This window comes from Mixophyes fleayi, chromosome 3, assembly GCF_038048845.1.
Source record: "Mixophyes fleayi isolate aMixFle1 chromosome 3, aMixFle1.hap1, whole genome shotgun sequence".
NCBI classification, from domain to species: Eukaryota; Metazoa; Chordata; class Amphibia; order Anura; family Limnodynastidae; genus Mixophyes; species Mixophyes fleayi.
The window spans coordinates 111,594,478-111,666,566 of record NC_134404.1 but is presented as its reverse complement, the minus strand read 5'-3'; the positions used below and the strand labels follow the sequence as shown (position 1 = coordinate 111,666,566).

The 72,089-nt window shown below is 41.4% G+C and overlaps 1 long non-coding RNA gene across 2 annotated transcripts; it reads right to left on the bottom strand.

Annotated features, from left to right (window-relative positions):
- Positions 1-16,249: 16,249 nt before the first annotated feature.
- On the bottom strand, positions 16,250-67,098 carry LOC142142744 (uncharacterized). 2 transcript variants are annotated; one of them, XR_012689308.1, is made up of 3 exons: positions 66,993-67,098; positions 29,713-29,778; positions 16,250-16,415 (listed from the first exon to the last, which is right to left on the bottom strand). It is a non-coding gene; the product is annotated as an uncharacterized LOC142142744 (long non-coding RNA). The 2 variants fall into 2 exon arrangements; XR_012689309.1 differs by lacking the exon at positions 66,993-67,098 and adding an exon at positions 43,354-43,484.
- Between the last annotated feature and the right edge of the window lie 4,991 nt (positions 67,099-72,089).

Genomic DNA, 72,089 nt, shown 5'->3' with positions numbered 1-72,089 from the left:
TTTTAGGTTACAGGACGGTTTCTACATTGATCGCTGTCTCCCCATGGGGTACTCAGTGTCATGCGCTCTTTTTGAAAAGTTTAGTTCATTCCTGCATTGGTGTGTACAAGCAGGAACGGGTCATCAAGGAATCACCCATTATTTGGATGATTTCTTGTTCATAGGTCCCCCTTCATCTTCAGTGTGTGCAGATACGCTTTTTTCAGCTACGGCATTGTTCACAATCATGGGGGTCCCAGTGGTGCATGACAAGACTGAGGGGCCTAACACATGTTTGTCATACTTGGGCATAGAGATAGACACCATTGCAGGTTGTTGTCGTTTGCCTGAGGAAAAGATAAGCAAGTTGGGGTCAGCGGTTTCTGAGGCGATTAGTTCACAGGGTAGCTCCTTGCGTCAAGTTCAGTCTCTCCTTGGATCACTCAATTTTGCATGCAGGGTGATACCGATGGGACGTATTTTTTTCTAGAAAATTGCAAATGGCCACAGCCGGCTTAAAAAGCCCTCATGCCAGGGTATGCCTATCGGCGGAAATAAAGGGAGATTTGAGAGTATGGGCCACATTCTTGCAGTCGTTTAATGGAGTGTGGATATGGCCTAAGAGGCAAGTCTCAAATGTTTTGTTGGAATTACACACAGATGCCTCTGGGGCGAATGGTTTCGGGGTCATTTTTCAGGGTGAGTGGTGTGCAGCCCATTGGCCTGAAGGGTGGCGCCAGAGCGGGTTGGTGTCAAATTTGCTGGTTCTAGAGTTATTCCGAATAGTTTTAGCCATTGATCTATGGTGTCATAGGTTAACAGGCCAGAATGTCATTTTCTGGTGTGATAACCTTGGAGTTGTGCAGGCGATCAATCGCCAGAGTGCTACATCATTGCCAGCAGTGAACCTGTTACGTAGACTTGTTCTGAAATGCTTGGAAAATGATATCATTTTCCGGGCCAGACATGTACCCGGAGAGGTGAATAAGGTGGCAGATGCGTTCTTGCGTTTCCAATGGCGCCGCTTTAGGGAGCTAGCTCCTTTGGCTCAATTTACCGGCATCCCTTGTCCTTTTTATGCATGGCAGTGGGTCGAGTCGGAATGATCGAGTTGGCAGAGTCATCTCTGGCGCAATCCACAAGACGAGCATATCAGGCAGCTTGGAGTCAGTGGGAAGCTTTCTTGCAATCCAGGGCCCCAAGTACATCAGGTCAGGCGGAGGAAATTTTAGAGTTTATGTGGGAAAAATATAATATGGGTGTTAAAAAGGCGGCCATGGCCTCAGCATTAGCAGGCATTTCATTCATGGCTTAATTACATTCAAAAGTTGATCCCACAAGAGGTTTTATCATTTCCAAGGCTATGAAATTGTGGGCCAGGACCCGGCCTTCAGTTCCTGACTCTATTATTATTATTATTATTATTATTAGTAGTAGTAGTATTTATTTATAGGGCGCCACTAGGTATCCGTAGCACCGTACACGGACAGACAGAAACGCGGTACAGGGTGAGACAGCACGGAACAGTTAACAAAAAGCACAGTAACTCGGAAGCTCAAAGTACAGCTAGATGAAAGGTGAGATGCCCCGGGGGTAGAGAGAGGGGTAGAAGGGCCTCACAGAAGAGACAAGGAGCCGCAGAGCAGAGTTAAGGTGGTGGAGAACAGGAGGAGAGGAGGTCCTGCTCGAAGGAGCGTACAATCTAAGGGGAGGGAAGGACGGACAGAGACGCAAGGGTAGGAGGAGGAAAGGAGGAGAGCGGAGGCAAGGACGAAGAGGGGGGAGAGGAGAGAGGTAGGTGGGAGACAGGAGGGAGGGAGGGCAGTTAAGTGGGGGACTGGAAGGCTATAAGGAAGACGTGGGTTTTTAAGGCCCGTTTGAAGCTGGACAAGTTAGGTGAAGTTCTGATGGAGCGGGGAAGCTGGTTCCAGTGGAGGGGGGCAGCACGGGAGAAGTCTTGGATGCGAGCATGGGAGGAGGTGACCAGGGGGGAAGAGAGGCGTCGGTCATTGGCCGAACGCAGAGGGCGGGATGGAGCATGAATGGAGATGAGGCTGGAGATGTAGGGAGCAGTGGAGTTGGAGAGGGCCTTGAAGGTTAGTGTAAGGAGCTTGAATAAGATTCTGTAGGGGAAGGGGAGCCAGTGAAGGGATTGGTAGAGGGGGGAGACAGAGGAGGAGCGGCGAGAGAGGAAAATGAGCCGAGCGGCAGCATTGAGTACGGAGCGAAGGGGAGCGAGGTGAGAGCGGGGGAGGCCAGTAAGGAGGAGGTTGCAGTAGTCTAAGCGGGAGATAATAAGAGAGTGGACAAGAGCTTTAGTGACATCTTGGGAGAGGAAGGGCCGAATGCGTGCGATATTGCGCAGCTGGAAGCGGCAAGATTTAGCAAGAGAGAGAATGTGAGGGGCAAAGGAGAGAGAGGAGTCGAGGATGACGCCGAGGCAGCGAAGTTGTGGAACAGGGGAAAGAGAGGAGTTGAGTACAGTGATAGAGAGGTCGGAAGGGCAGGGGGAATGAGCGGGAGGAAAGACAATAAGTTCGGTTTTCGCAAGATTAAGTTTGAGAAATTTAGAGGACATCCAGGAGGAGATGGCAGAGAGGCAGGCGGACACCCTGGAGAGGAGGGAGAGAGATCAGGAGAGGAAAGGTAGAGTTGGGTGTCATCCGCATAAAGGTGGTACTTTAGACCAAAGGAGCTGATGAGTGAAGAGGTGTAAAGGGAGAACAGTAGGGGTCCGAGAACAGAGCCTTGGGGAACCCCTACTGGAAGGGAGGAGGGGGGGAGATAGATCCGGAGGTGGAGACGGAGAAGGTACGGCCAGCAAGGTAAGAGGTGAACCATGACAGGGCGGAGCCGGAGAGGCCAAAGGATTAAAGGGTGTGGAGCAAGAGCGGGTGGTCAACAGTGTCGAAGGCCGCTGAGAGATCCAAGAGAATGAGAAGGGAGAAGTGGCCCCTAGCTTTGGCAGAGAGGAGATCGTTGGTGACTATGGCCAGGGCAGTTTCGGTGGAGTGGAGGGGGCGGAAGCCAGATTGGAGAGGATCGAGAAGGTAGTGATCAGAGAGGTAGGTGGAGAGGCGGCTGCAGACGAGCCTGATGAGTTTGCCCAGGGAAGAGGTGTAAAGAGAGAACAGTAGGGGTCCGAGAACAGAGCCTTGGGGGACCCCCACTGGAAGGGAGGAGGGGGGGAGAGAGATCCAGAGGTGGTGACAGAGAAGGAACGGTCAGCAAGGTAAGAGGTGAACCAGGACAGGACGGAGCCAGAGAGGCCAAAGGATTGAAGGGTGTGGAGCAGGAGCGGGACTCTAGGCATCCCATTACGGTCCCCCTGCTTAAGCAATTAATAGCGTCGCTTGCGGAGGTTACTTCTAGCTCCTATGAGTCCACATTATTCAGCGCAGCCTTTTCAATGGCATTTCACGGAGCATTTAGAATTAGCGAACTTGTAGCTAACTCGAGAGTTTCCCTAGGTACAGCCCTGTTGGGAAAATACACTTTGGTTTCAAGTACTCAGGTCTCCGTAAAAATTGCACGATCCAAAACGGATCAGTTTAGTAGAGGTCATTGGGTCACCTTGTCTCCTTGCAATGATACGATTATATGTCCTGTGGCTTGGTGTACTAAGTTCGCAGGGATAAGGCCTAGGGATAGCGAGGCTTGGTTAGTGCACATTGACGGATCACCCTTGTCTAGGTTTCAGTTTAATGCCATTTTTAAAAGTGCAGTGCTGAAGGTTGGTTTAGACCCAAAATTTTATGGAACGCATTCGTTCCGTATTGGAGCAGCTTCAGCTGCCGCCATAGGAGGGGCCTCCGTTCCCGATATTAAATTGTTGGGGCGATGGAAGTCCAATAATTATAAAAGGTACATTAGACCTTAATGAAGTGATATGCTGATGTTGTTTGCATATGTTTATTTCTCTAATGCCTACACTTTGTTCCCTTGACTTTACTTTTATCTTTCTGGTTCTCATTCCCTTCTCCTCTTTACTCTTCCTCCCTACCCCTTTTTCCTCGGTAATCCAGGGCGAGAGCTGCTTGCCGTGTTCAGCGGAGGCATGGAGGGATTTTTTCCCAATTTCTCCTACGGATCAAGGCCTGATTAGTGGTGAGCCTCCGGGGTTTTTTTTTGGTTGGTTCACCTTCATCTGGGTTACCGTTCCTTTACCTTCTTTTTCAGAATTAAACCTGTTCAGGTTGGTCTGTTATTGCTCTATCATGGGGTGTTAAACCGTACGGGTTGGTACCTCATAGCTTATGTTAAACCACAATTGGTTGGTATGTTTGCATGTTGGTGATTTAAACCATGCAGTGGTTGGTTGACAAGGCATAGAGCCGTGGAGTCTAGTATACAGTCATGTTGGTGTAACATACGGTAAACCATGACTTTATTTCCAACTTCCTGTTAAACCTCTAAAGGTTGGTATGTTTACAAGGCACGGATAAGGCGTCAAATCGCATCCCTATTGAGTATATATATTCCTTAGTATCACTCCCCCTCATCAGGATGGTACAAGTAATCCTTAGATTGGTGTCCCCGTTAAATATAGTCGGATAGGTTGGTATTTATAGTCTCACATATAGTTTCCCTCTCTTTAACTAAAACAATTTTATTTATCAGCCATATTAGGTTTCTTAGTTTTAATGTCAGCAGTTATAACATATACATAGTCATATAAACCGGTTGGTTGGTCCGTTTTCCTCCCCCTGTTCTACATTTTCATATGATGTTGGTATTTAAACCTTTTTGGTTGGTTTCAAAAGATGGACATTTGCTTAAAGTATCCCGGAATTGGGGTCATTGCTCGTTAGAGCAGGTGTGCCTTGTATTTTGTAGGTATATAGGGAAGTTAAAGGTAACGGTTACGGGGCCTGTTTTTGACCCTGGTTTATATTCAGGGAATATTTAGGAATATTCGTGCTACTCTAGATCACCAATTCTTTCTATCTTCGGTTTACAGGCCTGAAGATAAACATTTGGATAATGGGACACTCATTTGTGTATTGGGCTTCAAAACATCATTTGGCGAATGAGTGGTCTAATTTCCCATGCCCGGTAGATATAAGATGGATGGGGAAGAGGGGCCTTTGTTGGTCATCCCTGGTGCCTTGATTAGAAGAGGAATTGGCAAAATCACAACCTCCTGATATCCTTGTTTTACACCTTGGGGGGAACGATATGGGGAAGACAAAATCATTGGCCCTCATCATAAGCATTAGTGAGGATTTACGTGCTATGCGGGCATGATGGCCTACAATTAATATTTGTTGGTCCAATATTATCCCTCGCCTATCCTGGAGGTTTCCCATTCGCCCTTCTATGCTTACAAGATTATTAAGAAAAATTAATAGCGTCACAAGGAAATTGGTCAGAGAATTGGGGGGGGGGGGGGTAGAGATTTTCCACCCATCCATTAAGGCGGATAATACACACCTGTTTCGGCCGGACGGTGTTCATTTCAATAAAGAGGGGATGGGGTTTTTCATCAGGGAGATTTATGAGCAATTAGGTTTGTGGTTTTGTTCTCGTGGTGGCGGGCTGGGAACCCGTTAAAGGGTTCCAGCTATGGTAGGAGAGCAATGTAGTCAACGACTAGTCACAACGGTGGTTAGGATATTTGGCCGTACGTCACTGCCTGTCACTCACCGGAGTGTGAGTGCCTCCACTCTGGTACGTGGTTCTCCATCTTTCCCGCTCACACCTGTGTGGAACCGCGGCCGTCCGCCATCCTGTCGCACTGGGCATGCGCAGGTCCCTTTAACAACTACACCTGACCACTAATGTGATTGATGGATCAATCACCCCTCCCTACTTAAGGCACCTGCAGCCTTAGGTAGTTGCTTGATCTTGAAGTCTCACTCCCAGTGAACTTCTATAGGTGTGTGCAGTTTCCAAACTGCTTCCAGCTCTACTCCTGTGTGCAGTTTCCAAACTGCTTCCAGCTCTACTCGTGTGTACAGTTTCCAAACTGCTTCCAGCTCTACTGGTGCTTCAGCTTCCACGCTGCTCCCTGCTCAACTCAGCGGCGGTTCCCATACCGCTACAACGCTTCGCTTCTCAGCTGATTCCGGATCTACACAACTGGGTATGCTCTACTGACTATTGACTATTGCCTATTGCTCGCATACCAGTTGTATCCTTTGTTGTTTGCTGCACAGGGTACAAGTACCCATATAGACTGTGTTACTGCATTGCTTCATTTAGGACAAGCTTTCACTCAAGCTACGATATCTCCTCACGCTACTACTTAGCGTTATTGTGCATATCTGCTGTGACCAGCTTCTCCTCCCTGCAAGGCATCTACTCCATACAGACTATTCATTGTGCCTTCCATCTCTGCCTCACAAGACATTGCTCTACTCGCGCTGTCTCCATACAGCCACAGTTTGCCTTTCACCTTCACTCTCCTGCACCTCGACAAGTCCTCATTCCTTCTCACAGCAGTGGTACAACTTGCTGCACGCAGACCACTGACTTCCCTGCTACCTACCCGCACCTGGACAAGTCCTCCTATCACAGCGGTAGTACAACTTGCTATACGCAGACCACTGACTCTCCTATTACCTACCTACACCTGGACCAGACTCCTCACCATAGCGGTGGTACAACTTGCTGAACGCAGACCACCGACTACCCTGCTACCTACCTGCACCAGTACTATTCTTCCCATCACTACAGTGGTACAACTTGCTGTACGTAGACCACTGACTCCTCCTCTACCTACCATCACCTATCCACATCCACTCCTCGTGTCTACATTATCTTCAGCCTCCAGTTTACTGCTCCAAGTCACTGACTTTCCTCTAACCATAGCTGCAAGTCGCTGACTTCCTCAGGCTATCTCTACTCTCCTGCTGTTGTGTCGCTCCAATCATTCACCTGCCTGCTTTGAGGTGCGTGCCATAACCCCGCCTCTCTAGCAGAGTTCCATCTGGTGAAACTCGGGTAAGCAACTCCTAGTGCCCGTGACACTGCCCCTTTCAAGTAACATTACTCTTGATCCTTCTGAGTGGAGGATCCTTTGGCGTGCTTTGCGTGGCCGTCAATGTTGAGTCCAGAAGGGAGCAGTCATGCTGACGCCTGTTTAACACCAGCCAATGTTAAGGGAGTATTCCTTGGTTAGTTGGAATGCCATTTGGGCATTGCAGTATTTGGTTAGATGATTAGTTGTTTAATTGACTGCAGTTTGCTCTCGCCACCACCAGGTGACTTTCATTTAATTGGTTTATGATTAATAAAAACTGCGACCTTTTGCCAAAGAAGCTATACGTGTCTGTGTCTTTATTTCATTAGTTTAAGTTACACTTTTAAGGTACAAAGGTTGGTAATGTGCGTAAAGGAAAAGGACATTAGCTATATGCATTTTATGGATATAGCTTCAATCCAGGGAACACATTTCATACACAGTGCAGTCCCTCCCAACTTTAGCAACAGACACTTCCCTCATGCTTTCTTAAGTCATTTCAGAAGGAAAACTAAAAGGTTAGACGTAATTTCTGCTAAACATTTGTTACTACTAGATGTAGAAGTACACAGGTTGGAAGAGGGGAAGAGACCTCTAGTGAAATGTAAGACAGTTATAAAGTATTTACAATTGTTAACTTCTATTCACCCAAACAGAATCACCAAGTGCCTTATAAAGGGCGGTAAGAAGCTTCTCAGAAAGATAAGAAGAAAATATGAGGAGAAAAGAAAGAAGAAGAGAAAGACTAGATACACCAAAAACAAAGACCTAATAAAAACATAACTTTTAGAAAATACAGTTTATTATGAATTATAAATAATAAATAAATATATATTATTTAAGCAACATTTTATCTTAAATTGTATATTCCTTCGATTATTATTATTAGTAGTAGTATTATTATTATTAGGAATAATTTGTAAGGCACTACCAGTGCTCTATAGCATTGGGCATTGGGAAAAACACAACATACATAGAACAGGGACATACCATACTTGAAGAGAAATTGATTGGGTACACTAACTCTGCTCTGATTCAGCTAAGCCTCTTATTTCAGTTATTTTAATTTTCAACATTTTCCACCTCTCTGTACCAACTTCTTTCCTCAATGTTTCCTGTCCCCTGTCCTTATCTGGCAGCACCACACCTTAGGCTGGGTACAAACTACAGAAAATTCATCTCAATGTAATACAGTTAACGATTTTACCAGCAACTGAAGAAACAAAAAAAGTCCCGATCAGCATACCATTACTATACATCAAAAGCATACATATAAGATCATTTCATGGACACAGACTGTACGAAGGGAATAGTTTGGATACTCTACTATGGTATATATCATTTGTACACAATAAACAGATTTTGCAAGATTTATCTTCAGATCTGTGTCTTTCATCTGTCATAACATCGGCCAAAAAGATTGTGACTTTGCACACTCCATGGAGATCTATGAACACTGCTGATTCTGAATGCGTATACACTGCAGTTGTTACAACATCGTTCCATCATTGAACAAGATTTTTACTTCAGTTTAAAAATCAAATCAAACGAGACAATGTGCTTTGGAACGATAATCGTTCATCATTGGAGCGTACACTCTAATCTAATATCCGGCCAAACGGATGATTGGCCTGATAATCGACTGAAAAACCTGTTAGTGTGTACCCAGCCTTAATCACATACAATCAACAAGCCTCAGGCCCCCTCCACCAAAAAAAACGAGAGAGCTGTGCAGCAGCTCAGTTTCGGCAGCACTGTACTATACAGCAGCCGCGGCGCTGTCAAAGAAGCGTCCGCGGCGGTGCTGTATACAATACAGCACCGCCGTGGACGCTTCTTGACAGCGCCGCGGCTGCTGTATAGTACAGTGCCCCTATGTGGGGCACTTCGTTAGCGGAGGAGAGGGGTTTCTGGAGACCCAGAAACCCCCTGCGTGTGCCCCTGAGCCTTGGTCATGTGGTTTAAGATACTCTTTCGTCTGTCAACTATGATCTCAGCTGTGGCACACTATAGAAATACACTGACTTCAAAAACTCTCCTGCAAAGTAAAACATCATTGACAAAATTCTAGTATCTCTCATGACTTCCTGAATTATACTATCTACCACCCCTGCTGAAATGCTCTTGACATAGCCCAAGATATATATTTTCAATCTCCGCTCAGTCCTCTAACTCCAAGGGGTATATTTATCTATTTATTTATATAGCAACCAATCAGATTCTAGCTGTCATTTTGTAGAATGTGCCAAATAAATGAATACTAGAATCTGATTGGTTGCTATAGGCAAGATCTCCACTCTTTTAAACTTATAGTTTAGTAAATATACCCCCAAGTGTCTCATTAATATATTTAAATCTCTTCTCAACCCTTCAACACCAACCAATTTTGTCACTGCCGAAAATCTTGCTTCCTACTAGAACACAATTGCTAAGATCCAATATGAAAAGTTTTGTCTTAACTGAGCAACAACCTGTTTAGTTCCATTCCTGCATCCTCAGCAACTTCTATTTATTTGATATCACGAAAAGAAAATGAAGCACTTACTATTTTCTTTTCTTCTCATACTACTGACTGTCCACTCAACCCTATCCCCTCACAAATCAAGCAATCATTGTCTCCTGTGCTGATCCAGCCTAAACGAAGCCTCTCCACTTATATCTTTCCATCATTACTCAAGCATGCTGTTATTACTCTTATTATGAAAAAAGTCTAATTTTGAATCAAACTTTCACTCAGATTATTGTCCCATTTCTCAACTCCCATGCTTGTCTAAGCTTCTTGAAAGTCTTGCTTACATTCACCTCACATGGTTCCTTTCCTCACACAACTTATTGATCCCACTTTAGTCAGATTTTTATTCCCAGTCCTCCACAGAGACTGCACTGTGGTCAATGATTCGATTACTTGATCCCAAGGAGGGTCCAGCCACTGAGTACCACACTGCTGCCCCCTCCCCCCATTGGTCTCAGATTTTGGAAAGGGGCAATTCAGCTTAAATAAAAATTATCCAGGAGTCCATTGACCGGCCACTATACCTAAATAATTTTTATTTATTTTTTAAACCTCAAAATAGGCATTCAGCGGTGTTCTGAGACCACCGGACTACCTGGAAAACTCCCAGTATGGCTAATCTGCCCCTACACATGCTGCCTAACAATTATTTACTTGGTGTATCTTCTTTTTTTTTAATTAAAACATAATTGGTGTAGACATTTTTGATGATGATGTTGATAAAATTGTCATTTGTCACCATTGAAGACGATGATCAGTGACCACAGTTATTCAAATGCCCATGATTCATTTGTTAACATCCTTATCTATTCTCCAGTTTCAGCCACAAAAGTGTAAGTCCCTGTTTCTGAAGTGCTTGGTTTGTTAAACTATGTGTATGTCCTTTCCAACATATGGTCGGTTATTGGGCCCAAGGATAATGCCATCTTGTCTTGCACCATTTAACATTGTGCCCTCTCATTATCTTTTAAATGTCTACTAATGACGCTGTCCATAGTTGAGGTCTTGTGTCCACTCTTGTCTTAATGAAGGAATTTCTAACTCTGACATAATTGCATTTGGTTTCTCTGATTCAAATAAAAAATAATGAACCAGTCTATATGGTTCTCTACCTCCATCACATTGCATAAATCGTCAGCCATCGTATCTCCATTTATACATGTATTCTTTGCCAGTGCCAAATTCTGTGGGCTTTCAATTGCATTGTCGTGTCAAGACAGATTTCTTTGGCAAATCTGCATCAATGTCGGTTATACACACTTATGTGGGAAGGCCAACTATTGGCCTATCTGAACTGTCTGTTTTACATATTTGTTACACTTCACTAATATAACATATATAAATTACACTTGTCAACACTAATTGTATTGTCAATCATATTAGAGTGAATTTAGGATAACTTTGTGTTGCCGATTCCGAATATGACATTGGATTCACTAGATTGGCTCTAATTTCTTTAGAGAAGTGGAATCCCATTGAAAAACATAAAAATTCCAAAAATATAATGTCAGGCAGAGCCCATTTACAAACCGCATTGAAATTGTCTCAAATCATAGAAATGTAAGCATATCAAATACATAATGACATTTTATTTGGTATAATAATGGATAAACATAGTAAGGCTGAATCAATAGTTTCAGCAATAGTCTGCCATCATGTGTTTGTCCCATGTGCCTAGATACCTTTCCTCCATCACCTTTTATCTATTGATGAAACTTCTCCCCTTGTTCCTCACTAAATTCACCAAGATTATCCTGAAATCTGTATAAGTGGCTATGGAGAAAGTGTACCTTTATGCTCATGCTAGTACCCACATTTGAGAGCATGTTTTGCACCAATTCTTCATTCTCGTCTGCTTTGTGGTTACCTAAGTAGTTCTTGATAACTGAGCCGTAACGGCACCAAGCAGAAGCTTCAACACCGTTCATAAATATTGTGAAATCTGATTCCTTGATAATGATTTACGCATTTAAGGGCAATCAAAGATTCCAACTTTTAGCTTTTACATACTTTTGAAGAATTCACCATCTTTGTCCAAGGCCTTAACAAATTGTTGCATTAGTCCCAGCTTGATATGGAATGGTGGGAGAATGATCTTTTCCCTGTCAACCAGTTGACTTTATTCTTGCTTGAAACACTCTGTATATACAAATTGTTACTACAACCACTCTGTATGCAACTTGACTTATTTACACTAATAACATGTATTCAAGTATATTACATGGACAAGAAACAAGAAAATACACAATAGACAACATAAACTACTCAACTGCCAACTGACTGCTGGTTGGGTGACCGATCACTTATATACAGAGGGGGGATGATCGCAAAGTAAACACCTAGAATATTCATGTGTCTCACCTTCTAGATTGTTCTGGTAGCTTTCCATATGCATGTGTTATGGCTAAGTTAATTTATGTTGTCCACTTTCTCAAGAACTGCAGCCAATTTAAAAAAAATGACTTTAATTTTTGAATTTAGCAACAACAAAATACCCTAAATTCTTTCAAATATTCGTAGCTATTAAAAAAAGGTTTTGTTGTTGGATGATGTTATTTATATTCCATATTTATATAGATTCCATATTTATATACATGGGTCTTCGGGATCGCCTTTTCCGCACATCTGGGGCAGTCCCATTTACCCCGGAGTTGTGGAAGGTGTGGTTTCCAGTTCCACCACCACTGTATTTTCAGGTCACCTACAGACCCTGTCCCCCAGATGCACAGACACCTGTGGCTTCAAACACCACTGGCCTTTATGGCATCAGACCAAGAAGACCTGCCCATTCAGGACATCCCGTGCCAATCATAGTATGTTAGATACTACACTTGAGCTTAGCCAAAAAGATGAATGGGGAGTGACATTTTAATCTCAAACTGGACATAACTGTATGTAGATACACATGGTAACTTGTATTTATATCAGAGTTCCCTTGTTTGATTCACAAGGACAACATTATGGCACTTAAGCATATAAGTAAAACAAGGTATTTGAAAGCTCCACTCTTGACTACCGATGAATGCTCTGCCCATCGAGTAGTGCATAGTACTAGTCTTTGAAATTTTTAGGATGGGTGTATATATTTATATAGTAACAACAAATTACATAGTGCTTTACAATTGTGTATCTACTTATCAAATATCTACTGATGCTTTTGTCTATTGAATGACATCTGATTTTTTACTACCTCTTTAATCTCTATAATGCATGTTTCCTAACTTTCCAAATTTACTGTGTAAATTTTTATCTCTTCTACCGTACACTTCCATACACTACAGTTTTTTTTTGTTTAATTTATTTAATTAGATCAATGTCTTATACTTACACACCCCATACACTGCACCCCACCCTACAAGTCCTCTTGTTTGATTCACAAGGGCAGCTTTACAGCCCACATCTACCTTACTTGTAGCATAAACAACCACTTAAGTAAAACATGACATTTAAAAGCTGTTCTCTGGGCCTCCGAAGAATGCTGTGCCCATTATGAAGTCCTAGTCTTTGAATTTTTTAGCATGGGTGCAGGCCACCTTCATCCATCATCATCAACATTTATTTATATACCAACAGCAAATTACATGGCGCTTTACCATTGGGTATGTACATATATCTAAATGTCTACTGATGCCTGTGTCCCTGCATGCTGTCTAACTTTTCAAATTTAGTGTGTGCATAGCATTTCAACATTTTTATCTTAATTTTATTTTATGTTTAATTTATGTTCAACGTGCTGTCGCTGAATATTGAAAATGCCCAGAAAAAAACCCTCACACGCAATCACCCTTTCCCCCCCACTTAATATAGATGTCACTGAATGACCCTTAACAACTTGACAGGTATTGAAAAATACAAAAAAGTTTAGAATACAGTAGTTTTTTGGATGACTTCTGCTGCTGACCCTCACACACAAACACCCTGTTTTATTCCCATTTAGTACAGATGTCACTGCCCCACACAAGATTACTTTCACTAGAAAAACTCAACACTTTCTTTTTAAAAAAAACTAATTGGTTATGGGTTCTGCTGCTAATAAACATAGCAAAAAGAACAATGATTTTCTCTAAATATACTAATTTATTCAGAACGATATCTAACTTAGACTATATACTAGTACTATATATATATATATATATATATATATAGATATATATATATAGATAGATAGATATATATGTATGCATTAATAACAACCAACAGCAACTGCATCTAAATTCTCTTGCAGATTAAAATTAAAAACAATTAATTTGCAAACTATTCTAGCTGACTGATCCCTACATAACTGCTTTACAATAATTGCACTATTCTATATGTTTCTCTGTCCCTCTTTCCCCCAGAATGCTATTTTCAGAGCAGAGCACTGCAGATAACATCCTCCCTACATGCTGTCTGTTCTAAAATTGCACATTAGAAAACTACACAAATTTAACACCATACTATCGTAAATAAATAAATATTTCCTAAATTCACCTGTTAAAAAAAAACAACATTCACATTCAGAAAACAAGCCTACAGCATTAAAGATTAATTCACATTCTATACTAGTTTCATTATTAACACATTTCATGAGTGTTAGAAAACAATATTGAGATGACAGAATCCAACAAGACAAGGCAATACTTCAACCTCACCAAACAACAAACAGTAAGCCCTTATAGAGAATAACAAGTAGTTGTTATCAAGCCCACATATAAGGGATGAGGGTTGGTTTTGCTCAGATTATTTTATAGAAATATATAACCTACTCAGTAACACTTCCCCATACTTAGAATTTACACAGAATCTCACATTACACATACTGAATGAGACAATAAGGGAAAGTCCCTTTATACTAGCTACCATTAATGTCAAGTCCTTTTACACATTGATCATCAGCAAGGATGCATGATAGTGTTTTATTTATTAGGGAAACATGACAAACTCAAATAGACTTTAAAGTAAATAGAATAGATTTTATCTATCCATCACAATCCTTTCATGTGTTAGTGGGTAGAAATGTTGATTTGTAACAACACTAAGTTAGAAAAGGATCGTGTCCTATGGTGTTCTCTATAGATAATATTTTATTTAGAAATGCTCTTTGAGGATCTCTTGATAGACTTTTAGTTTATCTCCATTCCCCACTACTTACAGTACTGAAAAGGTAGCATTTGTAGACTTAGAAATTGCTGTTACAAGTAAACACTAGCTTTTATTACTTAAATAATGCTACACACAATGGATTAGTTGGATAGATATAGTTCTGGAACAAGTGGTAGCTCTGAAACAGAAATTTATAGAAGAAGTTATAATAGCACTAACATTTATAAAGCAATTAACAGAATTAAGGTGACAGACAGGATCTCAGTACTTACCTATAAAGACACTAAACACACTGCCATACAGAATGATGATATCTTTCATTACTCAGTCCTCTGATTCTTTACAAATGAATAAATCTATCCTCCACACTGACTTATACTACTTAAATATAATGCATTATTTGTTATTTTTTTGGTAGAACCAAAGATCATCAAGAACAACAAATTAGAAAACAGCAGGGGGTAAATGTATGAATCTCCGGATTCTTCATCTCCGGCGTGTTCAGCCTCTTCAGCGCTTAAATTTAAAGCGGCGCTGCATTGTAAAGGGAAACTTCCCTTTACAATGCAGCGCCGCTTTAAATTTAAGCGCTGAAGAGGCTGAACACGCCGGAGATGAAGAATCTGGAGATTCATACATTTACCCCCAGATCTAATATAAGAGATTGCCAGCAGGTATCTACCATTTAAGAACACCACAATACATGACTGGATTCACAATGCTGGATCTGATTTTTATTTTTGTAGCAAATACGAGGGCTGCAGGACAGCAACAGTAATTAAAAACAGACCAATTAAACAATTCAGTCCAAAATTCAGATTCAAAATTACCATTAAAACCTTTGATCTGCATGAAATGATTACATGTGACAACATGAGGGTCATCTACATGTTGGAATGCCCATATGGGGGTATATTTACTAAATTGCGGGTTTGAAAAAGTGGAGATGTTGCCTATAGCAACCAATCAGATTCTAGTTGTCATTTTGTAGAATGTACTAAATAAATGACAGCTGGAATCTGATTGGTTGCTACAGGGAACAGCTCCACTTTTTCAGAACCTGCAGTCCAGTAAATATACCCCGTGGTCTTCAATATGTAGATAGGACTGCCCATGAGTTTAAGACATGACTGGCAGAAAATATAAGGAACATCAGGAATGGATTACAGACCCAAAGACCTTCAAACAACCACAAAACATGTCATGGCAGAGACTCTTGAAAAGCACAAAAGTAACGGCAAACTTTTTTCTAAAATGCTGACTATCAAACCCTGATGTATTCATTTATATTCATAGCATGTAAGAACTGCAAGGAGTGTTTATTATTATTTTACCTCAATCAATAAAATGTTATCTAGAGAAAACCATGTAAAGGTAACAAAGAATTGTTTTGCAACAGTATCCAACATACTTTATACCAAGTTTCTAAACAAGTTAGAAATCACAATACTTGTTATATTTTTGCTACATCCATGCACTAATATCTTTCAGTAAGGTGTACAACAATCTAGCTGAATACTGAACAAACAAGCACAAGTACAGTAAATCTGTCAACTTTCTTTTGCCTCTGTGTAATTGGTTCTCTCCCTTTTATGTGATAATTTCCCTAATAAATGTTATTTGCTTTGAATGTAATAAAATGTGCATGCTAGTACAGTAAGCAAAAATTGAAGCTGCAATTAAAATAGATCTAATTTTCACTTACCCCACGTTTGGTCTTGAATGTGGTAAATAGTAATATAGATTCATTTTGTCCTGCTGCATTGTTGAGTGTGTACCCAGCTCTGGTATGTTACGTGTCCCCAAAAGGAAATGGAAGGGCACTGATGGAGAGGGAAATCCTTTCTTTATTCTTAACTGTTTCACTTCTGAAAGGAGCTGCAAAGTGAATATATTTAATTTATTTGTTTAAGAAAATAAGAGTGCTCTTCTGATAAAAATTGAGATACTAGGTAATAGATTTCAAGCTCTCAGAGCTAAGAATGTTATATTTGTTACTGGCTAATATAGTGTGGCAACCCATAATATTAAAATAATGTCCCACACTATGCTTTTCTTGGTTAAATATTAATATTCAAACTAGTTTACAAACACGTTAATCACCTTCATTAACTAATATCTGTCCGATTTGGAATGGAGAACATATTTCTCTGTATATTCTCAGGTATCTATAGAAATGGCTGTTTCTATACTGTTTCCTCTGCCAAGGAAAGACAAACTATCAGCCACACAATGGAATGAAACCAAGCACCTAATTGCTACATTATTGTGGAAAACAGATTCATATTTGGATATTGTTGCTACAATCCAATTTTAAACAAGGCATTTCATGGATTAGATTAGTACATAGCAAATGAAAGCTCTAAGAAAGTTAGAGCTGATGTCTCTGCAAACATGTGATCTAACCCAGAGCAGCCAATCAGATACTTGAATTCATTTTCTAAATGGCTAAAAAAAAGTCACTACAGGACATACTATTATTAGATAGTATATCCTGTAGTGATAGTATTATTGTGTATTTATAAAGCATCAACATATCCCATGGAGTTGTACATTGAGGGAATAAAGACACAAATAGAATGCAATGGTATGAAACAGAAGGTAAAGATGGCTCTGCCCAAATGAGCTTACATTCTGCAAGGTGTGGGTAACACTTGATACATAAGGTAGATGAATAACAGTTATAGTGGTGGTGAAAGTGTGTGGCTACTGCAAGTCTGTTGTATTTCTGTTTGACTACTAGTTATGTGGTACAGTTGGAATGAGGAGAGATAGCGGAAGATGGAGACATGAAAGATGAAGTAATCATTGGAGAAATTTTAAGATAGCTGATGGCAACAATGGCTATCCCTCACGGTCTATAATAACTGAACCTCCTTCCTCCTTTCTGGAGAAAGCTTTTCACTTTGGATTCTTGCAGATATGCACCTACTCGGAGTAGCTGTGTATTAGCTATATTTGGTTGGCATTATGCTGACTGTTGGATACAGCGCTCGGGCATTTGTTCCCCATATTTGTAGAAGTTGTAGGAGCAGCTGTTGCCATCAAGGAGGTTGCAGAACACACTCTTTCTGTACATTGCCTACATTAGAACACCCCTGCCCTCCCCCCGTTACATCTCTTCAGGCGTATCGAATTGTAAGTGCCAAAAAGTCGCAGGTCTGAATAGCTGAAGTTGTGTACACTCCGATTCTGAGCACAGTGACAAACCATTTTTTTTTGGTAATGCTTTTGTTTTGGCGGGGGAGGCACACTTTTAAAACAAAACACACACACACACTTATGATTAGTAATAGAAGGACAGAATACAGCATGACTTGAAAAAATAATGCTTGTGGGTTGGTGTAAAGCATTACTGAACTCTGGTTACATATGACACATAGAACACGAATGGATAATCAAGAACAGGTCTTAACTTGTTCTGGCAAACTCGTTCTTTTCTTCAAAAGAGCAAGGATGCCACTGAGGTATGCAAAATTATGGGGAGACTGAGCAAGCAGGGTCAGCCAGACCAAGTTTTCAGCTTATATGTTAATACATTTTAAACAAACGAAACAAGGTGTCTAGGGGGCAAATGGTATCAAGCTGCGATTTGGCATTTTCAGTGATTTTCTCGGGACAGTTTAAACTCGTCAATGTATGAAAGTGCGAGTTGATTGAAAATCGCCAGTAAAGTGATTTTTTCAAAATCGTTATTACCAAAATCGATACAAATCGCAGTCCTGACGTTTTGACATTCTAGGGAAAAGCAAAACCATCTCGCTCTAAGGTTAGGACTTCCTCATCATTTATATCTAATAGTTATTTATAAAATTCAAAATGAGGGGGTGCTCTCACAACCGGAGTAACTATCAGGAGAGAAATGGTGAAAGGAATCACCTTAAGAGATTGTTGATTGAGGCACTCCAGTCCCTTGGAAAATATTTATTTAAGAACAAACTTTATTGAAAATTTATTAAAAATTGATGTGCCAGATAACATCATAGTCGGCGAATATTAAAATAGAGAAGTGATGAAAAATAAAGGTAAGTGATAGAAATGATTAAAAATACCCTTCCGGGAAGCCGGTGGTCACAAAATTATGACACTTATAATTTATTGGGAAAGATACCCATAATTATGGACATTGTATCAGTGAGATTCAAAATAAACCAATTTATTGGGATTCAATTATATTCCCTATGTTCATCGATACATAGTATGTCACATATAGCCAGCAGGTGTGTCCACTCTAAATTAAGTAGTTGTAGTGTAAGAATGCACTTGTAGGGTTTATGATTTATCAAAAACACTCAGGTATAATAGTCTGACATAGACATACAAAGGAACTTAGGTAAGTGTATATAGTTCCAAAAACTCAGGATTGGTACTCTAATCTAGTATCCTCTCATACAGTGTGTAAGAGAGAGGGATTAATTAGGACATGACCACAGAGGATTCCTTTCTAACACATATCTGCTACATAGGAAATTGAGTCATTTCTACCTATAATAATATTGCTGGTAAGGATCTGACTAGCGATATGAAGGAACCTCAAATCTCCTCTTGTTTGTCAGACGAAAAAGCCCTGGTGTTAGAGCCCTACACAAAGCGCACTGCAAGGTTCAAAATTGTAACATTAAAAAGAGTGTGACACAATCGCGGCTAACTCCGCTGACCGGCTTCACACTTCCGGGTGTGTGACGTCACGCGTCACACGTGACCCGACGTACGTTTCGCCGTAATCGGCTTAGTCTCGGTTTTGACATTCTAGCAATATAAGTCGCCATGTGTATGAAGCTGAGATTTTTCTAACTCGCCCGAGATTTATGCTAATATTGCCAGATACAATACGCTGCTTTGGATAGGTTGGATTAACAAACACATTACTTTTCCATTGCTGGCCAATGTTAATATAACAGGAGACACAATATCAGTTTTGAATATGAGGGTAATCATGATTTCTTGTTTATAGGGGCAAAAATGATTAATAATTATTTCACGGAGGTCAAATTATGTTATGAAAAAATTAGTGGGTGAAATTTCATCAATGATTATATGTAAGGAAATTTTTATTTTATTAAATTAGAGTGGCATGCTATTTTATTACCAGTGGGGCAATAATTATATTTTTATGATGTGGCAACAATTAATATTTCCAGATGGAGACACCATTTAAAGTACATAGTTGTGGCACTACAAGTGGCAGCATGCACATGTGCGCAGCTTGATATGATTCTCTCTATATTGTAATATTCATGTTTTTGACTGTTTTCACTACATTGTATTGCATTTGCTACCTCAAAAAATACTTTATTAAAAAAAAAAAAAATAGAATTCAACTTTTAAATTCTACTGCGTCTCCTCATTCTAACCATACCACATCTCCAGTAGCCACACAAAAAAGCCAGCAAGCAATGGCTGTTTTAATATTTGTGGCTAATAATTCTTCTTCCTTACAGTAGCCACACACACTTTCCCCAACACCTACTACAATTGCTATTCCACTACCATTTATGACGATTGTTTCTCACACCTCTTAGATGATAAGCCTATTTGGACAGGGATATCTTTAACTTCTGTTTATGTGATTGTAATTTGTTAGATGTTGTTTGTTCAGCACTGTGTAATATGCCTGCACTTTATAAATTAATGATACTAATGTAGAATTCTACACAGGGCCTGATTAAGGGTTCACACTGCCCTAGGCTAATACGCTTGTAGCACCCTGTCGCCCTTCATGCAGGCATAGGAAGTAAAAACTAACTTGTCCTTAATTTAAAATCTGACTTCCTGCACCAATCTCCTTCCAATATTTATGTTTCTGTCTTGTCGAAACTCAGCGCCACTTGGCTTTTTAAAAGTAAATGCTAAGCTGCAAACCTGTATTCCCTCAGGCCATAATAGCTTGGTTCATGTGATTGTATTTGCACACTAAGGCAGTGACAAATACTGTGTACAAAACATAGTGGTAGGAAATGGAGGGGTCAGGTCAGGACATTTCTATCTGACCTTATTCCTCAACCACATAAAAACAAGATCTTGTGCTGTAGGATGAAAATTTATATCAGTTTTAGTGTGATTGCACGCGCATTATAACGGACAGCCAAAGATCCTCTTTCTGCTAGCAAAATCAACTCAATTTTTAAATGTGCTCAGAGTGGCAAATATCACGCATGCTCAATAGAGTTCTAGAAATAAAAATTATTTTAGTGCAATTATTGGTACATAGACTTTTTGAAAAACATAATAGGCAATTTAAAATTCTACACTATGAAAACAGAACTAGCACGCAATAAGTTTTTCCTAGAGATGCTCAAAAAATGTCAAACTGATTCAAAATTCAATCAAAATTCATTGGTTAGATGGCCAAGAACATGTTTCTGGTACAATTATCATTGGACCCTAATTCTGATTTGCGGTTTGAAATTTGCGACTTGGGTCCCAATTCGCAGTTTGTATTCACCAATTGTGTTCAAGGTTTTTTTAAAAACACTAATACTATATAATATTTAAATTACTAAAGTATTTTAAAAAAAATGAAACCAAACTTTGAGTACTACAGTGTTCAAAGTATGCTCTTTGATGTTCAACATTTGCTGTTTGTGTTTGCTATTAAGAACTGCCAAAATCTATCAACTGTAGCTAGAATGTGTTCAATCAGCATAGGGGAAGGCCGCCTTATGGGATGGTGCTGGCTCCATCCATTCCCCCACTTCTACCCTGTGTGGAGCAAGTGGTGGAGACAGACGGCATTTTCTCCTCCTGTGCCTGTTTCAGACTGGGAGTGTGTTGTTGGGCTATGACATCATAGTCCAATGACACATTCCTATCCCGTCACTGGCATGGATGAGCAGCGGCTGCAGCTACGTATACTTGGGTGGCCTCATACAAAAAAGCAGTAGATACAGCTATTGCATATTAATGCTCATTGTAACTCATTGCAAATCACACTTAAAATGGCTGATTGGGGAATCTGGGGAATGAGATTTTTATGAAAACCCACACCTTAATTATTATGACCTTGACCAACAATACAATAACATTTTGGTGAGATGCTGACAGGATAATTCAATAATTTAGTGAGTTGTATAAAACACAATAATTTATCATGAGGTTTGCTGCACATATGAATATGCTTGCAGGAAAAGACAATGAATTATGACAGTTTCAGTGAGTGATCCAGTATGCAGTATGCAGAGCTAATACAAGCTTTAATAGGCTACTGATCATGGTTCAACAATTAGTCTGACTCAGAAGCCTGACATGCTGATAGTCCAACATGTTGGTAGTGTACTAGAGTGTCCTTCTCTAAAATCATTGAACTATTTAAATGATGATCTTTTTGTATGTGTTTAGCATTAGTAAAAACTGTCACCTCATAGTTGACCCTAATAATTGATCACACCTGGGCAGTTTTTCCTTGTTTGCTGGTGTATTCCTGTATACCCCTTAAATGTTGCCGATTTAGAGCGTTCCTGGAGAACAGTTTCTGCTTCTGATTTTACAGGACACTGAGGGTACCAACTGAGATTGGTTTGTTTAGTCTATTTAGTGCTTCTTCAGCATCAATACTCCTTCCTATAGCACTCAGGCTCTGGCTTTCTAACAGTAGCCTTAAAATATAATATACTTGCCTTACACAAAGCATTTATATGATTGTTTTTACATAAGACTCAGCAAAATGTTCAGAAAGATTACATATTCACAAGTTATTCTACAATTAATGAGATTAAAAAATACTATAAGTCACAATCAGACTCTTTGTTGTAACACTCTAGAAAAGGTGCTCAATAAAGTCAAGGGTTAACTCATACTGAGAATATCTTTGTTTTGGACTCTTGTAGCTATTATGAGTAGCACAAAAGAAGTGGAACTGTATTACTTAAGAACTCTGCTTCACACAACACTAGATGTCTCTGTTTCCTTTCATATGAACTGTTACTGTACTTTGCATTGTAATATTAATTTTCTTGAGTTTTATAAAGAATGAATCGAAATGTCTTTAATTAAAAAAAAATCCCCTCAATCTCTGGGAGTGTTATCTTAACCTTAAACTGCTTTCCTGATATGATTTCTTTAAGCAATTTATTTTCAATAACAGAGCAAAACAGCTACTACAAGTCTGCACATACAACACAGTAGGGTCATTATTACTATGTTATTCTTATAGGCCGAAGCTATATTTTATTAGTTAGGAGACTTTTATTGACCATGTTAGATCAACATCACTTCTATGCAGGTTCAACTGTCACATGTGCAGGATACTGTTGCTGCCCAGTAATGTCAATGTAGTGCTCTCTGGGCCAAGCTAGAACAGGAAACAACAGTGTACAATCACCAGACTAGGAAATATTGAAAGTTTAGAAAGATGACAGAACGGCAAGGGTAGCGGACAGCTACTTATTATTTTAGCACGTTTACACTCATATGAATGCCTGAGAGTAAAAATTATCAATGTTCATTTTAAATACTGATAGAATATATGTATTTGTTTTATACATGTTATTTATGGATTGTGTCTACAGTTGTGATAAATGGATTGGTCACCAACATTTGTCTGTTTTACCCAGTTTGTTTATTTCTCCCAAGGAGGATCCTTATCTTTAGGCTTTTTAGAAAACATTTTTTTTTTTTTAAATCTCTTTTTAAATGTTCAACATTTACATATTTAGCAGCTACCCAAAATCGCTTTAGGACCTTATACTTTCCAGGTCATGAAGTACTGTATATTATGATAAACTTTACAAATAAACAAAAAGATTTTCTATCTTAGGTTGACCATCTTGTAGTGGGTGACAACAATGTAAAAGAAGAAATTTATGCCCTTACAGGCATCAAGAGAGAGATATGAAAAGTATTAGGGATTCCAAGTGTGGAAGATGATTCAAGATGACAGGTATATTATCAGTGAGAGAATTTTGAATGGCCTAACGAACTTAGAACCTAGCTAAGCTGAGAATAGTTCACGTTGAATGTTTTTTGTTTTTTTGTGGACAACCAAACTTTTTCATCTATTTTAAACTTAGGTTTCTTGTCTCTAATGAATATCCATAAACTGTTTTGATTGAAATGAAGAAATGATAAAATTCATGTGAACCTCTTTCCACATTTGTGAGATGTGCCTCTGGAACTTCTGATCAGAGAGAGATGATGATGAAAATGATTTATAAATGATATGGGTTGGAATTTAACAAAACCCTATGATGTCCCATACAGTCAGTCACACTCTCAATATAGGCAACAGCGACCCCTTCCAGATAATTTAGACTTCTTGTTCAATAAAACCTCCTGTTTGCATACCTGCGGGTAAATGTATCAAGCTGAGAGTTTTCCGGTGGGTTTGAAAAGTGGAGACGTTGCCTATAGCAACCAATCAGATTCTAGCAATCATTTTGTAAAATGTACTAAATAAATGATAGCTAGAATCTGATAAAACTCTCAGCTTGATACATTTGTTTCTTGATGTGCTTCTTGATGTGCTTCTTGAACCTGGCCAGTAGCAGTTAGTTCTGCCCAACAGATCTGTATATTTTGCACATTCATGAATTGTAAATCCATGCATGGACCAGTATATCAATATGTATTGACTGAAAATGCTGTAAGGTGACATCATAATGGTATCTGCAGTACTGATGCCCTTCAGGATAGCTTTGTAATACAGTCTTTGTTATAATAAATCATTTATGTAGAGGATATGTCCACCTGTTGTCTATTTTACTATCTTTACCAATTTGACCATAAGCAATTTGCCAATAGTTCTATTCATTGAATAGCTATTTTATAATGCTTTATTTGACTTAGAGTTTAGAAAATAAATGAAGAGATTAAATTTAGATTATATTTATAATACATATGATAGCTGAAAATCATTCTGAATTTGCCCAAGAAATGAATTTATTACATTGTCTAAGAATACCTATAGGACATAATTTTAAATTATGCAAAACATATAGAATATCTGCTCTATGTAAGCATATTGATCTGCCTGCATGTTCACATCAGTGTGATACAATAAATACCAATTTGTATGTACATTCTATGGGGAGACGTATGTGGGGTTAGACGTGTGTGATTTCTGCACTAAGTGGGATTTTCTCACAAAGTGGACGAAAATGCACAGTTAGACAACACAGCAACTAATCCTCATCTTTCTTTTCTCTTTTCATCTTCAGGTATGTTCATCCATGCTGCTACTACTACTGCTCTGATCATTATTCTGTGAATTTCATCCCTGCAATCTGTGTTTAAGTATGTTCATCCATGCTGCTACTACTACTGCTCTGATCATTATTCTGTGAATTTCATCCCTGCAATCTGTGTTTAAGTATGTTCATCCATGCTGCTACTACTACTGCTCTGATCATTATTCTGTGAATTTCATCCCTGCAATCTGTGTTTAAGTATGTTCATCCATGCTGCTACTACTACTGCTCTGATCATTATTCTGTGAATTTCATCCCTGCAATCTGTGTTTAAGTATGTTCATCCATGCTGCTACTACTACTGCTCTGATCATTATTCTGTGAATTTCATCCCTGCAATCTGTGTTTAAGTATGTTCATCCATGCTGCTACTACTACTGCTCTGATCATTATTCTGTGAATTTCATCCCTGCAATCTGTGTTTAAGTATGTTATAGGAAACTGTTATCTGTTTAAACTTAGGTTGGCACAGTCTTTTATTGCTGCCTAATTTATGATAGGTATCTGGCCTCTATCCTTTCCCACAAATGTTTTCTTTTCCTTTGATTAGCTGACCAATTAGCACATCTGTAGTGTATTCCTAAATTAGACTGACTACATCTTAGCTTCATTCTATGGGGAGACGTATGTGGGGTTAGACGTGTGTGATTTCTGCACTAAGTGGGATTTTCTCACAAAGTGGACGAAAATGCACAGTTAGACAACACAGTTGGCCAAACATTGGACTACATTTGACTTGATTTTACTCCCAGCAATAAGCTGCATCTGCCACAGCCTATTTCTGCACTACTTGTCTATTTATATGGAATACTGCTAAGAGGTAATTCTTAAAATACCCTTGCTTTTTGCTTTTACCCCTTTTATCACAATGTTTCACAAATTGCTTTTCTTAGTCTCATTTCATGGCATGATCTTTAGGACTGTGTCATCTTTCACCCCTCCACCAACACACAAATTTGTTCATATTGCACCTGCATTACTCCACTCACCTCTATTTAACACCCATGAACTGTTGTCCTATTTATTATCTCTAACAAGTACAGCCTCCACCTGTCGCCAGAAAATAAAAGGCCACACATCTTACAATCCCCTTGCCTATCTTTCGCTCACTCTGCTTCTATTAGCTGGTGATATATCACCTAATCCAGGTCCCCCACACTCCTCACACACACATACATCAGAACACTACCGTTCTATAGCAAACCTCAAACACATCACCTGTCTCCCCTCTCTTCCCAAGTCCTTTAATTGTGCCCTTTGGAATGCACGCTCTGTTTGTAACAAACTTACCTCCGTTCATGATCTCTTCCTCTCAAAAAACCTCAACCTTCTGGCAATAACAGAAACATGGCTTATGCAATCAGACACTGCCTCACCTGCAGCACTTTCACATGGTGGCCTCCATCTCACCCACACCTCCAGACCTGAAGGCAGACAAGGAGGTGGGGTTGGACTACTTCTCTCCCCACAGTGCACATACACAGTTCTACCAAATGTCCCATCACTCACGTTCACATCTTTTGAAGTACATGCTATTCGCATTTTTAATCCATTCTCCCTACGTGTTGCGGTGATCTATCGTCCCCCTGGAGCACACCAACAATTTATTGAGGATTTCTCTGCATGGCTCCCTCACTTCTTATCTTCAGACATCCCCACCATCATCATGGGTGACTTCAACATCCCCATTGATAACCCACCTTCCAAAGCTGCTTCCAAACTACTCTCTCTAACATCCTCACTTGACCTCTCCCAGTGGATTGAATCATCTACTCATAAGGATGGCCACTGCCTTGATCTTGTTTTCTCTAGACTATGCTCAGTTTCTAATTTTATTAATACACCCTTCCCCCTCTCGGATCATCACCTTATCAGCTACACTCTCACCCCCACTGCTCTAACCTCTCTACTGTCTGACTCAACCAAGCCTCCTCATACTCGTAGAAATCTTAATTCTATTAATCTTCAACAATTTTCCACCTCTCTCCAACACCTTCTCTCCCCTATCTCTACATTCTCATCCCCTGAGATGGCAGTACCTCATTTTCACCTAACCTTAGCAACGGCCCTTGATCAAGTGGCTCCAGCGACACTTCATACTACACGTCGACTTCGATGTCAACCGTGGCACACCAAAGCAACACGAAATCTTCAAAAACTGTCCCGTAAAGCAGAACGTCACTGGCGTAAATCTCGAAGCTCTAATGACTTCTTCACATATACTTCTGTCTACCACTCCTATCGAAATGCTCTGGACACTGCAAAACAAACATACTTTCAATCTCTTATCTATGCTCAGGCTTCTAACCCCAAACGCCTTTTCAATACATTTAATCATCTTCTCAATCCTCCCACCCCGAACCCTCCATCTACTATCAGTGCTCAGGATCTTGCTTCCTACTTCAAGGACAAGATTGACAAGATCAGACTAGAAATGGTATCCTCTTCCTCAACAAGCCATCAGCTCATTTCCTTCCCACTACCCTCTGACACCCTTTCTTCATTTGACCCCACAAATGAAGAGGAAATTTCTACGCTCTTCTTATCTTCCTACTCTACCTCCTGTCCTCTTGATCCTATTCCCTCGCAAATTGGTAGATCCCTGTCTTCTGTGCTCATTTCACCTCTAACTCAAATCTGTAATCTCTCACTCTCTACTGGCATCTTTCCATCACTATACAAGCATGCAGTGATTACTCCTATTCTAAAAAAACAAAACTCCGACCCAAACTCTCTCTCAAATTACCGTCCCATCTCTCAGCTCCCTTGCCCCTCCAAGCTTCTAGAGAGACTTGCCTACACTCGCCTCACACGCTTTCTTTCCGCAAACAACCTGTTGGATCCTCTTCAGTCTGGCTTTCGTTCTCAACACTCCACAGAGACTGCGCTGACCAAGGTTGTTAATGATCTGATCACTGCTAAGACTGAACGCCATTACTCTCTCCTAATTCTCCTTGATCTCTCGGCTGCATTTGACACAGTTGACCACTCTCTTCTCATACAAACGCTGCAATCCCTAGGTCTTCAAGACACAGTTCTATCCTGGTTCTCATCTTACCTCTCTAATCGCTCTTTCACTGTTAATTTCTCTGGAGCCACCTCTGCTCCGGTTCCCCTATCAGTTGGAGTACCACAAGGCTCGGTGCTAGGTCCTCTGCTGTTCTCTATCTATACCGCTTCTCTTGGAAATCTAATAAGTTCCTTTGGCTTTCAGTATCATCTCTATGCGGATGATACCCAAATCTATCTATCCTCTCCTGATATCTCGACATCTGTGTTGTCCCGTGTAACTGACTGTCTTTCTGCCATTTCATCTTGGATGGCCTCTCGTCAACTCAAACTTAATCTTTCTAAAACAGAGTTAATAATATTCCCACCCGCCAACAAGAGCATACCTGACATTTCTATCTCTGTTGATAACATGACCATAAATCCCACCCCACAAGCTCGCTGCCTAGGTGTAATCCTTGATTCACGCCTATCCTTTGTTCCCCACATTGACTCTATATCTAAATCATGTTACATACATCTAAAGAACATTTCCAGAATCCGCACATATCTCACACAAGACACTGCTAAAACCTTAATTCATGCACTAATCATCTCCCGCATTGACTATTGCAATTCCCTCCTTACTGGTCTTCCCAAAAACAGACTCAAACCCCTAAAATCTATTTTACATGCTTCGGCAAGACTGATTTTCCTTGCAAATAGCTATTCCTCTGTTGAATCACTCTGTATGTCTCTACACTGGCTGCCTGTCTTCTACCGAATCCAATATAAAATACTTTTACTAACCTACAAGGCCATCAACAAAGCTGCACCAACATACATCTCCTCTCTTGTCTCAAAATATCTCCCAACTCGGCAACTCCGTTCTGCAAAAGATCTGCGTCTCTCATCCACCCTCATTACATCCTCCCATTCCCGGTTACAGGACTTTTTTCGGGCTGCACCCACTCTATGGAACTCTCTCCCTCGCACAATAAGACTCTCCTCTGTTCTACAAACTTTCAAGTGTTCTCTGAAAACCTACCTATTCAGACAAGCGTATAATATTCCTCAACCACCATCTTAACCTCACTACCTTTAGCCTGTTACACAATTTCACACAAGACAACTACCCCCGGAATAACATTGTTGTGTGACAGGATCATTTAGCTTATGAGTCACCCTACCTTTGCAGTCTGGCTGGGCCAAGATGCAAAATGTATACTTAACCTCATGTGTCAATCTCCCATTGTCCCATAGATTGTAAGCTTGCGAGCAGGGCCTTCTCACCTCTTTGTCTGTTTTACCCAGTTTGTTTATTAGTTTATTACGTTTGTCCCCAATTGTAAAGCGCTACGGAATATGTTGGCGCTATATAAATAAATGATGATGATGATGATGATGATGTACATTGCTAAGGTGCTAAAATATGTCAAACATAATTAAAGTCTTTGAATTAATAAATATGCTGTTCAAATATAATCATTAGAAATAATTCTAGCCATTTATGAGTATAAGCATCTGCAGTAAGTCTTGCAATATCTGTATAATTTATGTTTAGCACTGATGGATGATGCAGTGTGAGAGAGGTGCGCATTGCTGGAACAGGGCAACTTGACTTAATTAACTTATCAAAGCCTTTGCCATCAATATTTATTGCCTTATCTACAGTTATGTGGCTTGTTACGGGCATTTAACTTCTGAACTTCAGAGAAACAAAATGTTGAGGGAAATTAACTAAAGCACAATGGTTATTTGTAAGGTGATGAAAACAAACTTTAACCTGTAACAATTGTCCATATTAAGATGAGGACTCCATAGCAAATAAAGCTTCATTGGATACGGCATTCTTGAATATCATGGCTGTTTTATACACTACAGTAATTAATAGAAACAATAGTATAAAACAATTATATATTCAGACTGTACTTCAAAAAGATGATAAAATCGGGGCTGATTTACATTGTGCTTTATATATCAGATTTTAGTTTTCTGCTTACCTCAATCACTCTTTCTGTGCTGCCTCATTCCTCCATACCTCCATATTCCTCAATCACCATAGCTCTCTATATTTCAAATATAAATTAATAAAAATAAATTAGTACTAATCCTACCTAATTCAAATGTTTTTATAATAGGTACATAGTAAATTGTTAAGAATACTGATGTAGAAAATGAACCATACCAAAGTTCCATCCCCAAGTTGTAAGAACACAAGGGTCCAGCTTCAGGAGCCTCACTGTTCATGTGTTGCAACCCGCTTGCTCTGCCCTTAATTTAGCAACTGGATTATTGTGATTCAGAATAGGTATGCTCAATGCGCAAGGGATGGTAATTAACTGTAAGTAAACACTACTTTCTTAATAATACTACATTCCCCTTCAATGCTAGCACATTCTATTACATAATTTAGAGATAAGCGGTTCGGATTTATTATTTATTTATTATTATTACCATTTATTTATATAGCGCCACTTATTCTGCAGCGCTGTACAGAGAACTCACTCACATCAGTCCCTGCCCCATTGGGGCTTACAGTCTAAATTCCCTAACACACACACACACACAGACTAGGGTCAATTTGATAGCAGGCAATTAACCTACCAGTATGTTTTTGGAGTGTGGGAGGAAACCAGAGCACCCGGAGGAAACCCATGCAAACTTGGGGAGAACATAGAAACTCCTCACAGAAAAGGCCATGATCGGGAATTGCACTCATGACACCAGTGCTGTAAGGCAGAAGTGCTAACCACTTAGCCACCGTGCTGCCCACAGATTCAAATTTTGGGGTACCAAGTCATAACTCGGTTACTTGCGCCAAATTCAGGTCTGGAAATTAGGCAAAACATAATTTCTGGGAAAAAGTCAGATCTTGCCTGTTTTGGATTGAGGTCATCTATATATAGTCCTCCCCCCTGTTCTCAACTATTATTTTAGAATTGATAACATGTGGGATAGGTTGTTTGCTGCAATTGGGGGCTTAAAAAGTGGGTTGTAGACTGTTAAATAGGGTAAAAGAGGTGATTAACGTGTATTAAAAAAGCAGTGATTTTACTGCAAAAATATTTACAGTTTATTTACAGATTAGCCTGCTGGAATGGTGTACTGATAAAGTTGGTGTAAGAGAGTGAATAGTAGACAATCAGAGACTACTGGTAGTAATATTAGATTAATACATTAGTAAACTAATTCGGAGTGGACAAAAAACAAATTCTTTCTTGCTTTTAAAAAAACTGTTTCAATCTGAAGACAATTGTGTGAGTTGCAGTATAACTTGTATCTGTACTCATAACTGGCCAAAAAACAGGATGCTGTTTGACTCTGAGCAACACACCAAAAATAAATTTCTTTCTTTCTTTTAAAATTGTTTAAAAGTGTTTGACTATAAAGGTAATTGTGTGAAGGGCAGTATCACTAATATCTGTACTCCTAAGCAGCAAAATACAGGGCGCTCTTTGACTGTGAGCCCCACACCTTGAAATACAATTTATTTCTTGTTTTTAAAATCCAAGTGTTTGTTGGTGAAGGCAATTGTGTGAGGAGCAGTGTCACTATCATATTTCCTAGTAAGCAGCTGAAAAAAGGGTGCACTTTGACTATGAGCAGCATACCTGCGTACATCTCTACAATATACAATGATGTTTTTATTCTTTAGATACTTTCATATCTGTCAATAATATTTTATTGTTATTCATTACCCTTGTCATGCCTGATTCCCCCATATGTACAATAAAACAAACCCTCCTTCCAGTTTGAAACACATCAAGACATTTAATGGCCTATGCCCTTCACAGACAAGCTACTGTGTGAAAATCCAGCAACAATACCCATGTCTTTTATAGAGATAGGACCCACAAAAATCACTAGTATACTCCATTGTCTTAGGGATAGCACGTGTGTGAGTCAATAAGGGAGTCTGATGCTGCCTAAGTCTATGTATTTGATGAGAAAAGTATAATTAAAGATAAGGAAAATGAAAATAATTAGGGATAGATTTGCCTTCTAGGAAGACTGAAGAATATCTGTTTGCAAATGCATGAGGTAGTTACAGACTATTTTTGTGACACTAACATTGGAAGGCTATATGAATTTGGGAGCTGTGTAAACTGCCGATGTAAATATACTTTTCCCCTTCACTGCTAGTGCACATGGGCAAACACTTGTTAGCTGTCAAAGGATTTATTAAATGTTTATTGCATTAAAGGAATACATGGCATATCAAATTGAGAAAGCGTATATAAGAAAACAGGTCTAGAGGAACAGCGGCTAATGCAAAAGTAGAAGGAGAACACAAAGATATATGTTGTGACATTGTTTAAGTGAAATATCATATTGTAGTATAGTATAGTAGCATAGTAAAGTATCCTCTCTACCTATTGTCCCACATCTGTCTACTGTCTGACTCCCTCGTTCGTCCTGTCACATTTTTTGCTGCTTTAGTGAGTCCCCATAGATTTACTCACAGTCATCTTCTGCTCCACGGGAGGTTTCTGTCCTCCCTGAGCTCGCCTTAGAAAACCTGCATTATGGTTTGACAGGTGTACCGCCCCATCTCATCTACCTCATCTATTTGTTACTTGCTGTTGTATTCGGTGCTACGGAATCTGTTGCGCCTTATAAATAAATAAACAATAATAATACAATTAAGACAATACAAACTTTGTGTGGTTATTATGAAAGGTTGATGTTATTTAAATAATGAAGGTCTGGAGTAGACGTTGTCTAAATAGCACAAAGGAAACAGTGCAAGGACGTGATTAAACAAAGATAAATTCTAGGAAGAAAACAAAGGTAGCAAGTGTATGATAATATAAAATGCTGTGCAAGCCCTGTGCTAATCAAACTGGGTCTAGTTTTCACTACTTCAGGGGAATGCCATGCTTTAGTGTCTCCCGCTTACAGAGGATGGTTTTGTTAAAGGATTTAGATATACGTATGTGTTGGATATGTATGAAATCAGGACTGGCACTGGGCTTTTTAGACAATTGGCCAAATTGAATCATTTTGCACCTCTATGATGCACTCCAAGCAATGTAATTAAAAGCTCAATATCTCTTTTCTTTAATGATTTACTTAAGCCACAAACAGAATAAACTGACAGTATTTTAGGAGAAACATGAAAGTTGTATTTAATTGAAAAGGGTGGAACTAAAAGATTACACAGAAAACCACCTAAAGATTTAGCACATTCAGACACACTTTTAGCTTGTGGAGGCTGCTACCGAGTGCAGAGAGGATGTCTGCACCATTATGTGCACTGGGCTACTCAACAAGATGCACCCAATCAAGGTATTAGCAATGAACATCGGGTGCACTTCTTAAATGACCTCCAATTTATTAAAACATATTTTAGTTACACCAAAATGTCCATTTGCTTTAAATTTTATATGGTCATATGAACTGTAGGGTTGCAAAATTGGGCGTTAACGTGATACTTTGTGTGTTTACAATAATATAGTTAGCCTACCTAGCAGATAATCTGATGGCACATATGGTAGGGCGCTCTCCTGGCACTAAGGGTAGTTTTCAAACTGCAAAAAAGGCAGGCACATCCTTTTTATTTACCTGTCAAGCGAGTTTGTGCTTACCCACTTTCCTCTCTTTGGTAATACCCTCGCAGAAGATTACCACTTTTGCAGGTTCACGTTCCACCTGAAAACCAACCATATAAAGAGAGGGATGCCGTTAGAATGATAATATGTCTGTTACTCAAATATATGTAATAGACATTCTAAGTACTCTCATTATTGCAACCTATTTAGTGAACTGGCCACTTCAGGATAGTTCTTTTACCATTTTTGGTTAAGATGTTATTTGTGGAGTACATATAGCAGAAACACACAAAATATTAGGCTGCTCTATAAGACTAACCCATTTTGTTTTGGATATTTTCGATATATATATTTTTTGCTGATAGTGGTATCATTGCCAAAGTGGTTTTTAACTTCTTACTGCTGTTGTTGTGTAATGTTTTTATGGTATTATGTGAGATGTTTATTACACATTATACTTGTATTCAAGATTCACAGTATCTATACTGAAATTTTACTCTATTAACAATTATTATCATTCTAATGGTGCCCATCTATTTATGTGGTTGGTCTTCACTTTTTCAGGATTGGCATTCCTAAAATAAGGTGCGACATTGTATTGTTTTTTTTTTTTTAGAATATTTGATACAATTGATCCTTGAAGTATGAGCACTTCAGAGTTATTAAAGTTTCTACCTGAAAATGCACATAGTGTAAACAGTAAAAACCTACTTGTCCAATACTACCAACTTTCATTATTTGCACGTTTACATTTGCAGCCTAAAATACTATCAATTTAGCATAATTAATTTTTTATAAATTAATCATAACAATTAAGGGCATTGTGGAAAAGTGTAACTAAAAGGTGCAAAATTAGTTACTCTAAGTATAGAAAGAGGCCTAATCTCTTCCTATCACAAAGTGCACCCACACAGACATAGCCTGACAGCACCCCAAAAAAACATGTGTTTAACCATAAAAACTGGTGTCATTTGTGTATAAGTAGACACAAGATGTCGTAAAACACTATTTACTCAGCAATGTTGAACGTTTGAAAATGAATCTTGAATCTTTCGTTTCAGAAAATCTTAAATACTTACTTAACAATTTTCTCTCCTCTCCACCTTGCTATTTAGTACTACAGTATTTCATACCTTCTGTCTAATTGAACAGTCTATTAAGCACTACAGAGCTCAGGCCAGACTTCAGCATGGATAGCTATGCGGCTCTTCCACTGTAAGAATATCTTATGTTGCTCATATACAGGAACATATTTGATAGTTTTGTAACTCTTCCAAAATTGCCAGTCCAGGGTATTAGTTTTTTACCATAACCTTGGTACCCAGCCTAGGGGCCTTGGGAAAAGCCCAAGCACTTGTCAACGCTGAACTCTTAGGGCCTGAGTTATTAATGAGAGAAAAGCAATAAAAAAGGAGTAACATTGCATCTGGGCAAAACCATGTTATAGAAGGGGGAGGCGGGGGAGATTTATTTAAAATGTGGGAACAGATTTATAGTATGTATAGGGCATGTCTTAGATCAACTTTAAATTTCAGTGTAAAAATAAAGCTTTCAAGTATATGTGTGCTATATGAAAAAGAAGTCAGTAATCTCCTTATGTGCAAAATAATAAACTAATTTGCACCCCTAGCATTGTAGCATGGTTTGTCCAGAATCAAATTTACTTCTTTTTCTTGCTCTCTTTAATGACTCAAGTCCTTAGTGTGTGGGATTGTCGATTATAGAGTGATGCATGATTAGCCCAGCCTGTCCTATACTCCATTCATACTGCACCAAAATCACGGGTTTTTGCCGGGGCGAGCTCAATGGTACAAGTCAAAAATCCCGGGTCTAAAAACCCGGGTCTTTAACCCGGGATTTATCGAGGGGTAATTCCCGGGTCGGACCTGGGTTGCCTGCACTATGAATGGTGCAACTCGGGTTGCACAGAAAACAAGCTGATTGGCTGTCTGCCTGTCTCTGGAGGATGATGTCATCGGTGGGAGCCCGTGGAATATTCGAGAAGGAGTTTAGGAGAAATGTTGGATGGTGGAGTGCAGATCAAGCTGAAGCAGAATCGGAGTTTGTTGGAGAAAATTGCTTTTATTTCATTTATTTTATTTATTTTAGTCACCTTTCAATGACATCACCATTTTTCAGCCAATGAAAACTGCTCTGGTGATGACTCCCACAAATTGCCAGGGCACAGACTTGTGCAGTATGAATGGGGTCAACCCGGGAAATTCCCGGGTCCGAGGTGCAGTATGAATGGTGTTTCTGAGCTGGGACGCTCCGAGCCCCGGCAAAAACCCGGCTTGAAAAACCTGGGATATTGCCGGGGCGGCAGTATGAAAGCGGTATAACCTGTTGCCTTTTTCCACTTTAGAAGGTGGTATGCTCAGTCAGGGCTGCCAAGAGGAATTCAGGGCCCCGGTACAATAAATTCATGGGGCCCCCCTCATAGTTGAGTATGGTAAAAAAAAAATCAGAGGTGTGGTCATGCATTTGGGGGTGTGGAAAATGCACCATTGGGGCGTGGCTAACACATCAAAATCACTAGGCTCTCAATTCACCCGAGCGTCACATATGTCCAAGCACTCCTGACTTTCAGGACATCTAGCACCAAAATGTACTATAGAAAAAATGCAGTGTGTACACAAAGAGTTCAGTCTTGGCCTCCACCTTACATTGGGCACAACACTCACCAAAAATTGACATTGTCCCTACTAGAATCACAACATTTCACATACTGTCCTGCTCTCTCCTACCTGTTCTTCTCACTTTCACCACCTGTTGCTGCATGTTTCTCTAGTTGCGGCTCGTCTGGATCCTGGAATGCTGGGGGCCCTATTTGGAAAAAAAGAGCTACATTTAGATAATTCCAAACAATCCTGGCATTAAATCAATACCATCCACGATTAATAATTAGGCCTTCCTCCAGCTCCAATATTACAATAATGTGCCCCTTCATCATCGCCATGCCTTATGATCACACTGCGCCCTCCATGCTGCTTTTGCCCCCTTCATCTGGCTCCCTTTCATCACACTATACTATGCTGCTCCCCCCCTTTTTCAATCCCACTGTGCCATGCCTCCCCCCCTTTTTAACCCCACTGTGTCATGCTGTCCACCATTTTTTAACCCCACTGTGCCATGCTGACCCGTTTTTTAACCCCTCTGTGGCCCCCCTCATTTTTTAACCCCTCTGTCATGCTGCCTCCCCTTCTTTATCCCCTCTGTGCCCCCCTCATTTTTTAACCCCTCTGTCATGCTCCCCCTCCCCCCATTTTTATCCCCTCTGACATGCTACTTTCCCGTTTTTTAACCCCTCTGTGCTCCCCCTCATTTTTTAACCCCTCTGACATGCTGCTTTCCCGTTTTTTAACCCCTCTATGCTCCTCCTCATTTTTTAACCCCTCTGTCATGCTGCCTCCCCCCGTTTTTTAACCCCTTTGTGCTCCCCCTCATTTTTTAACCCCTCTGACATGCTGCTTTTCCGTTTTTTAACCTCTCTGTGCTCCCCCTCATTTTTTAACCCCTTTGTCATGCTGCTTCCCCGTATTTAACCCCTCTGACATGCTGCTTCCCCGTTTTTTAACCCCTCTATGCCCCCCCATTTTTTAACCCCTCTATGCCCCCCTCATTTTTTAACACCTCTGACATGCTGCTTTTCCGTTTTTTAACCCCTTTGTGCCCCCCCTCATTTTTTAACCCCTCTGTCATGCTGCCCCCCCCCATTTTTTAACCCCTCTGTGCCCCCCTCGTTTTCCTCCCTTCACTTGCCTTTTCTTCTTTCTTGGTCTTCTCTGTTGCTCTGTGCTCCATTGCTCCAGACTGACTGAATGCTGGGCATGACATGATATGATGACATCACACCCGGCATTCAGACAGTCTGAATAGAGCACAGAGCAGCAGAGAGGAGGGATGCCGGCTCCGCGATCAGGTGAGTATGTTTTTTCTTTTTTTAAACTAGCCTGCTCCCCCCCCCCCCTCGCCGCAAAAAAAAATAATCAGCAGCGCAAGGGACCGGGCCGGGCTCCCTGACATGCCGGGCCCGGGTAATTAGTACCCACTCCCCCCCCCCCTCTCTCGGCGGCCCTGTGCTCAGTGTACCCCTGTATTAGTAGAAAACAGCTCAGGCTTTCTAGTATTGGTGCTGGTTATGGATTTTAGGGGAGTCACACTCTTTTGCGTGTGTCTGGCAAAACACATTGTTACATTGTTCAAATAGATTTACATCAAACTCAAATGTGTCCTGATGTACATGGCTGATCTTTTGGCTCTATCTTTAAGACAGTAGTCTGATTTACTGACTTTTACTTCACTAGCCACTAATTTCTAGACTTATTTCTACAAAATCTGCTAGACTGTAATTCTTGATCATTAATTTTAACTTCCCAATATTCTAAACTGTTTTAACATTACTTCAGAGGAACCTGTGTGAAATTCATTGTCTGTCTAAGCACGTCCTTTATTTCAATCTTCACAGACTCATATTATTTATCAGGGCACATCATCTCATACATTACATCTGAGTTTAGAGACTACAAATTGTATGAGTGGAAAAATCTTTATAAAAATTCTGTATGAGTCATCTCCAGTACACCTGACCTTAAGTGTTTAATTTTACTGCAGCTCAATGCTCTGCTCTCATTTTGGAACATTGTGTTCTGGGAAGAATAAATTGCAGTTGTGCAACTCATTGCCACTTTAATCTCTATTCCTTAATGTACAAGATAACATTGGTAATGCTAATAAACATGTTTTGTAGGAAATCATAATGACTGAAGAAACACACAGATTTTTAATTTGTATTTATAAACACCTACAATCTAATTCAGCACTTAACATATATCTAATAATGTGCTGATGTAAATTATGGATATATTATTAAAAGCAACAAACTGGGAATAAGATTTTCTAAAATGTTTGACTTGTTTATTACTTTACACATTATACCTGAAGTATTCCATATTGTAATTATTGCTGGAATACACATGGCCAAGCAAATAATAAAATAATCAAATGAAGATAATTAATCATTGTGATATCCCATCTGGGCACAGCAAATTGCTTGTCATCAAGGGGCGTCTAACGTGTAAAATGAGGTAGTGAAATGTTTGGGCTAAAAATTAGAGATGCTTACACCATTTTAAAAATGGTTATCAATATAGTCCATTTAATCTATGTGTAATATTGTAAGTAATATCCTTTTTATGTGTATGAGGGTCTTGTAGTCCCAATAGTTTGAGTTTATATTCAGGAGAAAATTCCAGTGGAACCTTTGGGAAGATGAGATGTTAGAATACAGCTCAACCTAACCTTTGTGCTGAAAGTATGGGTGTATGCTGAGAAAGATTTCTGTGAGATCTATCAGAAAGCTCCCATAAAACAGGATCACCCAGTATAGTAAAGATATTTTAGAAAGAGGAGATCCGCAAGCTGGGGCAAGAAGAACCCTTTTCAGTTACCTCACAAGCCACATAGAAGGAGTACAGCTAGTGAGTGTCAGCTCCTGATACAAGTAAATTTTTAATGGGTGAGATGATGGAAAATTGGTTTACATCCAAATGATGTATGTAATGCAAAGTCAAAAGAGTGTATGAAGACAGAGTAAATATATATTTGCAATTTATTTACCATAGACACATATGTGTTGGTTCATCACGTCACCTACTTCATCTATGTTGCTTGTTTCATCTTTACCACATGTGCCTGAGCAAGGACTCTTGTTTGCCTCTTCTAACCCATCTGATCTTGAGAAGGAAGAGACAGAGCTACAGGTAGGAGTCATAGAAGACATTCTATCACACATACAAAGGTCAACCAGCGGTACATATGCAAAAGTTTGAAAAATCACAGGAAATTCTGCCAAGTTCGAAAAATTTGACCATAAATAGAGTCCGTTCAAACAAGTTTTAAGCTGTTTAAGTAATTTCAAACACTTTTGAGCCTTTTTTATGTGTGTGGACATTCATGGAGCCTGCTCAACCTTTGCCATGTTTACATTTGACATTGAACATGTTCAATCTACCTGAATTATATTTGTAAAATGTTCTGGACAAACGTAATGCATTTACTGAATGCATTCAACTTCCAGTTTTAATTTCGGTTGAATTACAAATGAACCGACCTCATGAGCAAACAAGTTTGTGACCGTCACCCAGCCTAGTTAAATCAAACTGAGAATCTTTAATAGTAATTTAGATTAAAATATGAGAACATTAAAAGTCACTGAGTTCTGATTTGACTAAAAATTACCAATAACAGATATGATCTCCCATGTTACACAAACACACACACACACACACAATAATAATGTAGGCTTATTAAATGCACTGCATCTCAAGGGACTAAGGAACAATCCATCCAGTCTTCTTCAACAGAGAACCAAAAGAACTCTACTGAAGAGGACTGGCGTGTTTATAATACTCTGCTTTTAGCTGCAGTGCCACTGTAGTGAAACTGAAAAGGCTTTAGCTTGGCCAGTGGCTCCAGGTGTGGACCCCTCTATGTCTTATATGTGGAGGAGATAGCTTGTATTAAGAGGGGTTGTTCAAAAGTGGACGCTCCATTTGTCACACATTGCACCAGCTAACCTGCATTTTGGTCACTGTTCTTACATGTTTCCCTTGGTTCTTACACCCTGCATTCGCTTGCTGGTCTGAACTGAGCATGCGCACACCTGGTCTTTTCAAAACTTCCTGCATTTTCTTGATTAGCTAATTACCGGTCAGTTCTGTCTATTTAAAGCACCTGCTTCTCTGACAAGTTGCCAGATCTTCAGGTCTCCTTACCTGTTAGGACCCTGTTCTCTTTGGCACCTGTCTGCACATCAGTATCCTGTGTTACCGGTTCCACAATCAAGACCTGTAGTTTTATTGCAAGAACCTCGTGCCTCATAATTGGTCCCATCCTCAAGTTATTCGCTTTTCAGGCATCTCAGTGCATCAGTTCTCTGCAGTTCACCATCTCTCAGTTGTTATCCTGTGTTACCTGTTCCACGATCAAGACCTGTGGTTTTATTGCAAGAACCTTGTGCCTCATCATCAGTCTCGTTCTTAAGCTATTCGCTTTCCAGGGATCTCAGTGCATCAGTTCTCTGCAGTTCATGACTTCTCAGTTGGTATCCTGGGTTACCTGTTTCATGATCAAGACCTGCGATATTGTTGCAGGAACCTTGTGCCTCATAATCAGTCCTGATCTCAGTTATTCGCTTTCTAAGGACTTCTATGTTTCAGTTCACTACCGTTCACCTGGAATTCTGCATTTATCATCCAGCAGTCCCACTCCACTCCACGGTTCCATCTCACCCTGCTCTAATCCCAATTGTAGGACAGCGACCTGCGGCTAGAGAGCTGGTAAATCCATATTCCCTTGCGGGGATCCCTGATGAATACCTCTTTACCGTTAGACTCCGCTAAGTCTATCAAGAGTGGGGCTTTGAGGCCTATTCCAAACTCAGGCTCCATGACACCATTTCATTCTTCTTTCCTTCTTATAAAAGAGTAGGAAATTCAGGTCTTGCTCAGACGATAAGCAAACTGCAGCTTTTAATTAATTTTCTTCTTTCAGCTAGTATGAGAGATGCAGTATATGACTTAGGAGAGATAAGGTGAGATCCTTTGGATCTGGGAAGATACCCTTCAATTCAGTTAGTATAAAATGACAAAGAGGGGGCAAGATATAGGTTTACAGGAAAACATGTAATATGAGATAGGATTTATATAGCAGAGGAGATGAGAATTTCGTATATATTGCATAGACCAATTGCTGATATGTTTGCTAGTCATGCCTATACAAAGCAGTGTGTTGTAGTGTCACAAGTATATACTTTAGATGGTGTCCACATCTGGAAACATTAAGTGTTGCCACATATTTAAAAAAATATTGCCCCATTGGTAATTAAATAGTAAGCCAATATAGTAATTAAAAAGCAAAGAAACCCCAAAACAATACATATAATCATTGCAGAAATTTGCTCCACTAATTTATTCTTGAAATAAATTATCCACCATAAGGTTATTAATAATTTCAGACCCTCAAAATCATAAATCATGATTAAATTAGACTTCTATTATCCCTCCTGTTATATTAACATTGCCCGGCAGTGTAAAAGTGATGTGTTTGCTAATCTCGCCTATCCAAAGCAGCGTGGAGATTTTCACATCAATCTCAGGTGAGTGTGCAGAATCGTAGCTTCATACATATCGCGACTTGTGTTGCTAGTGTCAAAATGCTGGGACTGCAATTTGTGATGATTTTGGGAATTGCAATTTTGAAAACAACACTTTACTGGCGATTTTCTATCAATGTGCACTTTCATACATGGGTTTAAACTCGCTCGAGAAAGTCGCTGAAAATGCCAAATTGCTTGATACATTTACCTCCAGGAGTTTAAACTTTTAATATGTATTGAGGGAAATTTGCTGGCATCCAATCTATCAATTCCACAATCCAGGAACACTGGGTTTCAAATTTGTAAGGCTATTGCAAACTTCTGATACATTCATCCTTGTGGGATGATTGTAATAACTCAAATGATTACAAGCTATCTATGTACATTTTGTTTAATGTAGAAAGTTATTGCAAAATAGTTTTCTTTATCAATATGAAATAATGTAACATAGAAAGAAGTGAAATAAAATGAGGTTTCTGTAATAAGTGATTCTATTTCCTAAAAAAAAGATTAGAAAAATAAACAGGCTCCCAGTCTCTAAGCACCATCCCCCGTGTGATCGGATAAATATGCAGATAAACATGAAGAGATTTGTTTTGCTTATTGACATTTACAATTGAGCGAAATTATTAGATTGGAAGTGGGCTGCATCCTATAGGAGCGCTTGAGAGGATACTTTGTATATATGCTCTGGTTTCCGCCAACACTCCAAAGACATACTAGTAGTTAATTGGATTCTGACAAAACTAACCCTTGTGTTTGTGTGTGTGTCTGGGAAATTTAGATCGTTAGCTCCACTTGGGCAGGGACTGATGTGAATGATTAAATATACTCTGTATATCGCTGCATAATATGTAGACGCTATATAAATAACAATTAATAAATACTAGTAATGTAAGCAATATATTCTATAATCTATTGAATATCTGTCAATGTATACACACCTTTTTTGCCTGTGAATTGTTTGTTACAAATTTGATATCTTATAATTTTTGGATAAATTTGTCCAGACATACACTAGAAAAAATGCAGAATCAGATTGGCTGCTATGGCCTATAATACATTTTTTTTTGTAGCAGTTGTATTATTGCCTCCCTATGCATTAAAACACCTTCCCATTTAATATACATACATATTACTAGAATATTATAGATAATATATAAAATTAGATGCATACGAGCTAAATAACAAATATTTTATAACAAAGATTTCTGCCAGATCCTATAACTTGTAATGCTTATGTAAAGTATTCCATGTTCCTAGCAAATCCCTGCTGAAGAGCGCATTGTATCCCTGCTGAAGGAGTAAGGCAGTAAATCACTAGCAATAACACAGTGATCAATAACTACTGCTGAATCTTTCGTGAGATGTGGAGCGTGGCCTGAATCTGTCATCCTGAATTAGGGCAAATGTGGTGTCATCGACAACTCATACAAATAGACCTGCCACATTGTCCATTGACAAAACACTTGGATCATTTCTGTTGTCATTAATACCCTAGAATATCCATTTCTGTAAAGGGCATGTTTCCAGAAATAAAGCAATAGAGCTTTTTTTCTCTATATTCTTACCTGTAATTAGATGCTGTATTTTACTGAAGAACGATTACCCTGTAAAAACACTTAGACCCTGTACAGAATATTGACTTCTTCTAATATAATAACCCTTTCCCCACGTTCACACCATCGCTTTATCTATGTCCTCAGCTTGCCCTCAGTTTCAAGATCTTGAACTATATGCCACTTTCTTTCTTTTCTCATTACATACAGTTACCTCTTCCTCAATCTAATGTCCTTTCCACACCACGTTCAACATAAATTCAATGTCGTTACAAATTCACTGTATTATTCCTTTAATGTTAACACTATTTGATCTGTCTCAAAACACCCAAGAGCTACTCTTTATTAAAATACCCATGTTTTTGTTCTTACCTTTCTGCTTCTAGACTCATATATTAAAGTTCATGGAAAGGTATATTAAGGTCCACAGAGAGCAATTGTGACAAGAGTTAGACCTTTAATTACAGTTGCTGTTTGTTGATCTCAGATATATGAAGCTGCAAAAGATATAGCCTCTTTAAAATTACTGCATATTTCCATCCTTTGAAAAAAATTTTTATATTGCTTTATTTTTGGTTGCTCACATTCTACAGTATATGTTATATTAGCAGCTAATAATGCTTATATTGAAGGCACATATTATATTTGTTGTCTACATGTCCTCTGCTCTATTCCAAGGTCAGAAATCAGCACAGGTATCATCCAAGATTCTATGTAATTCTGTGTAAATTTGTACTTCTATTTTTTTTCAAGTTAGTCGTCATCGGTGCTCTGACAATGACTCACACAAAACTGAGATTCTGATCAGCTTTAGTAAATGCATTTTTTACATAGTGCCTTGTACATGTGAAATAAGGTCTTTGAATCTTCACCAGGAAATCAGGATAAAAAATAGTGTACAGCCTATGCCAGGCTACCTCATGTGCATCCCTCCAATCTTCAAAGGAGCTGCACATTACCCTTAATTTCAAAAAAGAAAAAACAGCCCATAAACTACCTTGGCACACCTACATCCATCATCCCAAAATGCCCACACATGCCCATCACTTGCTCAAAAATTCCACTGCTTGCCACCCAGACCTCTCACTTGCCATAAAATACCCCCACACGCCCATCATTTGCTAAAAAACTCTGCAGCATGCCACTCAGACCTCCTATTTACCATAAAAGAGCCCCACATGACCTTAGATCACTGATTGCCACAAAATGATTATTATTATTATTATTATTATTTATTTATAAGGCGCAAAAGATTCTGTAGCACCGGATACAGAAGCAAGTAACAAATAGATGAGTTAATACATGTCAGCAACACAGATGTGTGTGAATAATGCTATGGGGACTCACACAGAGTGCAGCAAAAGACGTGACGAGACATACAAGGGATAGGAGACAGATGTGGGAAAATAGGTAAAGAGCACCAACATGCACTCAGATCCCCACAAGCTCTCAGATCCAACATTCTAAAATTCCCACACATGCCACTCAGAGCTTTTCACATGCCTCCACATGCCTTCAGACCTACCCACATGTCCCTCAAGACTCCCCACAAATGTGCTTTTTAGACCTCTCCACAAGTCTCTGACGTGTCCAACAGACCTCTCCCACATGCCTATCATACCTTCCCTAATTGCCTCTCACACCTCATCTACTTTTACTTACATTTATAGTTAATTCCCCTGCCTACTGCTCTCCCTCTTTCTTGAAGGGGAAGGAGGGAGCACATCCAGCGCAGAGCACACTAGACCCCTCATCCTCCATTGGTGTAATGCAGGACTTTCTCGCATTTTGCAAAAAAGGTCACGTGATGTGAAAGTTGGACGCTCCTATTCAGTTCTATTCTTTGCTTTATAACAAAGCAGAGATTAAATCAGATTGGGAACAGCCAGTTGGGGGCCACTAGTGAGGGACACCTGTTGTCCACCGCTGGTCTATGCATTTGGCAGGGACTACATTATTAATTTATCCTTTATTTTTATAACACCAACATATGATGTCCACTTTACAGAGAATGTTTTAATAATTTGCATCAGTGCTAGCCCAAGTGGAGACTACAATATAATGGCCCTATTTATTAATATATGACAATAACAATGACTTTCTATCACCACTTTTCACAGCAGTAGAAAGTCCATTACTGTTTCATTGCCGATCTTGGTTTTATCTGCTGATCTTGAAGCCCTAATATGGGCTTCTAGTTCCACTTATAAAAGAAAAAAGCTTTAAAATATATAAAAAATAAGTATTTGAATAATTTGTTTAGAAAAAATGATTAAAATAAATAAAGCATATTTTTTCATTAAATATTTCCTGCTATGCAGTGGTCAAAGTGGGAAATCAGAGGCACTGGTATGGAAAGTAGTGAATGCCTGGCTGCCTATGAGCCACTCAGACCCGCAGATGCTTTAGGGCAGTGTTTCCCAAACCCAGTCCTCAGGGACCCCTTACTTTACATGATTTCCATGTCTCTTTGCTATGGCACAGGTGTATTCATTACTGACACATTTTGAAAGAAACACAGGTGGTACTAATTATTTCACTTGACCTGGAAAACCTGCACTGTTAGGGGTCCCTGGGGACTGGGCTTGGGAAACACTACTTTATCATCATCATCATGCTCAACATTTATTTATATAGCGCCAGCAGATTCCGTAGCGCTTTACAATTGGGAACAAACATTAATAAGACAATACTGGGTAATACATACAGACAGTGAGGTAAGAGAACCCTGCTCGCAAGCTTACAATCTATAGGACAATGGGAGTTTGAAACACAAGGGCATGTGCTACATCATATTGCACAATGGACCAGCTAGAATGCAAAGGTAAAAGTATTGAGTGGGCTGTGTGTGTGGCAATGTTGGTCAGAGAGTTGTTGTCCTGCGTTAGCTGTGTAGAGGATGGTAATAGGGTAATCTAGGGAAATTAAGATGGTGGTTGAGGAATATCATAACCTTGTCTGAAGAGGTGGGTTTTCAGTGAACACTTGAATGTTCGAAGACTAGAGGAAAGTTTTACTGTGCGAGGGAGGGAATTCCACAAAGTGGGTGCAGCCCGGAAAAAATCCTCTAACCGAGAATGGGAGGATGTGATGAGAGTGGAAGAGAGACATAGATCTTGTGCAGAATGGAGGTGTCGAGTTGGGAGATATTTTGAGACAAGTGAGGAAATGTATGTCGGTGCAATTTTATGGATTTTGATGGTGTGAAATCAATTTTATATGCTTATTAACACTCCTGTCACCACCTGAGACAAACTCAAATAATATACACAAGAGAGAATAGTATGTGTACAAACCCTCTATAACTACCCGCCAGGTAAGTACTATAAACAATGGTCAAAGTGGAAATTCAGAAGTGGTAATATGGAAATTTAGAAGTGGCAGAATGGAGAATGTAAGTGAATGTAATTTTACAGTCATGGTCAAAAGTTCTGAGAATGACACAAGTATTGGTTTTCACAAAGTTTGCTGCTTCAGTGTTTTTAGACCTTTTTGTCAGATGTTGCTATGATATACTGAAGTAAAATTACAAGCAATTTGTAATTGTCAAAGACATTTATTGACAATTACATTATGTTTATGCAAAGAGTCAATATTTGCAGTTTTGACCCTTCTTTTTGAAGACCTCTGTAATTCGCCCTGGCATGCTGTCAATCAACTTCTGGGCCAAATACTGACTGATTGCCGTCCATTCTTGCCTAATCAATGCTTGGAGTTTGTGAGAATTTGTGGGTTTTTGTTTGTCCACCCGCCTCTTGAGGATTAACCACAAGTTCTCAATGAGATTAAGGTCTGGGGAGTTTCCTGGCCATTGACCCAAAATGTTGATGTTTTTTTGCTATTCAGCATGAGGCTGGTTGTCCCTTGGAGGGCACATTTACTGGAAGCCTGATTACCCTAGGGGATTAAGTCCTGGTCTGACCTGGTTAAAACTGATTCTCATTATGAATATGGGGGGATGACATTTTTAACATTTATTTCATTTTACAGGAAACTTAATTGCTTATGTCGCCATCATCATCAGCAACACATATCTTCACTCCAAGTTTAGTGACTTGCCTCCAACGAACTGTATCTGAAAATACAGTCAAATTTAACCAACCTGTACATTAGGGTGCTGCAGGTGTAAGAGATCTCAGCTGTTCAACAATAATTCATACAAATTTATTTTGCTCAAAGGCAGTTCAAAAAAGAGAATTTTTATGCTCCACAAATAGACACTAAATCAGGTCCAAAGTGTTTCTATGATTCTATGCTTAACTCTTTACTTTGAACATAATTACCAATTGTTATGCACCTAATTACAAATAAATTACTTTGAATTGGATATTACTTTATATTGTAATGGGTGTGCTATGGCAAAGATATAACTAGCTTGCTCCAAAAACTTAAGCAACATTATTACATTTTACGCTGGTACTTCTAATGTTAAATTGTTAGCAGTCGCGGCGGCCGCGGGCACCGCCGCGACTCTCACCTGGTTCCTGTAGGCGCCCCGGTTGTCGCTATGACAACCGGGTCGTCACTTCCTGCCTTTACCCGACCATTGCCAGGGCAACGGTCGGACACTAACTACAGGGGCGCTGCATCTCGGCAGCCGGGAACAGCCGGGCGCATGCGCAGAAGCGCCCACAAGCCTGTGGGCTGATTAATGTGGCAGGGTTGAGCCTGCCCATGTGATTTCAGAGCTAGGCTCTGTCAGGCGCCGTCCGCACGGCCGCCTGACTGCGTGATCGCGCGTCTGGTTGCTAGGCAACCAGACGCGTCATTTCCGGATTCCCCCTGCCATCCATTTCCCCCGCAGTATGACGCGCCCCGTTGCTAGGCAACGGGACGCTATGTATTCCCGGCGGCAGGCATGACAGCGCTCAGCGCTGAAGCTGATTGGATCCTCACATTATTTAAACCCCTTCCTGTCCTCTAGTCAGTGCCAGAGTATCAGGTCTTCCTGCCTCCAGCGTTTCTGTGTACCAGTTGCTATATAGTTCCTGACCTTCCTCGTGCTGCCTGTGACCCTTTTGACCCGGACCGTTTGACCACCCCTATCTGGATTCTGCCTTTGTACTACGCTCCCTGAAGATTACCGACTCGGCTTGCCTCACCATTCTTCTGGATTTCCCTTTTGTACCTCCTCTACCTGAACGTTGCTGAACCGGCCTGTCTGACACCCCCTTGTATCTCGCTGTGGACTCTAGGAAGGACCGCGACCTGCGTGTCCCTGCAGCGGAGTCCATACTTCCTTGCGGGGGTTCCTGGTGAATACCAGGGGCACGTTAGACTCCGCGCCTTCCTCTGAGTTGCGCCAACAACAGCAGGTACCTTCTACCAGTCATACACCCACTAACAGTCGTGACAGTATACTCTGGCCATGACAACGGAGGGGTCTGGTGAACCGTCTGCTCGTGACCTACTTCTGCATTTGGCCCAACGAGTGGAGCAACAAGAAGCAGCCCAAGCGCATCTTCTATAATGTGTCCAAGGGATTGCTACCCGCTTCGATACATTTCAGAATGCTGCACCCGCTACACCAGCCATAACCTCTGCGGCATCCACAGCATCCAGTGTGGTTACGGTCTCTACAGCGGCCTCCGGTGTACGCATCCCGACACCCGAAAAGTTTGACGGTGATCCCAAGAAGTGCAGGGGCTTTCTGAACCAATGTGCCATCCAATTTGAGTGCAATCCAGGGCCTTTTCTTCAGAACGCACCAAAGTAGCTTTTCTCATCTCCCTCCTCAGTGGTCAAGCCCTTGCCTGGGCCTCACCTTTATGGGAACAAGGGGGTCCACTTCTTCATAACTCCAACTCTTTCATTGAAGCTTTCAGGAAAGTCTTCGATGATCCCGGAAGAGTTGCTTCGGCAGCTACCAGCTTGTTAAACCTCCGCCAAGGTGACCTGTCCGTGGGGCAATACGCAGTTCAATTCCGAACCCTGGCTTCCGAGTTAAAATGGAATAACGAAGCACTGGTGGCAACCTTTTGGCAAGGTCTGGTGGACCGGATTAAGGATGAGTTAATTTCCAGAGAACTCCCGGCTGAGTTAGATTCTCTCATCTCCATGTGCATCAAGGTGGATTTGCGTTACCAAGAGCGCACGCAGGAACGCTCTCCTGGCAAACGGTTCATACCACGGCTAGCACCCCAGTTCCAAAATCCCATCCTGCCAGTGGACGAACCAATGCAAGTAGGACGCTCTAAATTATCCCTTGAAGAGAGGGAGAGACGCTTCAAACAACGCCTGTGTCTGTATTGTGGAGATCCGGGACACCTGCTAAGAGTTTGTCCCAAGAAACCGGGAAACTCTTCCTCCTAAACGGTGGCGGGGAGGCCGTTTTAGGAGAATCCACAGTTGCTCCCTATGCTAAAGAAAATTCTCCAGAATTTCAGATGGCTGTCATCCTGAGCACCCCCAAGGGTACCTTTTCCACCACGGCCTTTGTGGACTCCGGCTCCTCCGGGAACTTCATTTCGGCGGATCTAGCTTCGCAGCTCCAAATACCTCTGAACCCATTGCCCCAACCGTTATCTCTGACGGCAGTCGACGGAAGTCGTGTCACTCACGGCTCCATCTCCTCCGTGACTTCTCCTGTTCGGTTGAGGGTAGGAGTACTTCACAGCGAAATGATCCAACTTTTGGTGTTGCCGAGGTCCATTAATCCCCTCATCTTGGGGCTACCATGGCTGAGAAGACATTCTCCTCAGATGGATTGGGACCACGCTCAAGTTATGTCATGGGGTGAAGGATGTCGCTTTGAATGTCTGTCTAGAGTCTTGCCTCCTAAATGTCAAGTAATGGCTCAGTCCGAGCTAACCCACCTTCCTGAGGCCTATATGGAATTCCAGGATGTATTCAGTAAAGTGGAGGCGGAGATCTTGCCTCCTCATCGTCCCTGGGATTGCGCTATTGTTTTATCTCCTGACCAACCCATCCCCAAAGGGCGGACCTACCCTTTATCTCGTCCAGAGACGTCAGCCATGTCTCAATATATTTCAGAAAACCTGAGACGGGGATTTATCCGCAAATCTACTTCCCCAGCGGGTGCAGGTTTTTTTTTTGTTAAGAAGAAGGATGGGTCTCTTCGGCCTTGTATTGATTATCGTCCTCTCAACCGCATCACTGTCAAAAATCGATATCCACTACCTCTCATCTCCGACCTCTTTGACAAACTCAGTGGATCTCAAATCTTTTCCAAATTAGATCTCCGTGGGGCCTATAATTTAATTCGCATCAAGGAAGGAGACGAATGGAAAACGGCCTTTAACACCAGAGATGGACATTTCGAGTACCTGGTGATGCCCTTCGGCCTCTGCAACGCCCCAGCCATCTTCCAAACCTTCGTTAACGATATCTTTCATGACCTGTTATACACTTCTGTGGTAGTATATCTAGACGATATATTAATATTTTCTAAAGATCTGAAGACTCATCGGGAACAAGTAAAGGAGGTCTTACGTAGACTTCGGAAACACCACCTCTATTGCAAGCTGGAGAAATGTGTGTTTGAGATTAGTCAGGTATCTTTTCTTGGTTTCATCGTGTCAAGTCAAGGTCTTTGTATGGATCCCACCAAGGTGTCAGCTATTCTGGACTGGCCTCAGCCACAAGGCCTTAAAGCCATTCAAAGGTTCATCGGCTTTGCAAACTATTATCGCCAATTTATTCAGGGATTCTCCACCATTATAGCCCCCATTACAGCGTTAACCAGGAAGACTGCCAACCCTAGGGTCTGGTCTTCGGAGGCCATGTCTGCCTTCATAACGTTAAAGAAAGCATTCTCTTCAGCCCCAGTTCTGTCCCAGCCAGATCTAGAACGACCTTTCTTCCTAGAGGTAGATGCATCCTCAGTAGGCATTGGGGCGGTGCTTTTTCAAGAGTCTCCGGCTGGCTCACACAAACCGTGTGGGTTTTTCTCCAGACGATTTCTTCCAAGCGAATGTAATTATGGAATAGGGGACAAGGAATTACTGGCCATCAAGGCGGCTCTGGAGGAGTGGCGACATCTGTTGGAGGGGGCTATATTTCCTGTTACTGTGTTTACCGACCATCGGAATCTAGTGTTCATTCAAGAGGCTCGTTGCCTTAATCCTCGGCAAGCCCGCTGGGCATCCTTCTTTGCTCGATTTGACATGAAACTCACATTCTGCCCGGGAGCCAAGAATGGACGTGCCGATGCATTATCTCGCTCATTTGACGATTCCGATCGTTTAAGACCATTGGTTCCGCAGCATATTATTGATCCTTCTAATATCGTAGCCCTTACTAGGACCAAAACGTCCTCTCCTCCTCCAGGCCGGTCATTTGTGGAACCCCATCTCCGGTTCAAGACCCTGCAGTGGGCTCATTCATCCCGCATTGCCGGCCATGCTGGAATAAAGAAGACAACATCGCTGCTTTGCCGACGCTTCTGGTGGCCTAATGTACGTGCCGATATTGAGAGATTTATTGCTTCCTGCACTACTTGTGCTCAACACAAAACTTGTAGAAGAGTCCCGGCAGGCCTTCTTCGTCCACTTCCTATCCCCGATGCTCCTTGGGAAAGTGTGGCCATGGATTTTATCACAGACCTACCCCTCAGTGCAGGGTTTACCACTATCTGGGTGGTTATTGATCGATTTTCGAAGATGGCACATTTTATTCCTCTAACTGGACTGCCCACGGCCAGTCGTCTGGCAGATATCTTTATCAAGGAGATATTCAGACTACATGGGTGCCCGAAGGAGATCATTTCGGACCGCGGAGTCCAATTTACATCCCAGTTTTGGAGAACCTTTTGTAAAAGAGTAAACATAGAATTGAAATTCTCTTCGGGATACCATCCGCAAACCAACGGACAGACGGAGCGAATCAATCAGGATCTCGAGACATTCCTCCGCTGTTTTACCTCCGACAACCAGAATAAATGGTCTCAATTCCTTCCTTGGGCGGAGTTCTCCCATAATCAACACATTCATGAGTCTACCGGATTCTCTCCGTTCTTTATTGTATACGGAAGTCACCCTGTGTTTCCGGATCCTTTTCCAGTATCCTCTTCACCGGTTCCAGCCGTAGATACTCTTTATCGGGAATTTTCTCTCATTTGGGCTAAAACTAAGACGGCTTTACTCAAGGCTACTCAGCATCACAAGATCTTTGCAGATCGTCATCGGAGGGCCACTCCTCTCTTAAAGGTGGGAGACCAGGTATGGCTATCCACCCGGGACCTAAGACTAAAGGTTCCTTCTATGAAGATGGCTCCTCGATTTATTGGCCCGTACACCATCATGCAAGTCATTAATCCTGTATGCTTCAAATTGAAACTTCCTCCTTCTCTGAGATGTCATAATACTTTTCATGTCTCATTACTACGACCACTGGTACTCAATAAATTCTATCGACCTCCCGGTCGTCCCCCACCAATACAAACCTCTTATGGAACTGAATTCGAAGTCAGTCGGATCTTGGCCTCTCGCATTCTTCGTGGCAAACAGCAATTTCTGGTCCATTGGAGAGGATTTGGCCCAGAGGAGAGATCATGGGTGGACAAGCAGGACCTTCACGCTCCTAGAATTCTTAAAAAGTTCCTTCAAACAGGAGGAGGAAGAGGAGGGTATACTGTCAGGCGCCGTCCGCACGGCCGCCTGACTGCGTGATCGCGCGTCTGGTTGCTAGGCAACCAGACGCGTCATTTCCGGATTCCCCCTGCCATCCATTTCCCCCGCAGTATGACGCGCCCCGTTGCTAGGCAACGGGACGCTATGTATTCCCGGCGGCAGGCATGACAGCGCTCAGCGCTGAAGCTGATTGGATCCTCACATTATTTAAACCCCTTCCTGTCCTCTAGTCAGTGCCAGAGTATCAGGTCTTCCTGCCTCCAGCGTTTCTGTGTACCAGTTGCTATATAGTTCCTGACCTTCCTCGTGCTGCCTGTGACCCTTTTGACCCGGACCGTTTGACCACCCCTATCTGGATTCTGCCTTTGTACTACGCTCCCTGAAGATTACCGACTCGGCTTGCCTCACCATTCTTCTGGATTTCCCTTTTGTACCTCCTCTACCTGAACGTTGCTGAACCGGCCTGTCTGACACCCCCTTGTATCTCGCTGTGGACTCTAGGAAGGACCGCGACCTGCGTGTCCCTGCAGCGGAGTCCATACTTCCTTGCGGGGGTTCCTGGTGAATACCAGGGGCACGTTAGACTCCGCGCCTTCCTCTGAGTTGCGCCAACAACAGCAGGTACCTTCTACCAGTCATACACCCACTAACAGTCGTGACAGTATACTCTGGCCATGACAACGGAGGGGTCTGGTGAACCGTCTGCTCGTGACCTACTTCTGCATTTGGCCCAACGAGTGGAGCAACAAGAAGCAGCCCAAGCGCATCTTCTATAATGTGTCCAAGGGATTGCTACCCGCTTCGATACATTTCAGAATGCTGCACCCGCTACACCAGCCATAACCTCTGCGGCATCCACAGCATCCAGTGTGGTTACGGTCTCTACAGCGGCCTCCGGTGTACGCATCCCGACACCCGAAAAGTTTGACGGTGATCCCAAGAAGTGCAGGGGCTTTCTGAACCAATGTGCCATCCAATTTGAGTGCAATCCAGGGCCTTTTCTTCAGAACGCACCAAAGTAGCTTTTCTCATCTCCCTCCTCAGTGGTCAAGCCCTTGCCTGGGCCTCACCTTTATGGGAACAAGGGGGTCCACTTCTTCATAACTCCAACTCTTTCATTGAAGCTTTCAGGAAAGTCTTCGATGATCCCGGAAGAGTTGCTTCGGCAGCTACCAGCTTGTTAAACCTCCGCCAAGGTGACCTGTCCGTGGGGCAATACGCAGTTCAATTCCGAACCCTGGCTTCCGAGTTAAAATGGAATAACGAAGCACTGGTGGCAACCTTTTGGCAAGGTCTGGTGGACCGGATTAAGGATGAGTTAATTTCCAGAGAACTCCCGGCTGAGTTAGATTCTCTCATCTCCATGTGCATCAAGGTGGATTTGCGTTACCAAGAGCGCACGCAGGAACGCTCTCCTGGCAAACGGTTCATACCACGGCTAGCACCCCAGTTCCAAAATCCCATCCTGCCAGTGGACGAACCAATGCAAGTAGGACGCTCTAAATTATCCCTTGAAGAGAGGGAGAGACGCTTCAAACAACGCCTGTGTCTGTATTGTGGAGATCCGGGACACCTGCTAAGAGTTTGTCCCAAGAAACCGGGAAACTCTTCCTCCTAAACGGTGGCGGGGAGGCCGTTTTAGGAGAATCCACAGTTGCTCCCTATGCTAAAGAAAATTCTCCAGAATTTCAGATGGCTGTCATCCTGAGCACCCCCAAGGGTACCTTTTCCACCACGGCCTTTGTGGACTCCGGCTCCTCCGGGAACTTCATTTCGGCGGATCTAGCTTCGCAGCTCCAAATACCTCTGAACCCATTGCCCCAACCGTTATCTCTGACGGCAGTCGACGGAAGTCGTGTCACTCACGGCTCCATCTCCTCCGTGACTTCTCCTGTTCGGTTGAGGGTAGGAGTACTTCACAGCGAAATGATCCAACTTTTGGTGTTGCCGAGGTCCATTAATCCCCTCATCTTGGGGCTACCATGGCTGACCTTCCTCGTGCTGCCTGTGACCCTTTTGACCCGGACCGTTTGACCACCCCTATCTGGATTCTGCCTTTGTACTACGCTCCCTGAAGATTACCGACTCGGCTTGCCTCACCATTCTTCTGGATTTCCCTTTTGTACCTCCTCTACCTGAACGTTGCTGAACCGGCCTGTCTGACACCCCCTTGTATCTCGCTGTGGACTCTAGGAAGGACCGCGACCTGCGTGTCCCTGCAGCGGAGTCCATACTTCCTTGCGGGGGTTCCTGGTGAATACCAGGGGCACGTTAGACTCCGCGCCTTCCTCTGAGTTGCGCCAACAACAGCAGGTACCTTCTACCAGTCATACACCCACTAACAGTCGTGACAGGCTCTGATTGGCCACTACTGGTATTTAAGGCAGTGAGGTCTGCAGCCTCACTGCCGGTTATAGCGTTCTGTCCTCAGTCCTGCTGCCTGCTTGTGCTATCCGTTTGGTTCCTGCTACCTTGGATTTGACTACCCGTGTTTTGACCCCTGCTTGTTCTTGGACCTGTGACCCTTCTCTTCTGACCTCGACCTTTTGCCTGGATTTCGGATTTTGCTTCTCTGCCTGTGTGTCTGACCCTTCGCTTGTCTCTGGATTTTGCATCTGTGCTTGTGACCCTTTGACCTAGGATTCTTCTTAACTGCAGTCCACCAATCACTCCACTCCTGGGTATTCCTTTAAGCCAGTATACGTTACTCGACCCTCGGTCGGCCCGCAACCCAGTCTGTCCCCACCACTAGGGGCTCCAGCGAACACCGGGCCTTCAGAGTAGTCCCCGAGTTTCACTGTACTGGCTTGGGAGTTCCTAACATTATAACCGGCCAAGGAAGATTGGTATCATACGGCCATGGACAGCGAGGAGTCAAATCTGTCCCCAGCCCAGATTCTGGCCAACCAGATACAGGCGATTTTCCAAGTGGTGCAGAATTTATCCCAGCGCCTGGTAGTCCAAGAAGGGGCTTCTAGAGATCTGCAGCTCCAGCAAGTTCCCGCTGGTGACACACCGGAGCCTAAGATGAATTTGCCTGACCGATTCTCTGGAAGCAAGCCAGCCTTCCGTAATTTCAAAGAGAGCTGCAAGTTGTATTTTCGTTTGTTGTTCTTAACCAGAGGAACGTGGGTTCAAAGGGTAGGGATCATCATCTCTTTACTCCAGGGTGACCGTCAGTCTTGGGCCTTCTCCTTGCCTTCAACAAGCCCAGCCTTGCAGTCAGTGGATGCCTTTTTCCAAGCTCTGGGGTTATTGTACGATGACCCGGACAGGGTAGCCTCAGCTGAGGCTCATCTCCGAACGCTAAGGCAAGGACGTCGCTCAGCGGAGGAGTATTGTGCGGAATTTCAGCGATGGTCCACTGATAGCGCCTGGAACGACCCAGCATTGCAAAGTTAATTTCGCTTAGGACTTACCGATCAGATTAAGGATTCTTTAGTCCAGTATCCGATATCTGACATGCTGGAGAACTTGATGCAACTTGTTATAAAAATTGATCGTCGGATCAGAGAGAGGAAGGCTGAACGGGAGTCCTCTGCTTCTATGGACGTGTTCACTAGCTTTGATAACACTTTGCCCGATTCCTCTGAACCCATGCAGTTGGGCGCTTACTGCTTGCCTCCGGAGGAACGCTCCAGAAGACGCTCACTGGGCCTGTGTATGCATTGTGGTCAACCAGGCCACTTAGTTCGCTCATGTCCCAACAAGCCGGGAAACTCCAAAGCCTACATGCAGGTGAAGAGGTGCGCTTGGGTCTTCAGATGACCTCTTCAGAAAATTCTTTATTAGTCCCTGGACGTCTAAGTTTCCGTGGGAGATCCATGGACCTGAAAGCGTTTCTTGACAGTGGTGCGGCTGGTAATTTCCTGGATATACATTTGGCTCAGACGCTTGATATTCCGCATATCAAGTTAGGATCAAGCATCACCATATGTGGTTTGGATGGTAATCCCTTGCCTGGGGGAAGGATTCTCGCTAGGACTCTAATGGTTCGGTTGTCTGTAGGAGTCCTCCATATGGAGGAGCTCTATTTCTATCTTATTAGTTGTCCCTCTGCTCCGTTGATATTGGGGTATACCTGGCTTCGCAGTCATAATCCCCTTATTGACTGGAAAAGTGGAGAGATTACTCGTTGGAGTCCCGAGTGTTCCAGGTCTTGCTTGACCCTGCCGCTTAGAATCCTACAGCCTAGTCCAGAATTGTTGCCGGTACCCTACCAGGACTTCTCTGATGTGTTCTGCAAAAGGAAAGCTGATTCCCTTCCGCCACATCGAGAATATGACTGCGCCATTGATTTAGTCCCGGGTCCCAAGTTGCCCAAAGGGCAGTTATACTCCTTGTCCATTCCAGAGACTCAGGCCATGGAGCTATACGTGGAGGAAAACCTGAAAAAAGGATTCATACGTCCTTCTAAATCTCCCGTAGGCGCAGGTTGCTTTTTCGTGTCAAAAAAAGATGGCAGTCTTAGACCATGCATTGATTTCTGTGGACTGAATAACATCACTATTAAGAATATGTACCCGTTACCGTTGATTTCGGTGTTGTTTGATCAATTAGAATCTGCCACTATATTTTCGAAGATCGACCTCAGAGGGGCTTACAATCTTATTCGAATCAAGAAAGGGGATGAATGGAAGACTGCTTTCAATACCCGGTCTGGACATTATGAATATCTCGTGATGCCATTCGGGTTATGCAACGCTCCGGCGGTTTTCCAGGACCTGATCAACGACGTTTTACGAGAGTTCCTGGGTAAAACAGTAGTTGTGTATCTGGATGATATTTTAATCTACTCTGAGTCTTTACTTCAGCACCGTCAGCATGTTCGCCAAGTTCTGCTGAAATTACGGGAACATCACCTATATGCAAAAATGGAGAAATGCGAATTTGAGGTGGACACTGTGTCATTTCTGGGATATATCATCTCCTCATCAGGATTCGCAATGGACCCTGCCAAAGTTCGAGCAATCCAGGATTGGGTCCTCCCTACTAATCTGAAGGCGATCCAGAGGTTCCTCGGATTCGCAAATTATTACCGTAGGTTTATTGACTCTTTTTCCTCGTTAGTGGCTCCTATCACTGCCCTCACTGGAAAGCGAGCTAACCCAGCCAAGTGGCCTTCGAAGGCATTGGCGAGTTTCTCGGCACTCAAAGCTGCTTTCATTTCGGCTAGAGTGCTGAGACATCCTGATCCGGAACTTCCGTTCATTGTAGAGGTGGACGCTTCTGTTATCGGTGCTGGCGCCATCCTTTCTCAGAAAGACCCAAGGAGCAAAAAATTACATCCTTCTGCATTTTTTTCTAAAAATTTTTTATCTGCCGAATGTAATTATGATGTCAGCAATCGTGAATTGTTGGCCATTAAGTTGGCACTGGAGGAATGGCGACATTGGTTAGAGGGAGCTACTCATACCATCACCATCTTCACGGACCATAAAAACCTCCAATACATCCAGACCGCTAAAACCCTGAATCCTAGGCAGGCCCGCTGGGCCTTATTTTTCACCAGATTTAACTTCATTATTACATTCCGTCCAGGTTCTAAAAATACTAAGGCCGATTCCTTGTCTCAAAGTTTTTTGGCCCATCATCCTCAGTCTCCTGACCCGTTGCCTATTGTTCCTACAACTACTGTTCATCTCGGACTCACCCAGGATCTAGGAGCAACTATCCGGCGCTTCCAGAGAATCGCTCCGGTTCAGACACCGGTCAACAAATTATTTGTCCCAGTCCATTTAAGGAAATCTGTTCTCATTGAAGGCCACAACAACCGCTCTGCTGGCCATCCGGGAATCCGTAGGACTATTGAGGTTCTTTCTCGTTGGTTGTGGTGGCCCACTTTGTCAAACGATGTGGAGGATTATGTTCGGGCTTGTCCTGAGTGTGCTAAAAACAAAACCAATAGGAACCGTCCTTCTGGGCTATTGTTACCCTTGCCGGCGCCGAGCAGGCCTTGGACCCATTTGTCGATGGATTTCATTGTCGAACCTACCAGTATCCGCAGGACAGAACACCATCCTGGTAGTTGTCGATCGGTTCGGTAAGATGGCACATTTTATAGCTTTGCCCAAGTTACCGGATGCCAGGACCCTGGCCACCTTGTTTTTGACGCATATTTTTCGTCTTCATGGGACTCCTGAAGATATCGTATCGGATCGAGGATCCCAGTTTATTGCCCGGTTTTGGAAAGCCTTTGTAAGTCCATCGGGATCTCTATCAGTCTGTCCTCAGCATATCATCCCCAGTCGAATGGACAGACAGAGAGGACGAACCAAGCTCTGGAACAGTTTTTGCGCATCTATGTGTCTAAATTCCACGATAATTGGTCCTCTCTTTTGCCCTGGGCAGAATTTGCGTACAATAATTCTTGCCATTCCACTATTCATACATCCCCGTTTTTCTGCAACTTCGGGTTTCACCCAAAATCCAACTCGTTCTCTACTACTGTTCCCTGCGGGGATTCCGGAACACCTGCTTTTACGGCCAGGCTAAGGTCCGTCTGGAAAAAGGTACACGCTGCACTAGGTCAAGCTTCCCGAAAATCCAAGGTCTTCACTGACCGTCACCGTAGACCATGTTCATTGAAAGTGGGGGATCGGGTTTGGTTATCCACACGGAACATCAGGTTGCGGCAACCTTGTAAGAAGCTGGGGCCCCGATTCATTGGACCGTTTCCAATTGAGAAGAAAATTAATCCAGTGGCATTTAGGTTAAAACTACCAACCTCCTTAAAAATACCTGCGACCTTTCATTGTTCGCTTCTGAAGAAAGTCGCCGCTCTCAGTAAGTTCAATCAACCTTTCTCCAACAGGCCCCGGCCTCTGATGGTGAATGGAGACCATGAATATGTTGTCGAAAGAATCCTTGACTCAAGAAAGGTCCAAGGCCAACTTCAGTTCCTCGTACATTGGAAGGGTTATGGCCCTGAGGAACGATCTTGGATACCGCAGAGGCGTCTCCATGCTGAAAGGCTTATTAAAGAGTTTTTTAATAAGTTTCCCACGAAACCTGGATGTCAGGGTTCCTTGACCCCTCCTCAAGGGGGGATACTGTTAGCAGTCGCGGCGGCCGCGGGCACCGCCGCGACTCTCACCTGGTTCCTGTAGGCGTCCCAGTCGTCGCTATGACAACCGGGACGTCACTTCCTGCCTTTACCCGACTGTTGCAATGGTCGGACACTAACTACAGGGGCGCTGTGTCTCGGCAGACGGGAACAGCCGGGCGCATGCGCAGAAGCGCCCACAAGCCTGTGGGCTGATTAATGTGGCAGGGTTGAGCCTGCCCATGTGATTTCAGAGCTAGGCTCTGATTGGTCACTACTGGTATTTAAGGCAGTGAGGTCTGCAGCCTCACTGCCGGTTATAGCGTTCTGTCCTCAGTCCTGCTGCCTGCTTGTGCTATGACCTCGACCTTTTGCCTGGATTTCGGATTTTGCTTCTCTGCCTGTGTGTCTGACCCTTCGCTTGTCTCTGGATTTTGCATCTGTGCTTGTGACCCTTTGACCTAGGATTCTTCTTAACTGCAGTCCACCAATCACTCCACTCCTGGGTACTCCTTTAAGCCAGTATACGTTACTCGACCCTCGGTCGGCCCGCAGCCCAGTCTGTCCCCACCACTAGGGGCTCCAGCGAACACCGGGCCTTCAGAGTAGTCCCCGAGTTTCACTGTACTGGCTTGGGAGTTCCTAACATAAATACAATATGCACTGTATATTATAATACTAAATGATTTAAACAATGGAGACCACAAAAATCTTACAGTGCCAAATAGCATATTATAAACTTTATATGTTATGATACTATGTCTGGTATCTTCTATATTTTTGGAAGATTCATTTTAAGTTAAATGTAGTCCTCTATGTGGCAAATCAAATATGAACAACTGCATAATCTTTTCAGAGTAAAGTTATACTACCCATTTTCTTGTGAAAACAAAATCTTTTCATTTTTTGATCTTTTTTCATGTTTGCGTGCATTCAGGAGCTTATTCATGTATGCACTCACCTCAGAGACTTACATTACAAAGAGTAATCATTTTCAGCTTTCTAAAACTGCATAGAGAAAAATGTGGACCTCTTAAAATCAGAGAAACCCATTCTTCTCAATGTTGTTCTTTTATGCCATAGAGGAAGACTGTGTGATGTGAAGTCAACCATGAGATTAATATATACCTCTATATGCAGAGAGATATGAATGACACATCCAGTCTACCAGCTGTGATTTTAATAGGCAAACACTGTTTTAATGCCAACTGCAGCAATCATGAAAAACAGTGCATCACCAGTTCCACGCTATAGTATGGAATAAAAATGCTACTGCTGAGCTTTGTCTTTACACCTAACATTTCTGAAATGTTTAATAAGGTTTTACCTTTTTTAAATAAGTTGGCCTAATTACACAACTACTATATACTACATTTGACAGTCATGTCATCCTCCTGCATTGTAAATGGTTCTATATTCAGAGCTGTTGATCTCAAGTTGGGATCTGTCAGTGGTGCAAATAGGATTGAATAAATGTGAATTTTACATGATTGAGAATTTAAATGTTTTGAGTTATAGTTTTGAGTCTTCGATATTTCAAGCTTTTCTTTTACCTAAAAGTTATCAGATATTAGGCACAACTGTGTTCTACTGGAAAACCTGAAAGCATTCATTGAAATACAGAGGTACTAATTAATTATGTTCTGTGTTATCAGAGCCGTAACGAGGCCGGTGCGGGCGGTGCCGCCGCCCCGGGCGCAGTCCCAAGGGGGCGCAATGGCCGCCCGCACCTGCCTCTGTGTGAGGAGTGGAAAAAAATAAAAATTAAACAGACCTCAGATTCAGACTGCCGGCCGCCCGGCGCATCCAAAATGGCGGCCGGCACCCGGCTCCACCCCCTTCTGAACTCTGCCCTCTGCCTCAGCGTCTGATGTCATGACGTTGCTAGGCAGCAGAGGAGCAGAGAAGCAGAGAGGAGCCAGGCAGCGACGGCTGGAGAGGAAGAAAGAGGAAAAAGGTAAGTTTCAAAGCAGGGGAAAGGGGATGTGTGTTGCTATTATGGAGGGAGGGGAGGGATGTGAGCTGCTATTATGAGGGGAGGGGAGGGGGGGATGTGAGCTGCTATTATGAGGGGAGGGGAGGGGGGGATGTGAGCTGCTATGGGGAGGGGAGGGGGGGATGTGAGCTGCTATTATGAGGGGAGGGGGGGATGTGAGCTGCTATTATGGAGGGAGGGGAGGGATGTGAGCTGCTATTATGAGGGGAGGGGAGGGGGGGATGTGAGCTGCTATTATGGAGGGGGGGGGGTGTGAGCTGCTATTATGGAGGGAGGGGGGCATGTAAGCTGCTATTATGGGGGGAGGGGAGGGGATGTATGCTGCTATTAAGGAGGGGGGATGTGAGCTGCTATTAGGGAGGGGGGGTGTGCTGCTATTATGGAGGGAGGGGGGCATGTAAGCTGCTATTATGGGGGGAGGGGAGAGGGGCATGTAAGCTGCTATTATGGAGGGAGGGGAGGGGATATATGCTGCTATTAAGGAGGGGGGATGTGAGCTGCTATTAGGGAGGGGGGTGTGCTGCTATTATGGAGGGGAGGAATGTGTGCTGCATCTTGCTATTATGGAGGGGGGATGCTGCTATGCTTTATGAGGGAAGGGGGGTATGCTGCCATAATGTGTGAGGGAAGGGGGGGATGTATTAATGTGTGATATGAGGGTAGGGAGGTTAGGTGTCATAGTACATGGGTGGGAGGTAGGAATGCTCTCTGTATAGTATGGCGGTCATAGGAATGCTCTCTGTATAGTATGGTGGTCATAGGAATGCTCTCTGTATAGTATGGCGGTCACAGGAATGCTCTCTGTATTGTATGGTGGTCACAGGAATACTCTGTAAGGTATGGCGGACACTAGGAGGCTCTTTATATTGTATGTGTGTATGTGTGTGTATGTGTATATATATATATATATATATATATATATATATTAATTTCGTGCGATGGTGATAAGGGGGCACGATGGGATAAAGTTGGCTCCATGGCACGGTGTGATAAAGAAGAAACTGTGATGGAGGGCACAGTGGGATGAAGGGGCAGTGTGATACAGATGGTACTGTTACATTTGTTTTATTTGTTTCAGTGAGTTTTATTTCAATAACCAATTCATTTGTTATACAGCTAGCATGTGATAGCTGCATTTAAAGTACTTTGATTCTATGGAGGCTTATTACATAAAGATCCTTACAAAGCCAGACCGAGAAGAATGGGGAGGGAGGTGGTTTCAGTGCGGTCTAGAACTTGTAAAGAGCTAGCTACGCCCCCCACAGTAGGTTGACCACGCCCACTCGACAATTGACACTCCCACTTAGATGGGGGGCGCTGCTTCCCTATCTCGCCCAGGGCACTAAAATGGCTAGTTACGGCACTGTGTGTTATAGTTGGGATATAATAAGGGAAAAGTCCGGGTGTAATAAAAATGATAGGGCAAATTCTGTACAGAACACGAGCAGGTGGATAAGCACAACACCTGAGAATGGGGAGAGGTGCCGAGGGTACACACAGGCCATCCACTGACACTGATCATCCATTTTTCAGTATACATCTAAGTAATAATGGCATTCTTAGTGTTATACTGCAGGAGTGTTGTTGGTTCTACAAGGAGTAACAATTCTTCTCCTAGGTCCGTATCTAGTGGCAATAGTTGGCCCACTCCTGTGACTCCTTACTGCACTTAATTGATTGGCAGTGGCAGAGGGACTCTGGTTACCAGGAATATAACACTTAATCATTGAACCCCATACTAACTTTGGGGGTCTAGCGATTGAGGTTCATTCATTCTTGAAGTCTCTGCTCTGCTCTTCTAAGCATGCACAGGGGGCATCATAACCACAGTGAAGCCCTGTTTGGTTCTGGCGATGTCGGTGGTGGTAGGTTCCAGCAACGCTGGAACCTTTCACATCTGAACCTGGTGGTAGTTCTGCCACTGCTGGTGATCCTGATAACCCTCACAGGCTGTAGTGATATGGCAGAGTTCTTGACACAAATGCACCAAAACTTAACAACTCCAAAGTAGTTTAGAATTCTTTAGCTTTTGTTCCTAGAAAAGTTCAGAATTTCACATTAATAAGGCCTATAATATTATAACTGCATTTAATATTATACTTTTTAATTTAGCAAATGATTTTATTTATTTTGTATCACAATCAATGTTTGTGGCATGGTATTGCTACTTTTCAGCTAATCTTTATGTCTACCCTCATATTTAAGAGCAAAAAGGGGGGTAGGCTCTGCACCAGAGAAAAGATATATGTAACTAGACCTTCCTCTTATTAAATATATTATTGATACTTATGAAAGAGGGGGTGCAGCACTCTAATAATTAAATTTCTGAGAAGACTTTTCAAAAAGGAAAAGAAGAGAAATTGTGCGCACTCCAGTCTAGGAAATGATATTGGATAATATTGAAATTAAAACTTATCTTCTATTATACATTGTAAAAATAATCTCCCAGTCAATAGTAAGTGAAATATAAAAAGCATGAGTAAAAAACAGTTGTGTGTCAAATGTGCATCCACAACTAACCAAAGTATTTAAAATGTGTGTGTGCCCACAGAGTAGAGCAACAATTACATCCAATCCTCAATTGCTGTGGCCCAGTATAGAGATGTGTCTGTAGATTTTGGGAAATGTCCTTCACAGTAACACAATATCGTCTTGATACATAAACAGAGTTCTGGATACAAGTGCTACTGTGGTGCCTGACCTCAAGGCACCCTTCTGTGTCCCTCTGTGAAATGGCGCTAGATTACCGTGGAGGGTGGTACTTATAGAATGCAAAGCTTGCGAGATCCGAGATCTGACGACGTAACAATGACGTTTTGCCTCGTTTTTAATTCCGAGGGCGCGCGAAAGTACCGAGCGGTACTCGGATCTGCTAAGCTCGGGTGTGTCCAGTTCTCGGGGAACCAAGTCTGAGCATTTCTAGTTTTAACAGCTTGTAACAGATGCAATTGGCTGTACTCACAGTTGATCATTTCAGTTAGGCAGGCAGTAATACAGTCTTATGCAGAGTTTGGTAATATGCAGAAGTTAAACGCAGCTACTGCTGACATGTCTTCTCTCTCCAACGGTCTGAGAAGAATGGTGCAGAAGGCAAACGTCCGATCCGGGCATGCGCAGTAGAGCTCTGTGGACGGCTGGACTGTGCCCCACTTCCTGTTACCACTAGACCACCAGGGATTAATACAGGTAGGAGATGAACATGCTTACTACACAAGTCTCTGCAGGATACATCCAACAAGTATGTGGAATATAAATATGCAAAAGAACGCACAGAAAAAAAAAACAATTAATGTCAATTAACCTATTAATAATATAGGCATCAATGATAAAACAGGAAAAATAAAATGAGTTTTTTTATATTTTTTGAAAGACATTTATTAATGTGTTCTGTCTACTGATCACAAAATACATTTTACAGTTGTTCCTGATTGCAAACACATGTTATAGCATAAAACCGCGACTATCATCACTACTGGTTAGGACTTAGACTAGCACTGTAGCAAGAGATAACAACAAGAAAAACAAGATGCCTGAATCAGACGTGACTGCGTGTGCTCGAGTTTGTCTTGATCTTACTGTACATAGACTGCGGGTGAACTTCCCTTCTTTGCTCCGTTCCCTCCCTGAATTAGTATACTGTAATAAGTGTCCTTTGCATATGAAGATGAACTGAGCGTTGCTGTATTTAGTTGTGTACAGTCCGGTTCTGCGCTTGCGCTATTAAATATTCAGATTATATTCACAAAATCTGCATATTCTATCCTTGATAAATTAGGGATGTCATGCTTTTTCTTTCTGTCTCATAATTCCTTTATTTCTTCCCTGAGCCCTACTGCCAATCTCATTCATGTTTGTTAATCAAAACAATAGATTTGGCAAGGACATAATATTATTGTGGTGGGCCTAAGTCCTGGGGGTAAATTTATCAAGCTGCGGGTTTGGAAGAGTGTAGATGTTGCCTATAACAACCAATCAGATTCTAGTTATCATTTATTTAGTACATTCTACAAAATGACAGCTGGTATCTGATTGGTTGCTATAGGCAACATCTACAATTTTTCAAACACGCAGCTTGATAAATTTACTAGAGATGTTCACTGACCCCCGTGTTTTGGTTTTGGTTTTGGTTTTGGATCTGGATTAACTTCGTGTTTTGGTTTGGGCAAAAATCCCAATTTTTTGTGCTAAAATCACATAATTTGGCTCTTTTTTTTATCCCTACATTATTATTAACCTCAATAACATTAATTTACAATCATTTCCAGTCAATATTTGTCAAGTGACTAGAACACTGCTACCCCTCCTGTTTTTGTATGAGCAATGCCACTGAACAATGGCACTGGAGACTGGTGAGTGATAAGAACACTGCTACCCCTGTTTTTGTGTGAGCAATGGTACTGGATCTCCGGGGGAGGGAGGTACTTATGAAATCCAAAACCCGCAAGATCTGACCACGCAACAATGACGTTTTGCCTCGATTCAGATCCAAGGACCCGCAGAAATACTGAGTTTTCTTGCGAGCCTACTCAGATCCCCTAAGTTTGGGTGGGCTCGGTTTTCAGAAAACCGAGCCTGAGCCTCTCTAAAATGGTTCCCCTGGAGTAAGAAAAAATGCGTCAGAATAGAAAGGAAACAGACAAAACATAGCAGAGGAAACTGCCTAAGTTTGCTCATAGCCTATACATTAGGGGCTCATTTTGAGTTTTCGGCAGCTAAGCCCATTCTGCCTTGCGGTGGTTCTTGGTAAATACCATGGAACTCTTTAGACTCTACACCCCTGATCAGCCAGCACAAATCTAGATTAGCACTTGGAGTCCGAACTCCTGTGGTCTGTTACTGGGCTGAATTTCTAAGGAGTCTAATTTCTACAAAGAAATGTGCCCTCCTTTCTAGGGAAAAAACTGTCCCATGCTGAAAGCAATAAAGCTCTTATCAGCATTTTTGTATGTTGCACAACTGACACACACAAAACACTTGGGTATACTGGCGCTTGTACAACTACAAGCAGCAAAGTGCCAAGACATCCTGGAACCAATGGGACCGCATAAATAATACTGTAAAAAAAATGCACTGAATGTTTTTTAGTTAACATTATTATTATTATTATTATTATTATTATTATGTTTTAACCACATAATTCCACGTTGGGAACCTCTTTCTTCCATTTAATTAATAAAGAATAAAAATAAAGAAAACATATAGACATCGCATACTGCGCCTTCGTGAATGACTCACTAACCAATAGAGCATCAGAAAGCCACACTGATTAGTTATTAGTGGTTAGACCTCATGTAGGATATAACCTCACTGAACTACACTAATAAAATCTAGTTTATTTAGACATATTTCTCATTACCTTTATAAATATACATATCGGTACCTGATCAGTCGATTTTTGCAGTGTCCTTTTGTTAGCAGAAGATAATTCAGGATCAGAAAAAGATTTGTAATTATAGAGCAACTCTTACACAGCAGCAACACCCAACTGTCAGCTCCCAGTTTTTTCTCTATGCCCTTTTCTTAACTTTATTAACAACTTAACAAAACTACAACACACATAATATAGTAGTTGTTACAATAATGATATGAATAAACATTATTCTAACACTTTTACATTCTCTACTGAAAATGTATAAAATTATTAGTTTACTAACCTCTCCATGCATCTTTTTTGATGGCATTTGTGCTATTGCAATCATTTTCTTGCAGAAACACCACTCCTGTATATTCGCTCCAGCCTGCATCACCGATGAGTTTTGAAATATTTTAAGCTACCCAGGTAGTCCAGCTAATAATAGATTTATGTACTGCATCTTCATTTAATTCAGTTTCTTTTTACGTAACATTAAACTGGACTTCAAAAATCCATAAATCCACAAAGTAATGCAATGAATGAAAGCAACTGAAAAAGATGCATCTAGAATCAACACAATACATGAGGTGTTACCCCATACTTGCCAACTCTACCGGAATGTCCGGGAGACTCCCGCATTTTGCGAGAGTCTCCCGGGTGAGTGTGGAAATCTCCCGAATTCTGCCCACTTCACTAGGAAGTGCCCCACTTCCTAGTTAAGTGGGCAGAATTAGGCCCCAAACGCCGCAAATTCCTGGTGAATCGCAGCGCCTTGCCCCGCCGCTGTCAAATGACGTCACAGGGGGCGGAGCCAAAATTACACAACTTTGGGTGCCCCACCCCCCTCACGTCCACCTCCACTGGCAGGATCCCGGAAGAGAGCTGAAGGAAGTTGGTAAGTATGTGCTACCCTAACTGTATAGTACAGAATGGTTCATGTACAGTACATTGAAACATACACACAACAACCTGCAGGCTGCATACAATACATATGTGCAATATAAAGCAGAACACACACATAAAAAAAAAGTATTGAATTATTTTCACCTGTTCATAATAAAGTCATTAATGAAAAAACATTAAAACATTTTTTTTTCCTTTTTTATAAATGAAATACATTTATCAGGATGTTATTAATGTCTACTGTACATAAAATGCATTTTATAGTTGCTCCTAATTGCAAACATATGTAATAATAACATGCATATGCGATAGTTATCACTACCTCACAGCACTTACATCTGCCCTGCAGCTGTGGAGCAAATGATACAACTTAAAAACACACACCGTCGAGATGGCCAAAGCTTGAATCGGATGATGCTTGCTGCTCTCAAACTTGGCTCGCCCTCACTGTACATTGACTACATGCGTAAGCCCCTTCCCCTCCCAGTTCCACCCTTCAAAATGTAGGCAGTCGGAAGTGTCATTTATGCACAAAAGTGAGTTGCGTACTTCAGAGTATGTTTCTGACTCGTTCCTACGCTGTCATGGGTGCATGATATTCATGTACTTTATACGCACTTTCTGATGCAAATGTCTCTTTGTATGTCCAGGTTTTCCACTGCTTAATTGGCCATGATAGGTTGATGTTCATGTACTGCATCCTGGATGTGTATAATGTATTTTGGTGTACAGACCAGTGCTTTGATCCTGACACTGATTGTTTAACCTCTGCTTTGGACCTGACTATTTTACAATTTAATAATTCTGTACCTGTTACAAGATGTCTTTGGACTGTCTGATTGCAATCTGTCATTTTATGCCTGTCTGGTTCCCTATCTATTAGTGAACATCTGGGCTTTTTTTTTTTTTTTACCAAAGACCTTTAATAAACCAAGTACCAGCAAGCCTGCTTGCAATTATGGGAAATGGGTCTGCTATAGGTGAAGACTAATCTAACTTTGTCATCATAAATGGGACCTATGAGCCCAGATATGACATTAAAGCATAACAGTAACAGGTGAGAACAAGCTCTGCTATTAATACAATTTTGTAACAAAAGCACAGTGGGTTTAATTAGCTATAAAGCACATAATCATATAACATGCAACAAAGAACTGACTTTGAATGTTCAATTCTACTGAAGCCTGTAATATAAAGTTTCCTTTAAGGCAATTATACAGTCATAGTGGCCAGTTGCTATACCAATAACTTTTGTGCAAAGGCTTAAAATATTACAGACTTTCTAGAAGACTGACCTTGCACCAGATTAAAGAAAATGAATAAAGAAATGCAGAACATCAGAAAGCATTTACAATAGTTTACATAAAATGTCTACTGTAACTACTGCTGCTCACTGTGGTATAGTTCTTTATGAGGTTTTGAAGACCAACTTCAAAGAAGAATTGGACAGTACAACTTATTTAAATCGTCTTGTTAGAATAATCACCAGTGGTTCCTTTTATACATATTAAATCGGCAGTATTAGCTGCGTGAACTTGCAGAAATGTCTTTGCAGTTGAACACAGCATGTGCAATATGAATTCACATTAATTAAAACTTGGACACTGTGTGGATTATATAAATTTTATTAATTTGTATAAAGGGAAAAGTAAATAGTTACTTTGTGCTTATTAAAACTTAGGGAGAGATTTACTAATGTGTGATTTTGCAAAACCACACTTTTGGTGATTTTATGTGCAGTTTGGAAAATGTGAGATTTAATAAAGGCCAAACTGCACATAAAATTAAAGCAGCGTGTTGCATCTGGCGAAATTTGTTTTTAATCTCCCGCGAGTTTGGTTAGGTACACACTGAAGAATTTTCCTACCGACGTGTTATCTACAACAACTTTACCTTTGAGCTAAGGTCAGATCGCTGGGACGATTAATGCGTACACACTAGTCATGTTTTAGATAATTAACGAAAGACTGACCGTCCGGGCAGAGACTTTTCACAGCCATATTGTCGTGAGCAAAGATTAGAGTTTTGTACACACTGAAACGACTTATGAGGTCCATGTAACTATATCCCAAGAAATTTAAATAAAGGGCAGAGCATGTTCATTAGTAACAACCCCAAACCTCATAAAAAAGCGAAGGTAACATGTTTTCTTCATAATTCGTTAGCACGTGTACAGTGTACATTCGTTCGCAACCGCACATTAACACATTTTTTTTTTACTAATATGGATACCTTTGAAGAACAACAAGCAACTGCTCTTTTTCTGCTCGCTGTGGCAAGAAGACTGCAAATACAGACCCGAAGGGAAAGAAGAGGAAAGAATAGATCTTGCTGGATCAAAAAGTGGTTCAAGAGGAGAGACTCATTCTCTCATATGTCCATGCTACAGGAGATACAGGACAACAACCCCGATGACTCAGAAATGTCCTGAAAATGAATGAACCCCCATTCCAGGAACTGTTCCTATTAGTCACCCCCATAATGCAGAAGGTGGGCACCCATTTAAGGAGACCCATATTTGCAGAGCAGAGACTGGTTGCTACCCTAAGATTTATGGCAACAGTAAGGACACTGGCTGATCTGAAAAACAGCACAGCAATTTCCCAGCAAGCTCTGGGTTTGATAATAGCTGATGCCTGTGATGCTATCATTGAAGTTCTCCATGAGCAGTATATGAAGGTTGGTAAACATAAATAGTCTTCTTTAGATACAAATGTATAGTTTTATTAACATACATAAAATTTTAAATATATGTGATACCCCAAAACCTGAGTACCCTGAGGTGTATCTATATGTAAATATGTGTGTACTCATGCCTATGTTCATGTCCCTGTCTGTTTAGATGTGGCTATATTTGTTAATTGTTATAAGTGTTTATAAAGATTTTTTTTTTTAAAAAAAAGATTTCTTGTGGGAGAAGTGACAGTTGGGAGTGGTTGGCGGTTGCCGGGGTGACAGGGAGAGGAGTGTGATACTCAGGACTGCTGAGAGAGATCCCTGTGTCTGGATAGACTGAGAGAGAAAAGATAGGGACAGAATGAAAATGGGACAAAGTGATATATAAGCAGATTAAAAGTGAAGAAAGTGTATGAAGAGAAGAAGTGAGCAAATAAGAGGTGTGAGAAAAAAGGAAAGTGCTGAAAATTAATAAGCAGTATTGAGATCTGTGAATAGACAACAGATACTGAGCTATGTACTGAGGACAGTGTGAGAGGAGAGAGAATATAGAGATCTGTGAATACACAACAGAGACTGAGCTATGTACTGAGGACAGTGTGAGAGGAGAGAGAATATAGAGATCTGTGAATACACAACAGAGACTGAGCTATGTACTGAGGACAGTGTGAGAGGAGAGAGAATATAGAGATCTGTGAATACACAACAGAGACTGAGCTATGTACTGAGGACAGTGTGAGAGGAGAGAGACAAGTTGGAGTTGTACAATAACAGTTAAGCAGACACAGATCAGTATAACTCCACCATTACATCACTGACACTGAAAACATCAGCAGTTACTTAGACACATGTTACTGATCCCTATATACCTGAACTGCTTAATATAAAGAATTCGTTTTTTCAGAGAAAATACAGAAAAGCGTTTTTCCAAAATCTTCTTGTGAAGGTCTACAACCACTTAATAAAGTGACTGTTTATAAAGTACAACAGGATAAAAAAAGAAATTTATGGGCCCCAACCACGTGCACCACTTCTACACATAGTTATTGAAATATTTGATGTAGGTCTTAAAGTTGTATTGAGAAATTAAGTTATATATTAATGTTAGGTAATTATATATATATATAAAGATTAATAATTTATTCTGGTACAAACATATATAGACATAGAATTCCAATAAGATATCAGTGTTATTAGTATGGCGAATTTAAAGGTTTGTCAATTGTAAATAAAGTGATAAGATATTGTTTAAAAATAATTGTGTGCTTCTAAAATAAATATCAGAAAACGTCTTTATAATAAAAGGAAATTAGTTCAGAATTCACTTGTGTCATTTTAAATCTATCTGGATAAATCTCCTTACCTCTCTGGTGCATAGAAAATCTGAAGTGTTGAAACCAGAAAGATAACTAGCTAATATTGGTAAAATTCAATTTTAATGTAATACTCTAAATAACACCACACGGGGTAATACATATACATTTAATGAATAAAGTGCAGACCAATAAAAGCAGCCAAATAAACAGTTTATAGTTGTTCATATTG